The sequence below is a fragment of the Mustelus asterias genome, chromosome 4, assembly GCF_964213995.1.
Source record: "Mustelus asterias chromosome 4, sMusAst1.hap1.1, whole genome shotgun sequence".
Classification (NCBI taxonomy): Eukaryota; Metazoa; Chordata; class Chondrichthyes; order Carcharhiniformes; family Triakidae; genus Mustelus; species Mustelus asterias.
The window spans coordinates 35,791,739-35,844,081 of NC_135804.1; the positions used below are offsets into that span (position 1 = coordinate 35,791,739).

Here is a 52,343-nt window from a genome sequence, read left to right on the forward strand (position 1 = left end):
TTTCAAATCTAAATTGCCCTGTGTCAGAGCTAGATAATGATGAGGTGATCTGATTCAGTTGAGAGATAAATATTGTACACAACAGAGAATTCCACTTCTCTTCTTGAAATAGCGCTTTGGGCTCTTTTATGTCCAATTGAGAGGGCAGTTCTTGGCCAAACTAGTAACAGATAATAAAAACAGATAATCCCAGCATTTTCTGTTTTTATTTCGGATTTCCAGCATTCACAGTATTTTGCTTTCATTTTAGTAACAGATTATGTTAGGATTGATATGAAACAGATCTTCTTCACCCAATCAATGATCAATACCTGAAATCAACTTCTAGTCAGACTGATGGAGGTTAAAAACCTTGGAATAATTCAAGAAGCAATTGGGTGTTGCAGTTATGGGGGGAGGAACGGGGGGAACATTAAGAACATAAGAACTTAAGAACTAGGAGCAGGAGAAGGCCATCTGGCCCCTCGAGCCTGCTCCGCCATTCAGTAAGATCATGGCTGATCTTTTCGTGGACTCAGCTCCACTTACCCGTCCGCTCACCATAACCCTTAATTCCTTTACTGTTCAAATATTTATCTATCCTTGCCTTAAAAACATTCAATGAGGTAGCCTCAACTGCTTCACTGCACAGGAAATTCCACAGATTCACTACCCTTTGTGTGAAGAAGTTCCTCCTCAACTCAGCCCTAAATCTGCTCCCCCTTATTTTGAGGCCATGCCCCCTAGTTCTAGTTTCACCTGCCAATGGAAACAACTTCCATGCTTCTATCTTATCTATTCCCTTCATAATCTTATGTTTCTATAAGATCTCCCCTCATTCTTCTGAATTCCAGTAAGTATAACCCCAGTCTACTCAGTCTCGCCTCATAAGCCAACCCTCTCAACTCCGGAATCAACCTAGTGAATCTCCTCTGCACCCTCTCCAGTGCCAGTATATCCTTTCTCAAGTAAGGAGACCAAAACTGTACACAGTACTCCAGGTGTGGCCTCACCAGCACGTTATACAGCTGCAACATGACCTCGCTGTTTTTAAACTCCATCCCTCTAGCAATGAAGGACAAAATTCAATTTGTCTTCTTAATTACCTGCTGCACCTGCAAACCAACGCCTTGAGATTCTTACACAAGGACACCCAGGTCCCTCTGCGCAGCAGCATGCTGCAATTTTTTACCATTTAAATAATTGTCCATTTTGCTATTATTCCTACCAAAATGGATGACCTCACATTTACCAATATTGTGCTCCATCTGCCAGACCCTCACCCACTCACGTAGACTGTCTGTATCCCTTTGCAGACTTTCAGCGTCCTCTGCACACTTTGCTCTGCCACTCATCTTAGTGTCATCTGCGAATTTTGACACACTACACTTGGTCCCCAACTCCAAATCATCTCTGTAAATCGTAAACAATTGCAGTCCCAACACTGATCCCTGAGGCACACCACTAGATCGCCAACTAGAAAAACACCCATTTACCCCCACTCTTTGATTTCTGTTAGTTAACCAATCCTCTATCCATGCTAATACATTACCCGTAACACCATGCACCTTTAGTGCGGCACCTTGTCAAGTGCCTTCTAGTAATCCAGATATACTACATCCACAGGTTCCCCATTGTTCACTGCACATGTAATGTTCTCAAAGAATTCCACCAAATTAGTCAAACATGACCTTCCCTTCATGAACCCATGCTGTATCTTACCAATGGGACAACTTATATGCAACTGTCTCGCTATTTCTTCCTTGATGATAGATTCAAGCATTTTCCCTACTACAGAAGTTAAGCTAACCGGCCTATAGTTACCCGCCTTTTGTCTACCTCCTTTTTTAAACAGTGGTGTCACATTTACTGTTTTCCAATCTGCCAGAACCACCCCAGAGTCCATTGATGGGATTGCCCTGGATGAATGAATTAAAATGGACTATTTGGCTTCCCTCAACCATGTTTCTTGTGTTAGCAAAAGTAGAGTGATCATTTCCAGCATCGGTTTCCAGTGATAGGTTTCAGTAGACGCTCCTGCAGGCCTGAACTGCAGTATTTTAAATGTTGCCCTCTTGAGGCTAGCAATGACGCAACACGGTGGCACAGTGGTTAGCACTGCTGCCTCACAGCACCAGGGACCCAGGTTCGATTCCCAGCTTAGGTCGCTGTCCGTATGGAGTTTGCACGTTCTCCCCATGTCTGCGTGGGTTTCCTCCAGGTGCTCTGGTTTCCTCCCACACTCCAAAGATGTGTGGGTTAGGTTGGTTGGCTATGCTAAATTGCCCCTTAGTGTAAGGGGGACTAGCAAGTGTAAATGATGGCGTTACGGGGATAGGGCCTGGGTGGGATTGCTGTTGGTGCAGACTTGATGGGCCGAATGGCCTCCTTCTGCACTGTAGGGACTCTATGATAATATAAGCTGCTACAAAACAAACAGCAAGCTGCTGTGTGAAGCAGGAGTTCCTTAAAGGTGTAACAGAATAGGAGGACACATCTCTCCCCTCATTCTTCGATGTCATGGTTATAATTAGGAAAATATTTTGTGTCAGTCCTGTTGTATAGATTCTGGAGAATAATCCAAATGAGGTGTTTATATCAGCAAAACCATGTTCAAAGGATCTTTTCCTTCAACTTTGTAAAATGTTTCTGACTTTGCTTCATATACTGCAATCTAAATAGAAGCGGAGATTGTTTTCCCTGCAGGCTCAATTTATAAATGGTATTGGTGTGCTACTGAGCCAGATTTACAAATCCTGAAATCCAGATATATAAATCCTCCGACCCCCTGTACTGAGAGTTAACAAATCTCAACTAGGACAACTTGGGGATTGTACAATTAACCTCACTGGCTTTGGTCTATGGAGGAGAGATGGTGAGCCAGGGCTTTGTTTTCAATTGCTAGCAAGTGGCTGCTGCTGGAAAGTGTTCCTATGACGACAAAGAAGCCTCAAATAATAGGACAAATTGTTGACAGTCATTATCTGGGTGCACATGTAGAGACTGCCATTTTGTTAAAATACTGGAGGAACAACTTGAACCCATTAAACTACAGGCTTTAATGAGCCAGCAACTTTAGAGGAGGAAGGAAAAGAAAATACCACAGCACACTTCCTCGGCTTATTTTTCTACTCAGTTCTCTCTTTTGTGGTAATGGCAACAGTGAAATCAGTGATGACCTGAGCCTCGGCTTGTTACTTAGAAAAAGAGCACGTGGTGTTCAGGAGTTTGCAGTACTCACATTGGGCTGGTGATCTTGTTTACTAGCCCACCACTTCTCCAGGGGTTACCCTAACCTACATGGGGGAAGAGGAGGGGGCTTTACCAGTGGCAATCTCACTTGTACCTTACAGGGCAGCACGGTGGCGCAGTGTTTAGCACTGCTGCCTCACAGCGCTAGGGACCTGGGTTCAATTCTGGTAACTGTATGTGTGAAGTTTGCCCATTCTCCCCGTGTCTGCGTCATTTTCCTCAGCGTGCTCCGGTTTCCTCCCACAATCCAAAGATGTGCAGGTTAGGTAGATTGGCCATGGTAAATTGCCCCTTAGAGTCGCAAAATGCATAGGTTAGGGGGGATTAGTGGGGTAAATACATGGGGTTATGGCCTGGGTAAGATGCTGTGTCAAAGAGTCGGTGCAGACTCGATGGGCTGAATGGTTTCCTTCTGCACTGAAGGGATTCTATGAAAATCAGTTCTGTGCTACAAACATAATAACTTGGGTCCATCTGCCTATCATGCATCGTTGTATCCTTTTGCGTTCTTGCTGGACACTTTCCTGTTCCATTTTTTTCTTTATTAATATTGCATATGAAGAGTTTTGCTCTACTGTAAAACCAGCTAGTAATGCCAATGTAAGTGAAATCAGGACTAATTAACAGTACAAAATGCAATGTATCTTAAGTGAGAGTGTTGTTTTGCTGTAAAATGTCACTGCCCACTATCTCACTCCCACTCTTTCCACTAAATTCAGATGCATAACAATACCAAGATGCAATGCAACGCTTTAATGATCAAAGTCTGTGTTTTAATAATACAACAACCGTCATTTTCCAGTGTTATAGCACTTTAAAAGATCACAGGTTCTTAATAATCCAAATTTGGTGCTATATCAATCAACCTGGCACTTCGCTTAAATAGCTCTCAGCTCAAGTTAAAATATTGTTTCCTTAGTCTAAGTTCCCATTACTTCACTAAATGTAATAATCATTTTGGTTTGCAATCATCTTACTGGTCGGGGGGAATGGGAGAAAGAGAGTACAACTATGTTTACACTTCATAATAAATTTGATATGCCCTATCACATGGTCAGATATTTGATTAATTTTTGTATGAAAGACGGACAATTCGTCACATCAGGGCAGGCTGCTTACATTCATTCTCCTTTTCTCTATCCCCTTTACAAGGCCTCTCTCTTGCAATCCTTTCTTTCGTGCTGAACATTTAAAATTAAACATTGCTCGAGATACTGTGTATTTTCATTTCAATTAAAAAAATTAGACACAGAGTCTTCCAACTCAACAGAATTAATACTGAGGAAAGCATTTTTTTGTAAAGCAGGGATTTGCCAAGCACATTACCAAATGGAAAGATGATTATTATTATCAAGAAACATTGACAGAAAGAGGCCATTCGGCCCATCATCTGGTTGGCGCTGGCCAAGAAAATGTCATGCCACCTAATCCCACTTTCCAGCTTTTGGTCCATGGCCATGTAGGTTATAGTAATTCAAGGGGCGCAAATCTTACCTGTCTGCCGTTCATGCCACGCTCCTGCTGCAGTGAGGTGTCTGTGCCTGGATGGGAAATCCCCACCGGTGTGAGCAGTGGTAAGATTCTGGCCTGAGTGTTTTTTTTTTCAAATGCAATCATGATATCTGCACCTACCACCCTTTCAGATAGTGCGTTCCAGATCCTTGTCACCCTCTGGATGAAAAAAAATCTGCTCAAATCCCCTCTAATCCTTCTAATAATTAGTTCAAATCTTTGACTCCTATTACTGACCTCTCTTAAGGGAAATAAATCCTTTCTATCCACTCTATTTAAGCCCTTCATCATTTTTATGCCACAATTAAACTCCTCCTCTGTTTCAAAGAAAACAACCCCATCTTTCCTCTCAGCTAAAATTCTCATTCCTGACAATAGCCTCATAAATCTGCACTGTAACCTCTCTAAGTGTGACCACAACCTCCCCGTAATTTGATGACCAGAACTGTACATGGTACTCTGGCTGCGGATTAACTAGTCTTTTAGACAGCATAGCCCCCTTACCATTGCACTCTAGGCCTTGGCCAAGGAAGGAAAGTACCCCTTACCTTCTTGACCTTATCTACTAAGACATGAAAGAAATAGAATCATAGAATCATGGAACCCCTTCAGTGCAGAAGGAGGCCATTTGGTCCATCAAGCTTGCACTGACATCAACCGTATCCCCCCCATACTATTAAGAATCCATATAAAATTGCCAGGGATGAGAAGGGTTCTGACTAGCTCAAAATATTTCTCCTTTTTTAAATTTGCTATGTACTTCAGCACACCACTAATTATAACATTGAGAAAATGCATCAGAGTACAAGAAGGACATTGTTTGCGCCCCAGTATACAACCCCATGTGCAAAAGCAATGCTGAGATCACAGTTTTACCCTCTCTGCAGGGAAATGTTGAGCAAATGTTATCTATCGCCATCCACAGGAAGGAATGATGAAATAAGGTAGTTCATTGAACTCCTTTGAGTAACTGCTGGCTAAAAATAAAAATCATATTGGAGCTGAGGCTAATTTTGACTGTGTGCGATGGTGAATTAAGCAAAGAAAAATAAAATCAGAAGAGATGCAAAATGAGCTGCCAATTCACTATCACAGAGTTTATATTCGCATACAGTCAAAACTACAACATGCCCACTTCACAACCATATGAAATACATGAGCCTGTGCAAATCTGACAGAAAAAAAACGGGAAAAGGAGGGAAAAATATCCTTGAAGAAGTTAGAAGTATTTTAATCAACTCAACCTGAATAATTATTGATATAAATGATGTCAAGCAACCAGCTCCTACTTATGCAGTGAAGGACAACATTTAATCCCCTCACTGGGCAATGAGCTTCCTGCTCTGGTTGCTGGGTCTGGACCAGTGTCACAAGGCAGCCAGCACACAGGAGTGTGTAGTGCTTTCTTATGATTTTCTTTCTTGCCCTCTTGTTACATGTACCTCCACTCAGAATCTCCCCAGAGTATGACTGAAGTTAGTAACTCACCATTTTAAAGAGGGTTCAAAGAGCTGCTCCATCAAAAATATATTAGATCTTAATTTGCTGTCTTAAGATCTCTAATAATGTCTTCCATCGGTTAGACATGTCCTTGCATGCTTAGATTTTAAAAGTTTTTTTGCATGAGCTGGCAACATTGCAGCAAAGGAAATAGGGCCTGAGCAAACAGGTAAGCAATCATGTATCTCCTTAACTTGATTTGATTTGATTTATTATTGTCACATGTATTGGAATACAGTGAAAAGTATTGTTTCTTGCGCGCTGTACAGACAAAACATACCGTTTATCGAGTACATAGGGGAGAAGGAAAGGAGAGTGTGCAGAAAAAAGTGTTACAGTCATTGCGAGGGTGTAGAGAAAGATCATCTTAATATATGGTAGGTCCATTCAAAAGTTTGATGGCAGCAACCAGACTGAAGAATTGTGAAATAACCAGCGCAAGGATTAGAAGGAAGCGTAAATTACAATGAGTGCATTCAATATTAAATCAGGTATAGAAACAAAAAATGAAATGAGGGAATTGATTGAGAGAGAAAAATGAGAGCTTATTTCTAACAGATTTTTAAAATATCTAATTAAAGTCTGAAGGAATGCGATGCCACGCTTCTAATTGATTTTCAGAACCCTATGTCACAAATGCATCTTCTGGGTGACATTTTATGCTGACAGAGAAGGAATGGGTAGTTTGCAAATGCAGAGCACTGAATACTGAGTTTTGCTCTGTTTTGGGAATGAGTGACGAGAACAGGTTCCTAGCATGAATGCATATCAATGGATTGCTAAGCTTTGGTATCACTAATCTATGTTACTTGGTAGAACTGAAGGATGCTATTGTATTCTCTTTAAGAATCTGTGGTCATCAATTGTTTTTTTTAAAAAATAAGGTGCAGTTTTAATATGCTATGTAACTACTGTTTATCACCTCTTAACTATAAATGAAAAATATAAATTGGTCATTAATTCAAGCAAAGGAGGAAAAGGGCTGTTCCAGCCTCAGATTGAAATATTTCCAAATTCCAACTGGTATTCAGAATCGTTATGGTGCAGAAGCCATCAAATCTGCACCAAATGAACATTATGATTCTGTGCCATTCTTCTGGCTTTTCCTCGTACTCCTGCACATTGTTTCTATTCAAATAATCATCTTGGAAACCTTGTTGACTCTGTCTCTACCACACTTCCAGGCAGTGCAATTCAGCCCTGAATCACTCACTGTGTGAAAAGGTTTTTTCTCATATCACGTTTGCTTCTGTTGCAAATCATTTTAAATCGGTGCCCTCTTGTTCTTAATCCTTTTACGAGTGGAAACATTTTTTCCCCCATCTACTCTATCCAGCCCCCTCATGATTTTATACACCTCTATCAAATCTCCTCTTAGCCTTCTCCTCTCCAAGAAGAACAGTTACAACTTTTCCAATCTATCTTCATAACCGAAGTTTATCATCTCTGGAATCATTCTTGTAAATTTCTTCTGCACGCTCTTCAATATGTTCCCATCTTTCACATGGTGGGGTCCAGAACTGTACACAATACTCCAGCTGAGGTCGAACTAGTGTCTTGTATAACCTCCTTGCTCTTGTACTCTATTCCACTATTAATAAAGCCCAGAATACTATATGTTTTATTAACTGCTCTCACCACCTGCCTTGCCACCTTCGATGACTTATGCGCAGGTACACCCAGGTCCCTCCACTCCTGCACCACTTCAATTATTGTACCCTTTATTTTATAGTGTGTCTTATATTGAAGCAGAAAGTAAGGGAAGATGATAGAGGGATGTTTCTGTGACTGGAAGTCTGTTTTCAGTGGGGTTCCACTGAGCTCGGTGCTAGGGCCCTTGCTATTTGTGGTGTACATTGATGATTGGACTTAAAAATTGGTAGGGTGGCAAATACTGAGGATAGCCATAGATTGCAGGAGGAGATCAATGGACTGGCCGAATGGGCAGAGCAGTGGCAAGTGTCAACCTGGAAAAGTGTTAGGGAATGCAACATCCCCTTTCCCTGGTGGTACAAACCACAATCACTCAGCTGCTATTCCTTAACCTGGAAAAGTGTTAGGGAAGGCTAACAAGCAAAGGATTACAATATGGATGATAGGTCCCTGGAAAATATTGCAGGTCAGAGAGATCTTGGAGAGCATATCCACCAAACCTGAAGGTGGAAGGGCAGGTAGGTGTTTAAGAAGGCATATAGGATACTTATCTTTATTAATGTAAAGTCACCATAATCCCAGATGATCACAGGCTGCTCTTCCCTTTGAGGAAGGAGAGCTGACTGGTGATGATTTAACCTGATGATCACCATACCTCAGGTGAGGGGAAAGGTTGAGAAGGCAGGCCTTCATGAATAACCCTTTATTAGCTGAGGTATAGAATACAAGAGCAGGGAGGTTATGCTGGAATTGTACAAAACGCTGGGAAGGCCACAACTGGAGTACTGTGTGCAGTCACTGTCACCACATTATAGGAAAATGTGATTGCATTGGAGAGGGTGCAGAGGAGATTTACCAGGGTCTGCCTGGGCTGGAGGATCTGAGCAATGAGGAAAGATTATAGAGGCTGGGACTGATTTCCTTGGAGCAGCGAAGGTTAAGAGCAGCATAGGTAGGAAGGCACTTTTTCCGTTATAGAGAGGTCAATAAGCAGGGGGCATAAGAGAGGAGTTAAGGAGAAACTTTTTCACCCAGAGGATGGTGGGAGTCTGCAATTCTCCGTCTGAAAGGGTGGTTAATTCAGAAATCTTGTAACATTGAAGAAATATTTAGGTATTCACTTGCACTGCCATAACCTCCTATGGGTCAAGTGCTGGAAAAGGGATTAGTGTAGTCAGATCTTTGTTGACTGGCATGGACACGATGGCCCAATGGCCTCCTTCTGTACTGCAAATGCCTATGAATCCAAGTACTGTATCAAAGTTTAATGTTGTGTCCATAGGTTTACTGTTAGTCTCTTGTATTAATATAGTTCAACAGCTCAGTGAGCCAGTCCTTTAAATCACTTATCCCAGCAAGCCAATTATATGTTAATTAGGATCAACACTTCCTGATTGAAAATAATTAATAACTTTGTGGTTCAGAAAAAGCAATATCAGGCAGCTACAAGTACACAATTTTCCTGAAGCCACAATCGGAGTTACTTTGCATATCATTAACAATGATTTCATAACTTCCCATCAATATACATTCACTTCTACAGCAAAACCACATAGTTAGAATTACCAGCTGAGATCCAATACACTACATGCCTTCTAAAAAAAAAGACAATTTCTTTTTGAATAGCACTCTTTCCATTTTCTGCCCCTTTCGTGTGTTCATTAAGTAGACAACTTGCTGCAATGGAACATTTTCATTGAAAGTTTCCTAATTTACAGTGAATGTAAGAGGAGTCCAGACATGTGAATTGAATACAAACACTGCAGGGCTTTGTTGCACAGGACACAGCAACAATACCTCCTCCAGCACTTTCATCCTCTAATCTGTTTGCAAGGATTAGGCCCCCATAATGAGGCCAGCAATTTTAATGCAAAATCCCCTTTCCCTAGTGGTACAAACCACAATCACTCAGTTGTTATTCCTTATAAAATCATTCCAGTGTGAAATGATTTCACTTGATCAATGAAATGAATATAATTATTAACCTATGGTAGTGTTACACACTGTAAAAGCCTAATTGGCAGTGGCAAAAAAAAAGCTTATGCTAAATTAGAATCTATTATAACCTGCTGCAGAGGAGCTGTGTCAACCCTCCAACAGAGACAGTGTGTTCAACTATTTCATTCCATTTTGCAGAACATTCCTTTCTCAGATCACTCTGAAATCTTTATTATTGAGTGATGCAGTATCTGGATACTTTCAAGTGTCTCATGGCCGTACAAAAATAGGCAGAAATACCCAAGAGATATTTGACAGTAAGCACATACAAAGGAATAAAAAAGTAAAAGTAAATTTGACTTGATTGGCTATCGAGATTTGGGAACAGTGCAAGAATTAGAAGTGTGTTTCACAGTTGCCAACCATTCACTGTCGAAGTGAGAACATCTTTTTGCTCCTCTGTTTGAACAACTCACACATGTTCAAGATGGGTGGTGGAAGGGCGCATGTGGAGTCTTTTAAATTACAGTCACAATGCTTCACAAATTTTTTTTAAAACTGAGATTCTATTTTTTTTATTCGTTCACGGGATGTGGGCATTGCTAGCTGGGCCAGCATTTATTGCCCATCCCTGAGTCAACTGCATTGCTGTGGGTCTGGGGTCACATGTAGGTTAAACCAGGCAAGGACAGATTTCCTTCCCTAAAAGGACATTCATGAACCAGACGGGTTTTGTGACAATCAACAATTGTTTCAAGGTCATGATCAGACTTTTAATTCCAGATTTTTAGTGAATTCTAATTTCACCATTTGCAGTGGTGGCATTCGAACCCAGGTCCCCAGAGCATTACCCTGAATCACTAGACCAATGACAATACCACTACACCACCACAGAGAATGCAAAGTCAAAGAGTTAATGCTAAGCCTATGCAAATCCTTTAAGGCACAGTTAGAATACAATATCCAGCTCTGGGCATACTATTTTAGGAAGAGTACAAACATACAATAATGTTAAATAGGAAAAGACCAGCTGCCCTCAAACAGCCATGGTCCCATGTATCATCATACAGAACCTCACCCCCACCCAGTCCACCCAGACCGTGCAATCCCATTGGAGAGGTAGACTTTCTTTTAAAACTCCATATCATTTAGGGAAAGAAAGATCTGGAAAATTACTCTTCACTCCCTTTAGACGATCAAAATTAGTCCAGGAGACTACGTTGACCCTCATATTACAGGATATCTGCTTCTTACACAATGTGATCTCCAGCCCACCCAGAATGAGTTTCAGCTCTTTCTTGAATATGTACAACAAATTAGTGTTCATCACATGGACTAGCCGGTCTACTATTCTCTGGAAAAGTAGCAGCCCAACATCCAGTCTCAACATCACTCTTGGTAATTTGCTAAGATCCCCTATTCTTCCTGACTTTTCAAATTGAAATAATATGCTTAATTCTCAACCAATTTGCCAAAGGTCGAGTCTCAAGACTGCAAGGCATTCCAGTGTACAGGGCACTGTTTAGTACTTTTGAATCAACCAAGCTAAAATTTAAAAAGTTTTCTGTTTTAAACATGCAGCTCTTTCAAACTTTGTTCAAATGATAATTAATAAAATACCTTTTAACAGATCAAAAAAAGACCAATGCAATCAGGGATGTTTCGCTCATTGCCAACTGTGCAGCCCAGTAGTTCCAATTGCTCCACAGAAAATAGTAATTATAGTCAGGAAATAAAGGCCAATGTGCTCATCTTCCTGGAATAACTTGAGTCACCTGGCTTAATTTCAATTAATAAAGGACAAAGCAGCATACATAGTTCTGGAAAGCCCAGTTTTGAATGGAATGCATGGAATGGAAAACTCAAGAGTTTTAAAAATGAAGTGTGATTTTGTAAAGTAATCCCCGTTTCACCACAATGTTCGACACCACCTTCTGGGCATATCCTTTTGCACATCATCAATTCGACCCATCAAATATGCTCAAGAACACAATCTCTTAAATTGCAAGAGTTTTAGGGAAGCCCAAATGAGACTGTGTACAATTCAATGTAATCTGATTGAAAGTCTCACACTTTAACATCATGGCCTTTTAAAACACGTTAGATGGATGTAATTACATAAATCCTCCATGATCACTCATATAGATGCCTATACTTAACCATGGATGAGACGTGTTAGATGCATCACTGAGGAATATGGAATTTACTCAGTAATTAACCTTTTTCCACACCCTGAAATACAGCCCAGTAAACCGGAGTTCACATGAAAATCAAATATTCAATTGAAGAAACTACTCTAATGATTCAAGGGTTGAAACAGACTGATACAGCCAGGCATACAACTAATTAAATCCCAGGTGTGATTCATCCATGAGCCAATCACAGCTGGAGTAGCAACGAGCAATTACCGTAATTCTTTGAACCGAATAGAAAGGTCCCAGGTTCCCCAAACATTTTACCACGAGCTCACCTCAGCCAGGGAAAAGGTTCTACACAGTTGCTCACAGCACCTCAGATCTAAAGACGGGGAAAGATCAGCCAGGGTCCCACACCTTGGCTGGAATTTTCCAGCTGTTGATGCCTTGCTGCTGCTGCAACCACCATGGATGGAGAATTTGATGCTCAGCCAAATCTCCCGTTTGTTGCAGCTGAATCAGAGAATCTTGTTAGCGCGAATGGCTGGAAAATTCCAGCCTTTATCAACCAGTACCTTCCACTGGAACATCAATGTTAGAATGAGGGGAGGATTGGAGAGTGCAGAATGTAGTGTTACAATCATAGCTAGAGTGTAGAGAAAGATCAACTTGATGCAAGGTAAGTCCATTCAAAAGTCTGACAGCAGCAGGGAAGAAACTGTTCTTGAATCAGTTGGTACATGACCTCAGACTTTTGTATCTTTTTCCCGAAGGAAAAAGGTGGAAGAGAGAATGTCCGGGATGCGTGGGGTCCTTAATTATGCTGGCTGCTTTGCCGAGGCAGCGGGAAGTGTAGACAGAGTCAATGGAGAGGAGACTGCATGAAGGATCTTTGAAGTGAAACCCAAGCCTAGGGTGAATAGTTTGTCCATTTTTAATGCAATGATTGATTAGGATCTGGAGTATATCCTGACATGATGGTGGAAACAGATTCAAGAGTGGTTTTCAGAAGATACTTGGAGAAATTAGAGGTATGGGGGAAAAGCTAGGAAGTGGGATTAAGTGAATTGCTCTTCATAACAGCTGATGCAAATCCAGTGGGCTGAACAGCCTCCTTCTGTTTCTACTATCTTATGATTACAATTAACCTAAGTAGCTTCTAGCTAGAAAAACAAAAATAATTTGTATATATACCTGATTGCCACTATACAGAGACCTCTGCTGGAAATTATGCATACATGGCCCTCTAAGAAAAGCAGCAGCTCACTTATGGGGGAAATTTTACACCTGCGTTCACCATGAACACAAAATTAAAGTTTATTTATTAGTGTCACAAGTATGCCAACATGCAATGAAGTTACTGTGAAAATCCCCGAATCGCCACACTCCAGCGCCTGTTTGGGTATACCAAGGGAGAATTTAGCATAGCCAATCCACCTAACCAGCATGTCTTTCGGACTGTGGGAGGAAACCCATGCAGACACGGGGAGAACTTGCAGACTCCTAACCGACAGTGACCCCAAGCCAGGAATTGAACCCGGGTCCCTGGTGCTGTGAGGCAGCAGTGCTAATCACTGTGCCACCCGAAATCTCACAAGAATCGGAAAATTAGATTCTCACTAGTAAGATTTTGCCTCACGATTTTACCCACGCCTCACCGGTGATACCACGAGGTTCCCACCATAATTAGGGGGAGTCCCCTTATGTGTGCAAGGAGTTCACCCCCTTTGCTTATGTGGGGGGGTATATCCTTAATGGTGGGGGAGTGGGGTCAGCTGTACTGCCAGGGAGCTGCACGCCGGTTTTCTCGCTAGAGCCACCATTTGGAGAGATAAAAACAAATCAGACAATTTTGCCCATGATGCCCCACAATTGAATCTGTTGTGGACATAAGGTATTGAGAATCCGATTTAAATTGCGTGGGGCTCAAGCAGACAGGATTAAAGTTAAAGTTAATTTATTAGTCATAAGTAAGGCTTACATTAGCACTGCAATGAAGTTACTGTGAAATTCCCCTAGTTGCCGCATTCCGGCGGCTGTTTGGGTTGATGCACCTAACCAGCACGTCTTTCAATGAAGGATTGGGTTGGGGGAATTTTACTCTGAACTAAAACCTGGGCCTCTTGACTCAGAGGAAGGAGCTCTACCACTGAGCCAAGACTGACACTGAATAGGTGCAAAAGAGTTGATGATCGGGTGAAACTGATCCACAGAAGGACTGCACTGAGAGCCAAATAAACTTATTTTATTCCACATTTTATATTTTCGTCTGGTAATGATTAAACTATTCCAGGAACAAAACAAACATGTCACTGTACTCTCAAATGTTCTTCTGCATAAAGAACTAATGCTCTCTTCCCACTAAAATTATAAGTTTGAGAATCACAAAAATCAGCTTTGAAATGCAACTTGATCAAAGTTTATAGTGACCTCTATGTAGATTTCAGGTAAAACACAAATTAATATAGTCTTAATCATAAATATAAAACATGGGCCAGATAAATGCAATATTTTTAACAATATATGAAGCATGTGACACCATCTGGTCATGTCCTATTGCAACTAACGGTGGCACAGTGGTTAGTACTGCTGCCTCAGGGACTCAGGTTCAATTCCCAGCTTGGGTCACTGTCTGTGCGGAGTGTGCATGTTCTCCCCATGTCTGTGTTGATTTCCTCCAGGTGCTCTGGTTTCCTCCCACAGTCTGAAAGAAGTGCTGGTTAGGTGCATTGGCCATGCTAGATCCTCCCTCAGTGTACCCAAACAGGCACTGGAGTGTGGCGACTAGGGGATTTTCACAGTAACTTCTTTGCTGTGTTAATGTAAGCATACTTGTGACACTAATAAACAAACTTAAACTATTACACCACCACAGTCCCATAATATATCTACTTATTTCACCAACAATATACCTTCCTATGATACACGTATGACAAAGTAGGAACTGAAAGTGGTTCACAAGTCAGCAAGTGGAGATTCCCATATCAGTGTTCCTGCAAATAGTCTAATGATGCCACGCTCACTTACATTATACGTAAATGATATCTATTTATTACATGAAAATATCTCCAAAAATTCACAGACCACATGTAAAACAATTCTGGGATTTTGCTAAAAAGATGTCAAATTATACATTTAAAACATATAATTTATACTGAAAATTGGGAATGGAACAAACAAGGTTTATGAAACTTAACACTTCTTTTATTGTTGTATTTTATGATCATTATTTGCAGTGTTTAGACTAATTACAAAGACCAGAATAGATAATACCTGTATGCAATCAATGTCATAAATAAGGTAAAATGCAGAAAGAAACCTGCATCTGGATCAGGAATTAATCATTTCTAGGTCCTTCCAAATACACCACAGGAACTGTTTCATTCCCTTTCCTGGCATAACCTGCTCGTTTGTTGAAGTTGATTGGTAAACCAAGTGTTGCACACACTTTCCCCTGCTTCTTGAACAATACGTTGATCTATATGTCACTCCTTTGTTCAACATAACAATTATTTCTATACAAACAAAATATCTGAGATTGGAATTTAAAGAAAGAATTGTCTTCTTCCACTTTGGTGTACACATTTAAGCCACCACTTGTCCACATGCATCACCGCAAAGAGTTTTGCTGTAAGAAATGGTCATCTGGCAGTTCAGCAGGTAGAGGAGTCTGATAAAATGGTTCAGGCATCCACAATAATGCTGCAAAATGTCACAGTATGAGATCCATTTTGGTGAAACAACTGTGCAAGAGTTGAGTCCTGAGTTGTGGTTGTATTTCACTTTAGCGTAGTTTGTCAAAGAATTAATTTTTGATTGATTATTTTTCTGTTTATTTCTGCCAATGCCACTGAAAATACAAAGGCCCTTTCATCCGAAAGACTGGCATATACATCACCTTCTTTTTCTTGTCTTTCTGTAAAATAAAAAAAAATACAGTAAATAATGATCAAGTCCAAAGGAATGCAGTTTTTTTCCAACAATCTAAATCTTACATTATCAACTTCATCTAACCCCACCCTTCCAAAAAAGAAATGGTGCAGAATCACATTATTAATAACCAGATTGCCAGAGCTCAAAGCACTTCCATCAACTATGTGGGGGAGGAAAGAAGGCCAATTGTGAATTCAATCAGTGTGGGAAACTTCCTAAATAATTGCTCTCTTTCTTTTCCATCTGTAACTGAAAAAAAAGTTCTCTGGTTTCATTAAAAGGAAATAAAAAAAAGCAAAAAAACCTGGGCTAGTATGTGGTTAGGATTATACATTCCCCTGGCACTGCTCAAGGAAAAACAATACTTTTATGCAGCATTACACAACTCCAGGGTTTGCACATTCATTAATAGCGGTGGAATTCTGGGCTTCAATTTTTGTTTGAGTATGATGTTTCCTTTATACTCCAGCTACAAAATTGTACCCAAGAATCAGTATTAAAGAATGACTAATGTTTGGCAACATCAGGCCTAGATGTTTTCCATTCTAATCGCATCTTTATAAATGTTACTGCACAGCTGAAAACAGCTGAACCTTTTTAGAAATTCATGTGAAAACCAATCATTTTTAGACAGAAAACATGCAATGCCATGTCATGAACATACACCAAAAATAAAACCACCAATTCTATTTTAGGATTTATTAACCTTTTTAACTGTTTGACTTATGACTTTAGCGTGAAATTTTTGCCCGGTAAGCCAAAAGATGGCGGCTCACTGTTATATTATGCAAAAATACCCACTGGGTGTCAGAACAAAATCGGGAGCAAATGTATTTAGAAAGTTTATATCCCAGATGTGAAAATATACACATATGCAGCTCCCTTTTGGGGGGTGGGGATGATACTGTATTCATGCTAATTTATTTAGCATACAATGAAATTAATGACAAAAAAAGTTGATATTGACAATAGGGTCCTGGAGATATTGATGATATTTGACTATTCTTCAGCACTGCCCAAAGAATCCCAAAGATCCATTACTTTTACATAGCTCCTCAACAACATTCCTATGGATTTTCCGTCAGTTACTGCTTGGCCCAGTGGTTACGTATTCAAATTGTTTTATAATAATGAGAAGTGTATATCTTTTACTGCAAGTCTGTTTTGCAATTTTAAAAAAAGATACAGACATACACCTGTAATTCTCCACACAACGGATCAGTGAGCGTCACCAAGCAGAGACCAAGTGTTTCTCCACAGAGATAGAGAGAAGAAAGGTGAATGGCTGCAGAGTCATCATGGGCCCTTTCACAAAAGGAAAAGTGTTGTCACAAAGTTTGGATTTTTACAAACCACTTATTAGTGGAAAAAGGAAGCCAAATGTAATTAGTACACATTAATTTCTATAAACACAGTTTGGAAGAATGGAAAACCAAATGAAGGACATTAAGCGTTTTCAAAATTTCCAAATCACTTGGTCTTCATTTTTGTTGGAAGTGAAAAACATTTAAAAAAACTGAAATGCATCACAGTCATTTTCACAAGAAACTTGAAGAGGTTAGTTATTAATAACAATGGCTTCCATACAAAGCAGTTGAACTGCCAGCACATTTTCAGCAGTTTTCACTGATGCAAGTGCAACTCAATATTTATTTTGGCAAAACACACGGGGCAGTCTTGGGATTAGTAGAAAATTCTGATAAACAAAAACTGGCTTTTGCCAGTCTTTCAGATTAGATAACTTTTACATCCAGTTCTCACCACTGCACATTTCTTAATTATGAAGAGAGTAACACTGAACCCCCTCAATTACCAAATACAGAAACTTGACAGAACAATAACCCAGATTTAATTCCCAGTTGGCCAGTCATTACAAGGGAAACAAAAAACATGTTATAATTGGCCTCAAAGTTCTTGCGATAGGTACAAAGGAAATATCAGCCAAGGCTCTCACTCATTATTACTATCCAATAACTCCTGGTGGAAATTGCACTTCTGTGGGCATCTGGAGACAGATCAGCTCGCCTCTGATATCTCCCATCTTATCTATTCAAATTACCTGCTGGCACTTAATTTCCAGGCCCATTCATGAATGATAACGATCCCGGGTTGCAACTGCTTCATGTATACATAACCCCAACACAAGTCAACAACTTCAGAAAAGAACAGCTAAACAAGGAAAAGGTTAAACAACACTACTCACAAAAGGGGGGAAAAAATCTCCCTCCCCACCCACCCTCTAACACTGCTCCCTGAGCTGCTGGCACACAATTCCTACAGTAACACACAAGGTCTTCACACAACTGATTCTTTACGAGACTGACAGAACCTGGTTAGATTTTCTTGAAAGCCCCTCCCCTCCCCCTAACCAAGACCAATTGTAGCATGTCCACCATGTATCCACCAGTAGAGAATTGAACTGTCTGCAAACTTCAACATCCCCCATCACACCCAGAATCACAAGTATTTTCACCTTTCTCATCATCGTGTTTTTTGCTAGGGGTGGTCTTGGGTCGCCCTCGTCGCCGCCGACTCTGCTCAGATTGACTGTCTGATCTGGGACGTTTCCTGTTTTCCAAATCTTTGGTAAGTGGAGAATTTGCTTTCTCTCGCCGTGCCCTTTCTGTTCTCCTTCTCTTAGCTGCTGCTTTGTTGTCTATCACAAAATAAAGGTTTGTTAAATCCTATCAGACCCGTTGTATAGCAAATAGTCTAACCTTTACATTCCATTAAAATGAAGCATGTAAGGTGACATTCAGTCACATAATAGCTTCAAGTCCCTTCCAAAACCAAAGCTGCCCTGTTACAATCAGTCTTGAATTCAGATGCCATCTCTGCCTATAGCATGTAAACACAACCGTGGTGGCAGCAATAATTATTTGAAGCTAGCTGCTAATACAGCAAATTCCCTTTAGGATTTCAGAATTTGGTTTCAAATTTCAAATGCTAGATTAGAATCTCACTTACCATAATCTTGTTAAAACAGGACCATAAAAGGAAGTAAGGAAACAGAAGATGATATAATTATTTAAACCCTGCAGATTTTTGGCCCATTCCCAAAAAATCCAAATTTAAAATGATTGATTAATGCTGCCAATCCTGCCCTTTTGCATGACATATTTACTAGAGCAGTGTTACTACAGTAATTTAAAAATACATTTGATAATCTATATATCTTAAAATCTTACAGCCATGTATATCTCCTGCCATATTTCCATTATAGATGCCTTTACTTATATATGTAATGGATACTGCCTTTATAAATTTGTCACACTGTAAACATCACCTCTCCTTGATGGGAAGCACCAACACTGGCAGGAGGTTGTAATTACATGTCAAGCTACATAGCTCCATCATATGATGTGGACACAAATTTAAAATGCAAATTTAAAAATAATCCATGATGCAATAACATCTGCACACCCTGATCTAGTTATCTTGTCTTCTAACCTCACCTGAAGAACGCACGCAAGTCTTGTCTCGTGCCATGCCTTGAGAGCTCAACTCCTGCACCAAAATAATTTCAACTTCCCAGGAGTGCATCAATGCTCACATCATAATTCAGCAATGTTTACAAAGGTACGCAACTGAATGGTGGTGCATGATATATTAAAAAAGGACTAAACAGCCACCATTTGAAGTTTAGAATAACTACAACATACAAGGAACTGCATTGTAAAGATCCTAATAAGAAAGGATTCCAGTAAAAACACTACTGCCCAAGAGAGTTGTGCAGTGTCCTAGGTTTTTAAATACTAAACAAGTTGTATTTAGCAATCAACGTGAATTAGGTCATCCAAGTAAACAACTCCAAAAAGAATTGCATGTGTCATTGTTCATGGTTCTCAAAGGACCACCTGAAGGCAGCAACATTCTGTTCCAAAAAACAGTGAACAATACAAAGGGCAGGTTACTCCAGAATTATAGTGTTGTCTACATTGTGTTCAATTGACATAAATGCTAAATAGATAAATAAACACCATAAGTGTCTGCTTGTGCTTTTGCAAATAGAAACAATCAACCCAATAATAATCTACAGGTAGCCAATGGCAGTTAAGAGGTGTGTATGTCATATCTTATAGCACTTAATGAGACTAATCCTAATACCAAGTGATAATATTACATTGCTGCTCGCTAATAATAGGTAAACAGGCATACTTCTATCTTCAAGTAAAAATATTTGAGAAAGGATGGCAAATATATTGAAGAATGGGACTCGAAAGAAAAAGAAGCCGCCAAGACCATTTTGAGAATAAGGCTGTGAAAATGAGGGCCCAGAAACCACATTACCTCTCTTGTTTAAACCAAAGGCAGGACCAAACATCCATCCTTCCAGTTCACCATAAGTAATCAATCTTAAGGAGTTTGAAGCACTAGGACCTTCTGACACCGTTTTAATAAATAGTAATGACTTTTGTCAGTAGGTCATGTATGAAGCAATTGGACATGTAGGTATAATGTTCTGGACATCACCTAGAGAAGATCACTAATAACTCAGTAAACACTAGTGTCTTGTTCTGTCATATCATGTTACCATCCAAGTATTTACCAAAAGTCATCGGATGATTTTCATTATGGATGTCATCCCAATATATAGGGACACCATCAGAGGCTACCAAACCAAATCACATTAAATATACATCCTTCTGAACCCAGTAATGAAAGATAGAAAATCATCAACCCAAAAATCATCCTCTGTATCTTTCTGATCAAACAGACATCAGTTATGTAGCTTTTGGCAACCTCAGCCATCCTGCAGCTAAAATCCTCATTCGTGCCTATGTCACCTGATGACTTATTAATGCAAAGTACCTAGACTGGCCTCCCATCCTTCAAATACAAGATAAAAGAGTAGCAATGTAATGGTGAATGTACATTAAACCGTAGCAAGGCCATTCAAGCACGGTGATGACACAGGGGCACTTCCAAAGGAGGAGGAAGGATATAAGGAGTAAAAGCTGACGAATAACTGAATTTCTTCACCCTCTTTCACTTACTAACATTGAAATATGGTAATAAGGCAGAGGAGAAATAGAGGCAGAAAAGAGGTAAGAGTGGAGAAAGCACAGAAATACTATCATAGAAATCATAGAAACCCTACAGTGCAGAAGGAGGCCATTCGGCCCATCGAGTCTGCACCGACCACAATCCCACCCAGGCCCTACCCCCACATATTTACCCGCTAATCCCTCTAACCTACGCATCCCAGGACTCTAAGGGGCAATTTTTTTTTTAACCTGGCCAATCAACCTAACCCGCACATCTTTGGACTGTGGGAGGAAACCGGAGCACCCGGAGGAAACCCACGCAGACACGAGGAGAATGTGCAAACTCCACACAGACAGTGACCCGAGCCGGGAATCGAACCCGGGACCCTGGAGCTGTGAAGCAGCAGTGCTAACCACTGTGCTACCGTGCCGCCCCAAGTCTTTACTAGGATAAAGACTATGAGAAAATACAAATATGAATTAAGATTTGAAAAATTAAAGCTACTTTTGTTAGAAGAGGCAGTTAAATAAATGTATTTAGAGGCATGAAGGGATAGGACAGAGTACCTAAGAAAAGTTGTTTCCAGTAATTGAGAGGGATCTAGAATAAAGGCATGTGGATCTGAGGTGAGAGATTTAAGGGCAAGAACAGAGTTAATCTTTTTTCTTTTACAGGGGCTAGTGAAATGAGAGAACGCACTGCTAGCCTTAATAACTGAAGTCGAGACACACTCGATGAGTAAGATATACAGGTAGCTGAGGGAAAGGAGAATTAAAGGAATATGGGAATGAGTGGAGACACAAGATTAGGATTACTGCCCGCATGGAAGATAAGAAACAGGGGCTGGTTGGGTCAAAAGGCTTATTTTATTCTATCCTTTTTTTCAGTCCTTAAATTAAACCAATGGTTTTTTTTTTAATTTATTGCACTGATTAACGGACAATAATGCTGTATTGGTCTTCCACTACCATCTTCAACCATTTACTTTTACACCTGGTGCTGTACTGTATGCAGCAGAATGATGTACCATCTATAAGATGCACTCAAGGAATGCACCAAGTATCCCTAGACAGCACCTTCCAAATCCATGACCTCTACCACCCATCAAGGGCAACAGATACATGGGCATACCACCACCTGAAAGTTTCACTCCAAGTCACTCACCATCCTAACTTGGAAATATATTGCCACTTCTTTCAATATCACTGAGTCAAAATCCTGGATTCCCTCCCTAACAGCACTGGTAGTGTACTTACACAATGTGGAGATGCCGGCATTGAACTGGGGTAAGTAGTCTCACAACACCAGGTTAAAGTCCAACAGGTTTATTTGGTAGCACAAGCCACAAGCTTTCGGAGCACTGCCCCTTCATCAGGTGATGGGGCAGTGCTTGATGAAGGAGCAGCTTGTGGCTTGTGCTACCAAATAAACCTGTTGGACTTTAACCTGGTGTTGTGAGACTTCTTACTGAGTGTACTTACACCTCTGGGACTGCAGCAGTTCAAGGCGGCAGATCACTCAAGGGCAACTAGGGGTGGGTAATGAATGGTGGCCTAGCCAGTGAAGCCCACATCCCATAAATGGATAAGAACATTACAAAGTAGAGGTGAAAATGGGTCTCCACGAGCACCAGGACAAGGCACATTGGAACAATTACATTCTGGTGTGTAGCTGATCAGTTTTGCGTACCACCTGCCTTACTTTCCATTCATGACTAGAGATAAGGAGAATTAACATGACTGAATTGATAAGGAAAAGAAAATGCAAGCACAACTGGATGAAAGAGTGAGAGACAGACTGCATCAATGAATGCAAGATGCTGCACTTTGTTTTGGAGACGTAAAACATTATTTTTTTAAATGGACAAAAATACTATTCACTTTTATGGTGGAGCACATCTGGCCTGGAGCTGAAAATGACCAGTTCTTCACAGTTTGCAAAGCTACATGATTGGGCAACAAAAGCTTGATTTAAAATGAGCATTTCTGACTGTAAAAGCCATTTGAAGCACTTCCACCTTAGCAGAAGAACAATACATACCACGCCATATGACATTATTTTAATACAGGGCATCACCAAATTTACAACACTGTAGGAGATCCATTATCATTTTTTCAGAACCAGTGTGCATACAGCATACTGCTAACATACTTTATAATAACAGATACAAAATCTTGGAGAGCTCAGTGCTGAACACATTGACTTGCAACTGAAACCTTCGCAACACTTCACAACTTAATATTCCCTGGTAATAATAACTTGCATCTTTAACATAAAACATAAACAATCACCCAGAACAGAATCAGACACTAAACCAAAGGAGATATTAAGAGGTCAGTCTAAAAATCTGGTCAACAGGTAAATTTAAGGGAGATCTTAAAAAACAAGAGAAAGATGAAGAGGGGAAATTTTCAGGAAATATTCCGGAATGTAGTATCTCGCTGCCTAAAGATATGGATTCCAATACTGGGACAATAGAATGGAATGCACAAGAGGTTAGAGTTGGAGGAATGAAAAATTCTCAAATGACTGTAGGGCTGAAGTCATTTTATAGAGATAGTGAGGGGTGATTTATTTAAAGAAATTTAAACATCAGGACAAGATTTTAAGTTCGCAAAGTTTGGCACCCAGAAGAAATTAGATCAGCGTACACTGGATTGATGAGCAAGGAAGACCTGGTACAAGATAGAAAATAGGAAGCAGAGTTTTGGATTTGCTGTAGTTTTGCTGGATGAAACATGGCAGTCCATTAGCAGATTGGAATAGCTGAGTTTGGAGATGAAAAAGCATGAATGTTGGCTTCAACAGCAGAGGCAGGATTGGGGTCTTTGTGACAGAGAAAGCTTAGTTCATGGTTAAAAACAAGGCAAGTTTGCAAACGATCTGAGGTAGTAGCCAATGTAAGAGGTAGAATATGTGGCAAGGATTCGGAAATTATGGTGAAAGCCAATGGCGATGGTTTTGATCCTTCTGATGTTTGGCTTGAGGAAACGGTGTCTGATCCAGGCCTGGATATTGAATAAGTAGTCTGAAAGCAGAGGCAGTGAAGCAGTTGAAAGAGGTCATGGAGACAGAGATAGGTATTGTCAGTGCATATGTACAAGCTCACTCATTGTGTTTGATGTTGCCAAGGAACAACTTGTTGATGGGGCACCAAAGGGTGAATGATCAAGATTATGCTTATTTAATAATCACACTTTTGTTACTTTAAATGTCCTTTAGTCGGAGAGCACATTCATTACATGCTATATTACTCACACAATTATGGTACAAATCATCAATTAGCCATAAGCAACAGTACGGGAAATCCAATAGTATGGTAACTGGTGATACAAGATCATATAATGACTGGGTTTTTCTGAACTGCACTTCAAACTCTCAGCTGGAAACTGACAAATATGGTCCAATTTCCTAATCAAACAATAACTAAAACTTAAATGTTCATTTAGTTCACAATTAGACTCGGGAACATTAAGGGAGGACAACTGCACCTTACCAGAAGGGCACATTGTGCTTTGATCAAACCTTTGCTAAAGGGGTTTCTGTCCCCTTGTCAGATGTCAATGTGTAATCGAAGGACGGAGGGATGATAAATTTGTGCAGCTCACTCATTCCTATGCTTCCCTAACCCCGCCTGGTTATTCAGCTCAGCAGACTGACAAGTTTAAAATCAGCATTTACCTAAATTAGGTGGCGGGGATTTCTCAGACTGTTTCGCATTCAGTAGTCTTCTACTTATAAAAATGAATCCACAGGGGCAGGACTTACAGGCAACGGGAATCTGAAAAATTAAAGAGTTGAAATTAGATGACGTTGTTCTGCAGTCCATGGCAGTAAACAGTTTAATCACAAGGATTGGACCACGTTCACGTATGTGGCCGTTTCGTTATTAATTTTCCTTTTCATGCAACCTGATTTGAAAAAAAAACCGCTCAACAATTCCTGTACTTTTTAATAGCTAACTCATTAAAAAGATTACGATATAACCGATTCATTTTTGTAAAAAAAAGGGCAATTTCCAACGATAGAAAGATTATATACTGGGCAAGGCAGTTTGCCAAGAATGCAGTCTTTTGCATTTTCCTTTTGATGACGGGCTGACATCTCTTAAGCAAATGTTTCTAAGAATTGGCGTCCTTCCTACATTAAAACAATTTCTACAGGGCGCCGACATAATCTAAAACTGCATTAACACCACCGAACTCATTAGGCTTAAATCGACAGGATTGTGAATACAAGACGGCGGCACAATTTGAACTCAAAAGCTGTCTCTCTCTCTCTCTGTATACATACATATGTGTATTTGGAAAGTCTAGGCTTAAACCTATGAATGTCTCCGTTGTGATTAAGCCTTTTGGCAACTCGTCAGCACTTTAGCCGTATTGATGTCTAAGAGAAACTGCCTGCACTGCATATGCCACATGATAGTAAAGATTAAATTCAATGTGGAAGAAAGTCTGAAAATACCTCATGTCTCCCCCCCCCGAATTCAAAGTTTATTTACGGCTCCGCGACTTAGACTATTTATCAACGTGGAAGTAATATGTAATTTTGCAAATCTGGTATTCGGCTGACGCCGAAACATTTTAATCACTTTCAGATGAAAGACGTTTGCTCATGGCTGAATCACTTCCAGCTCAAATGCCATCCTTTTATTGTCTTACATTTTCCAAATAGAATACGTGACCATGTAAAAACGAAAGGGGGGGGGGGGGAAGAGAAAAAGGAGCTAATATTATGCAATATTCCCCACGCCTAAAGCTTGCTAAAGATCCAATAGCAATCCAAGGTGTAGATTTTTTTTCCAAAAAAATTTAAAATTAAAACTAATTCGTGTCAGCAGCGAGGCCACAAGGCAAAAAAAAAATCGAAAATGTGAGGCCGGTGTTTCTGAAGGATGCTTCAAAAATAAAAGATACAACCTCAATAATTGCAAGCCTAGCACAAAGAAAGCCTGGAATCCTGAGCGATAAACGCGAACTGAATGAGAAACATATCCAAATGTTTCCCGGTCTGAGCTATCCCACCTGTTGGTCGCATTCCGGGCATGCTTTCGTTGCCATTTTTGTAACTTTCTTGGCCTTATTTGTAGCCATTTTCGGGCTCTGGCGGCGGGCTGGGATCCACCGGGGCTGTCCGCGATAAAAACTTCCACTGGAACTTCATTACAACTCCACAGTAACAATGTATCCGGCTGCCATGGCCCCGCCAGCCCAGCACCAGAAGCGGCGGCCCGCCCCACAGCGCGCGCCAGCACGCAGCGCCGCCCCCGGAGCGCCAGCGCGCGCACGCGCGCGCCGTCCCCGCCCCCGGAGCGCGGGAGCGTATCCCCCCCGCGCACGCACACTATACCCGGAAACCTCTTGCAGCACCTTCTGTTTCATTGAGGCCAATTGCGTTATCCCTCCAGTTTTCAGAATGAGGGGTTAATTCTAACTGTGTGTAACATGCTCAGATTAAAAACCCTGAAAAAGAGCCACACAGACTCGCAACGTTCACTGAGTATGATTTGATTTATTACTGTCACTGGGGTACAGTTTTATTCATTGGTGAGACCATGGGCGACACTGGCTGGCCAAGCATTTATTGCCCAATTGGCCAAGGGCAGTTGAGAGTCAACCACATTGCTGTGGCTCTGGAGTTATTTGTAGGCCAGACCAGATAAAGACAGCAGATTTCCTTCCCTAAAGGATGTGAGTGAACCAGATAGGTTTTTCCGACAATCGATAATGGTTTCATGGTCATCAGTAGGTTCTTACTTCCAGATATTTTTTATTGAATTCAAATTCCACCATCAGCTGTGCCGGGATTCGAACCCGGGTTCCCAGAACGTTAGCCGAGTTTCTGGATTAATCATCGAGTGACAATACCACTAGGCCATTGCCTTCCCTTAAAATATGATTTGAATATGAGTTGATTTATTATTGTCACGTGTATTGGAGTACAGTGAAAAGTATTGTTTCTTGCACGCTATACAGACAAAGCATGCCATTCATAGAGTAAGAAGTTTAACAACACCAGGTTAAAGTCCAACAGGTTTATTTGGTAGCAAAAGCCACACAAGCTTTCGAGGCTCTGAGCCCCTTCTTCAGGTGAGTGGCATTCATAGAGTACACAGGAGAGAAGGAAAGGAGAGGATACAGAATGTAGGGCAGGATTTTCCGGCGGCGCTCGCCCCAAAACCGGAAAATCCCACCTGAGGTCAATGGACTATTGCATGGTTCCCCCCCCCCCCCCTCCGCCCCCCACCCCCAGTCTGCTACGATTCCAGTGGCAGGCGGGACGGGAAAATTCCGACCATAGTCAGTCATAGTTGTATCTATGGTGTAGAGAAAGATCATAAGATGGGTCATAAGATGGGTCCATTCAAAAGTCTGATGGCAGCAGGGAAGAAGCTGTTCTTGAGTCGATTGCTACATGATCTCAGACTTTTGTATCTTCTTCTTGATGGAAGAAGGTGGAAGAGAGTACGTCCGGGGTGCGTGGGGTCCTTGATTACTCTGTTTCCCTCTCTGCTGATGCTGCAGAGATCTGCTGAGTTTTCCAAGTATTTTCTGTTTTTATTATGTATAATATGCTAATGTAAGATGCCATATATTATCATATTACACATATTAGATTTGACCCCTTTTTGCTACATCTTCCTTCAAGTATCTGATTCTACCTATTGTACTGCAGTATTCTGCTGTACAGGTATTGCATTCCTGCTCAGGTGCTGCCACCAGTGATTAAGAGAATCATAGAATCCATACAGTGCAGAAGGAGGGCATTCTGCCCATCAAGCCTGCACTGACCACAATCCCACCCAGGCCCTTTTCTCGTAACCCGACGTATTTACCCTAGCTAGTCCTCCTGACACTAAGGGGAAATTTAACGCAGCCAATCAACCTAACCCTCACATCTTTGTTCTCTGAGTTCAAAATCAACAGAGAAAACTGCATTTGCTGAAAATTCATGCAATTAAATCAGAAAATCAAACCAGGAAATAGCTAGAGTTTCTCTGCAGGTCAGGCAGCATCTGTGGGGCGAGTTTCAGGTGACCTTGCATCAAAACTATAAGAAACAGAAAATGTTGTCAACATTCAGGTGGCATTTGGAAGAAACAAGTTTAAGGATTCAGATTTTGATCCTTCATTGGACAGACAAGATATTATAGATGGATATAATTTGAAAAGGAACACCAAAAAATGGGAGGAGAAAACAAAAGCAGCCACACAAGAAAAAGATGCAAACTCCTGTGAACATTCGAATATGAAATAAAAGGAGGAAGTGCTGGAAACACTCAATAGGTCAGGCGGCATCGGTGAAGAGAGAAACTGAATTAATGTTTCGAGTCACAGTTTCAGCATTTTCTGTTTTTATTATGAATGTTTCAGGTCGATCACTTTGTTAGAGATGAAGAACAGCTATTAGACAAGTGCAAAGGCCGTTTAAAGTGGGCAAAGACGATAAGAACTGTGAAAGAGGGTGGAGGAGGACAGGAATGGCAAACGTAATAATCCCAAAAGGAGGTGATATTGATTCAAGCACAAAGACAAAAGATGGTTGCGCAAGGATAATTATAGCAGGATGGAGGAGTGAAGGGTGCAAAATTTACCGAAAGGAAAGCACTCACATGGCAGGAACTTGGCAGTAGAGAAATGGGTAGACACCTGGACCACCACTTCCACTTAGTACCCTAAGTAAACTGCTGTTTCACTTGAAAAGGGAATTTAGGGCCCTGAACAATAGGAAAGGAATAGGTGAAAGGGCAGGTAGTGTATCTTGCGCACTTGTATTGGAAGGTATTTGGCAACAACAGCATTAGGGTCACTGCTCAGGTATGCATTATGGTAAAACTCTGCAATATACAGAATGCTCAACATGCAGCTGTAACTTCAAAATGGTGATGATTAGTTTTAGCAAGACCTTCCTAGGCTTCAATGATCTAATGAGGACAAGAAAAATAAACATTTTATCCCAACATTAAAAATGTTGATATTTATGTAGCTATTCTTAGAAAAATGCACAATTTTAACCAGGTTACATTTGTATTCAAAAATTAACATTTATATTGACTGCAGTACAATTTGATGGTGAGAACTTTCAAGTAAGGTTTGAGAATCATACAATAAGAGTCATGACAGCTGATACTGGTAAGCAGCAAGGCAGTGGTTGCAATTTATTGCCAGTTATTCAGTGTATATACTTGGCATCCTTCAAATAGAGACAGTTACGTATATTTTGCATTTGTGTTGCTATAGTGCTTCTCAAGTTCATGCACGTACTGTATTTATAACAAAAGACTTCAGTTTTAACATGTAGAAAGCGGATCATTCATTTGGGTTACATAACAGGCTACCTGTAAAATTCTAGTGTTATCAATGCCTGATGTTGCTAAAATGGTAATGGCAGCAAGTGTCACTCATTACTACTTTTATATTTGATAATGCTGAAAGATCACTAGATGTCACAAAGACAAGGGACCCAATGGAATAGGTCCCATCCAATTTTCCATCTCAACTCATCCAAATAAATTGATGAAACATAAGACAAAAGTCATCACAGGAATATAGGAGCAGCAGGAGGCCATTAAGCCCATCGAGCCTGCTCCACCATTCAATACAATCAGGATTGATCATCCACTTCAATGTTTCTTTCCCCACATCGATTGATGTCATTGGCTTTTAGAAATTTGCCAGTTTCTGCTTTAAACATACTCAATGGCTGAGCTTCCACAGCTTTCAGGAGTAGTGAATTTCAAAGATTCACAGCCTGCTGAGGAAAGAAATTCTCCTCATCTCAGTCCTAAGTGACTTCCCCTTTATTTTAAAATGATCTTTCCTGGTTTGGGACTCCCAACTAGGAGAAACATCTTGGGCAGAATTCTCCCAATAAAATTCTAATTGTTGAATCTGTGGGAAAACTGGAATAATTCACGTTTTTTTCAGTGGGAATTCACACCAGAATCTCCCACACTCTGTGCAATGCAGCGGCCACCAGCGTGAATATCATTAGATTTCAGGGGGTGAGGCCTATTCCCGGGAGGTTGAAACCAGCGGGCCTCTGAGCTTGCGCAGTGGTCCTGAACTGCCGGACCGTCAGCCTTCCGATTGCTGGTCAACTTGATCGCTGGCCAGCCTGGGATCCCCACAATGCTGCTCTGCCAACTCCCCCACAGCCCGATCACAGTCCCCCAACCATTCCCGGGCCAACCTTGACAACCCCCCCCTCCCCCCCCCAGTTCCAGCCTGCCCCGATCTCCAGCCCCCCCTCCCCCCTGCGAGTGATGATCACCAACCCCGCAGTGCAAATCCCCCCATGAGGCCGACCAGCCACCCCCCCGGCAGACACCGCCCACCCTCCTGCCCAATCATTGGCCTCTCTCCTGCCCCGACCGATCCCAATACAGAGTGGCAGCAGGACCCCCCAACTCCACCAATCGCTCACTAGGCCCCGTCCCCATCAGGCACCCCCCCGTGCCCCGCCCCCATATGCCCTGCCCCATATGCTTCGCCCCCTTGGCACTGCCCCATGCCTGATGGGCTATGCCAAGGTGCCCCCTGGGCACTGGCACTTTGCTCCTTGGGCAGTGCCGGGGGCACACGCTGGCACTGCCAGGGTGGCCATGCTCCCCGACTGCCTGGGGTGCCCCCAGTTGCCCCCCCCCTTCACTCCAGTGGGGTTGGGCCATTAGTTCCCCTAAAGTGGAGACCTACTGTAAACCCCACTAGAGTGAAATACGCTGGTGAGGTGGGAGAGGCTAGCAGGCCTGGAAAATTCAGTCCCGGGCCCGCTAATTACATTAAAAACAGATTTCAACTATATTAAAATCACTTACCTGGTCTTCCTGCCGGATTTCAGTGCAGATCTGATGGCGTTGGAAATCTGGTGTTGGGAGATGCGCTCATGGCGGGAACGCATGCGCAAATCCTGAGTATGCCCAGCCACGGGTTCTCCCACTCCACTGTGCTAGAAAATTAATGTGGCGGGGTGGGAGTATCGCCCCTCCCTTCTCTGCAATTGTCTGTCCCTTTAAGTATTTTATGGGTTTCAATTAGATCACTGCTCATTCTTCAAATATGTGGCATTTCACCTTCTTGAACTATTGTAACCCATGTCATATCTTGTAGATGCACCAACAATGCTTTAAGAAGGGTGTTCTAAGGTTTTGACACACCCACAGTGACGGAACCATGATAAAGTTCCAGGTTAGGAGGGTGTGGGACTTAAAAGGGAACTTGCAAGTGGTGGTGATCCCATGCATCTGCTGCCCTTGTTCCTCCAGTGGTAGCGTTTGCTGGATTAGTTGGTGCTGTCAAAGCAGTCTTGGTGAATTGCTGCATTGCATCTTGTATAATGGTGCACACTGTCCCCATTGTGTGCAGGTGGTTGAGGGAGTGAATACTTCAGGTGGTAAAGGGGTTGCCAATCAAGTGGACTGCTTTAATCTGGAAAGTGTTGAGCTTTTTGTGTGGAATTGGCACTGCACTCTTCCAGGCAAGTGGGCAGTAATTGGCTGGATTGGATTTGTCTTGCTTTCAGTGGACAGGATATACTTAGGCAATTTTCCACAATATCGGGCAGGTGCCTGTGTTGTAGTTGTACTGGAACAGCTTGGTTAGGGCACAGGTACTTCTGGAGCACAAGTCTCCAGTACTACAGCTAGGATGTTGTTCAGGGCCCATGGCCTTTGTTGTATCAATGTGTTCTGCCATTTCTTTATATCATGTAGTGTGAATCAGATTGACTGAAGACTGGCTTCTGTGATGCTGAGGACCTCATAAGGATGCTGACAAACATCATCCAGTTGGCACTTCTATCTGAAAATGAATGCATCTTCTTCAGCCTTATCTTTTACACTAATGTGCCAGGCTCTCCCATCATTGAGGATGGAGACGTTTGTAGAGAATTTTCCTTGAGTTAGTTGTTTTAATTGTCTGCCATCATTCACGACTGGATATACTAGCACAGCAGAGCTTTGATCTGATCCATTGGTTATGGGATTGTTTAGCTCTGTATATCACCTGCTGCTTCTGCTATTTAGCATACATGTAGTCCTACACTGTAGCTTTATTAGAGTGGTACTTCACTTTTAAGTATGCCTACTGCTCCTCCTGGCATGCTTTTTTACATTCCTCATTGAACCAGGGTTGATCTCCTGGCTTGGTGATAACTATAAAGTGAGGAATATGCCAGACCACGAGGTTACAGATTATAGTCGAATGCAATTCTGCTGATGCTGATGGTCCACCATGCTTCATGTATGCCCAGTTTTGTGATGCTAGATCTGTTCTCAATCTATCCCATTTAATATGGTGGTTATGCTGCACAATACAATGAAGGGTGTCCTTAGTGTGAAGATGGGGCTTTGTCTCCACAAGGACTGTGCAATTAATACGGTCATGGACAGACGCATTTGCAACAGGTAGATTGGTAAGGGTGAGATCAAATAAGTGTTTTCCCTCTTGCTGGTTTGCTCACCACCTGGCAGCTATGTTCAAGATCTTTGTACAAGTAGCCAGGTTGGAGCATTTCTACCTTTAATTAGCCTGTTGACATAAAATGGTGCATGCTGCCCTTGCTGAATAATTGAAACAATCAGCAATGAGGTGGCACAGTGGTTAGCACTGCTGCCGCACAGTGTCCAGGGACCTGGGTTCAATTCTGGCCTTGGGTGACTGACTGCACATTCTCCCCGTGTCTGCGTGTGTTTCCTCTGGATGCTCTGGTTTCCTCCCACACGATGTGGAGGTGCTGGCGTTGGACTGGGGTGAACACAATAAGAAGTCTCACAACACCAGGTTAAAGTCCAACAGGTTTATTTGGTAGCAAATACCATATGGTATTTGCTACCAAATAAACCTGTTGGACTTTAACCTGGTGTTGTGAGACTTCTTACTGTGTTCCTCCCATACTCCAAAGGTGTGCAGATTAGGTTGATTGGCCATGCTAAATTGCCCCATAGTGTCAGGAAGATTAGTAGAGTAAATATGTGGGGCTACAGGGGTGGGATTGTTGTCAGTGCATGGTCGATGGGCTGAATCGCCTCCTTCTTCACTGTAGGGATTCTATGATTCACCATTTTTGGGGCTACTTGTTTTACTTTTGGTCCATTTAAACAACAAGAGTTGAGATGTTATTGTGTAATAATATAAACTGGCTTGATGACAGAACAGTAAGAAGTCTCACAACACCAGGTTAAAGTCCAACAGGTTTATTTGGTAGCAAATACCATAAGCTTTCGGAGCACAGCTCCTTCGTCAGATGCTCCGAAAGCTTATGGTATTTGCTACCAAATAAACCTGTTGGACTTTAACCTGGTGTTGTGAGACTTCTTACTGTGCTTACCCCAGTCCAACGCCGGCATCTCCACATCTTGATGACAGAAGACAGAGGGTGGTTGTCGAGGGTTGTTTTTCAAACTGGAGGCCTGTGACCAGTAGTATGCCTCAGGGATCGGTGCTGGGTCCACTGTTATTTGTTATTTATATTAATGATTTGGATGAGAATTTAGTAGGCATTTAGTAGTAAGTTTGCAGATGACACCAAGATTGGTGGCATAGTGGACAGTGAAGAAGGTTACCTAGGATTGCAACGGGATCTTGATCAATTGGGCCAGTGGGCTGACGAATGGCAGATGGAGTTTAATTTAGATAAATGCGAGGTGATGCATTTTGGTCGATCGAACTAGGGCAGGACTTACTCAGTTAATGGTAGGTTGTTGGGGAGAGTTATAGAACAAAGAGATCCAGGGGTATAGGCTCATAGCTCCTTGAAAGTGGAGTCACAGGTGGACAGAGTGGCCAAGCATGCATTCGGCATGCTTGGTTTCATTGGTCAGAACATTGAATGCAGGAGTTGGGACATCTTGTTGAAGTTGTACAAGACTTAGACACACTTGGAACACTGTGTATAGTTCTTGTCACCCTATTAGAAAAAGGATATTATTAAACTGGAAAGAGTGCAGAAAAGATTTACTAGGATGCTACCGGGACTTGGTGGTTTGAGTTATAAGGAGAGGCTGGGTAGACTGGAACTGTTTTCTCTGGAGCGTAGGAGGCTTAGAGGTGATCTTATGGAGGTCTATAAAATAATGAGGGGCATAGATCAGCTAGATAGTCAATATATTTTCCAAAAGGTAGGGGAGTCTAAAACTAGAGGCATAGGTTTAAGGTGAGAGAGGAGAGATACAAAAGGATCCAGAGGGGCAATCTTTTCACACAGATGGAACAAGCTGCCAGAGGTAGTAGTAGAGGCGGGTACAATTTTGTCTTTTAAAAAGCATTTAGACAGTTACATGGGTAAGATGATATGGAGTGATATGGGCCAAACGTGGGCAATTGGGACTAGCTTCGGGGTTTAAAAAAAAAGGGGTGGCATGGACAAGTTGGGCTGAAGGGCCTGTTTCCATGCTGTAAACCTCTATGACTCTATGACTCTAAACAAGCTTATGTTTTTGTTTAATTAGTGTTAATGTAATTTTAAGCATACACATTTAAACCCACACATACTGAATCAACCATTCTAATTTGACCCAATGTTTTGCCAAAATAGTCTGGTTACCATGAACACATTGAATATAAAAGTTTAAAGTTTATTTATTAGTGTCACAAGTACGTTTACATTAAAACTGCAATGAAGTTACTGTGAAAATCCCCTAGTCGTCACACTCCGGCACCCGTTCGGATAAACTCAGGGAGAATTTAGCATGGCCAAAGCACCTAACCAACACGTCTTTCGGACTGTGGGAGGAGACCGGAGAACCCGGAGGAAACCCACGCAGACACGGGGAGATTGTGCAGAATCCGCACAGACAGTGACCCAGGTAAAGAACTGAACCTAGGTCCCTGGCACTGTGAGGCAGCAGTGCTAACCACTGTGCCACCAAGCCGTTTGTCTTCATAACAATCAGTGCAACTTAGGTTAATAAGTCATTGTTTCTGAAGTGCTTTAGGACATTTTGTGGTAAAGGCGCAGTATAAAATGTATATTATTAATTTAATTTTAATAGGTAGTATGCAGTAAACATTTAATGCAGTTTCTGCAAAAGCCCAAAGAAACTAAATTATTCATTCTCTTGAGATAAATTCCTGTAGAGAAAAATATCCACTTCTGCTTTTAACTAGGATATGAGATAAATTTTACAGTTTAGTAGCTCTGAGGCAAAGCTTTATGGCGTGAGAATATGATTCAGGAATTAAGGCATTGACAGCATCTGGCCCAATTCATGGTCTACGCAATTTTCCAGTTTTAAGTTTTAATGGATAAAAATGGTGCATGCTGCAAATTTCAAAAAATGTTAGTACATTGGCGATGGATATTCATCACATTTAACTTGATTTGCTATGGAAACCTATGTTCCACCATCACAACATTCAACTGTTCTGTAATAATTCCTATAATTTTGCCTCTGATAGCCGACCTTCTTGCATCTCGATAACTGTCTCCCTCACTGTGGCCATATCCGTAATGGTGCATGCCATTGTAGCAGTGGGTAATGCAGTATGCTGTGATTGAGCCTGTTCATTACAAAAAAAGCTTATATTTATACAGCTCACTTAACATAATAAAATATCCGAAGGTGCTTCACAGTGACTTTAATAAGCAAAATTTGACACTAAACCACATAACGCAATATTAGAGCAACTAGGTTTTAGGAAGTGTCTTAAAGGAGAAAAAAAGAGGTAGAGAGGTAGAGAGACTGAGCAAGAGGAATTCGAAGATGTAGGTATGAGGCAGATTAAAGCACTGACACCAGCGGTGGAACAATTAAAATCAGGGATGTCACAGGCACCAGAACTAGATGAGCAAAGATAAAGATATTTCAGAGGGTTGTGGGGCTACCAGAACTAGATGAGCAAAGATAAAGATATTTCAGAGGGTTGTGGGGCTAGAGATTACACAGACATAGAATGACCATGGAAAGACTTGAAAACAAGGATGAAAGTTTAAGAATTCAGTTGTTGCCTGACTGGGAGTCAATATAGGTCAACAAGCAGAGGGTGATAGGTGAACAGGTACATGTAAATATATGGAAGCAGAGTTTTGGATGATCTCAAGTTAATGGAGGGTGGAAGGAATGATGCCTGGCAGGAGTGGGGTTGAAATAGTCAGTTCTAGAGGTAAGGAATGCATAGGCGAGGGTTTCAGAAGCAAATGAGCTGAGGCAGAGGTAGTGTTGGGTGACGTGACAGAGGTGGAAATAGGCAGTCCTCATGATGCAAGAGATATGTAATCTAAACCTCATCTCAAGGTTAAATAGGACTCCAAGATTGGTGAACTGTCGGAGGCCAGAAACCTTACAACCTTTAAAAAGTACTTGGATGAGCACTTGAAATGTTCAAAGATATAGGAGAAGTGCTGGAAAAAGGGATTAGCACGACTTTAGTGGTAATTATTGTTGGAGCAGACTCGATGAGCTGCGTGGCCTTTTCTGCACTGTATGACTCTATGGCTGGAACTCTACCACCTTGCCCGTCATGGAATCGACACAGTCAAGGGTCCGCCAACGGCAGCAAGAATAGAAAAGCAGTAGACTATTTAAATTGAGAGAGAATTGTAGATTTGGTGGTACAGAGGGACCTGGGTATGCTGGGTACATGAATCACAAAGGGTTAGTATGCAGGCACAGCAAGTGATTAAGAAGGCAAATTAAATCTTGGCATTTATTGGAAGAGGGATGGAATATAAAAAAAAGTAGGGAAGTTTTACTGCAGCTGTTTAAGGCCTTGGTGAGATGACATCTAGAATACTAGGGACAGTTTTGGTCTCCTTAATTGTAAAAAATATATTATTGCATTCAGGGAAGGTATATCTGACTTGTTCCTGGAATTGGGAGCTTATTTTATGAAGAAAGGTTGGGCAGATTGAGCCCATACCTATTGAAGTTTAGAAGAGTGAGAGGTGATCTTATTGAAACATATCAGATCCTGAGAGGAATTCCTCGAGTAGATACCAGGATGATGTTTCCACTTATGGGGGAGACTAGAACTAGTGGATACAGTTTAAGAATAAGAGATTTCCCTTTTAAGACTCAGATGAGGAGATTTTTCTCTCACTCAGAGGGCTATTAGGCTGTGGCATTCACTTTCTCAGAGAGCAGTAGAGGCTGGGTCATTGAATTTATTGAAGGCAGATAAGGGAGTCAAAGTTTATGGGAGGCAGGTGGCAAAGTGAAGTTGAGACTGCAACCAGATCAGCCAAGATCTGACTGACTAATGGAGCAGGTTCGAAGGGTTGAATGGCATACTCCTACCCCTATGTCTATGTTCCTCATAGGAATTGAGCACTGTTCTCTCCTGTTTGTTGCTTTTCACTGGCTCTGGTAAATATTGTGAATTAGCTTTTTTAATTTTTTCATAGGACTTGTGCTTCCTGGCAAGGCTAGAAACTGTTACCTAATTCCCCTTAAAAAAGTAATGATGAACCACCTTCTTGAACTGCTTCAGTCCATCTGGTGCAGATACACACACAGTGTGCTGTTAGTAAGGAAGGGAGTTCCTGGATTTTGCCCCAGTGTGGAGATGATGTGGAGATGCCGGCGTTGGACTGGGGTAAACACAGTAAGAAGTTTAACAACACCAGGTTAAAGTCCAACAGGCTTATTTGGTAGCAAAAGCCACACAAGCTTTCGGAGCTCCAAGCCCCTTCTTCAGGTGAGTGGGAATTCTGTTCACAAACAGAGCATATAAAGGCACAAACTCAATTTACATGAATAATGGTTGGAATGCGAATACTTACAACTAATCAAGTCTTTAAGAAACAAAACAACGTGAGTGAAGAGAGCATCAAGACAGGCTAAAAAGATGTGTATTGTCTCCAGACAAGACAGCCAGTGAAACTCTGCAGGTCCAGGCAACTGTGGGGGTTACAAATAGTGTGACATGAACCCAATATCCCGGTTGAGGCCGTCCTCGTGTGTGCGGAACTTGGCTATCAGTTTCTGCTCAGCGACTCTGCGCCGTCGTGTGTCGCGAAGGCTGCCTTGGAGAAAGCTTACCCGAATATCAGAGGCCGAATGCCCGTGACCGCTGAAGTGCTCCCCAACAGGAAGAGAACAGTCTTGCCTGGTGATTGTCGAGCGGTGTTCATTCATCCGTTGTCGCAGCGTCTGCATAGTTTCCCAAATGTACCATGCCTCAGGACATCCTTTCTTGCAGCATATCAGGTAGACAACTTCAGCGGTCACGGGCATTCGGGCTCTGATATTCGGGTAAGCGTTCTCCAAGGCGGCCTTCGCGACACACGACGGCGCAGAGTCGCTGAGCAGAAACTGATAGCCAAGTTCCGCACACACGAGGACGGCCTCAACTGGGATATTGGGTTCATGTCACACTATTTGTAACCCCCACAGTTGCCTGGACCTGCAGAGTTTCACTGGCTGTCTTGTCTGGAGACAATACACATCTTTTTAGCCTGTCTTGATGCTCTCTCCACTCACGTTGTTTTGTTTCTTAAAGACTTAATTAGTTGTAAGTATTCGCATTCCAACCATTATTCATGTAAATTGAGTTTGTGTCTTTATATGCTCTGTTTGTGAACAGAATTCCCACTCACCTGAAGAAGGGGCTTGGAGCTCCGAAAGCTTGTGTGGCTTTTGCTACCAAATAAACCTGTTGGACTTTAACCTGGTGTTGTTAAACTTCTTACTGTTTTGCCCCAGTGACAATGAAGGAACAATGATGTAGTTCCAAGTTAGGATGGTATGTGGCTTAGAATCATAGAATCATATAGTGCAGAAGAGGCCCTTCAGCCCATCAAGTCTGCGCTGACGCATGTAAAACACCTGACCTCCCACCCAATCGCATTTACCAGCATTTAGCCCATAGCCTTGAGAGGTATGACGTGCCACTTGCAGGTGGTGATGTTCCCATGCATCTGCCGCCCTTGTCCTTCTAATGGTAGATGTCACAAGTTTGGAAGGTGCTGTCAAAGGAGGCTTGACGAGTTGCTGCATGATACAACTGTGCTCTGAGAGTTAAGGGAGATGTGTTAGATTTTTCATGGTTCTTTGGGAAAAAAAATTCCTGCTCAATGAAACACAGCTGTAACCTTCACAACCACTGTGAGCTGTCTTTATCATAAAAGTGTTGCCCAGTTCAGGCTGCACAGTTTTGTTATGACCTTCTCTGGGAATCTTACTCTAGGTATGATTTGTCTTCATACATGTTCAGCAACAATAGCCTGAGCTTGTACACATCAATGATGATGTAAGTACAAGTCTTAATTGAATATTTAAGGAACGATCACACCTGTCTGGCATGGCTTCCTCCTCCAGTTCCAGAACCTATAAATAGAGAAATATTCCCTAAGGAATAGCCAAAGCTCCTTTACAAGTCAGCACAATAACTTCAGAAACAGCCTTAGCATGACCAGCAAGGTTTCAATAAATTTTATTATCTTTTTAATAACAGCATTGAACACAGATATGCCAATAACAACAATGTACCTTTCAGAACAAGAACCCAACTGAAGACAAAAGGGCTACCTCTGTCTATATGGGCACTTTAACTTTAACTTATGTCTGTTTATCACTGTCTAGCACTCCATTCACATGGAGACCTTCCTTCATTTGCAACAAAACTAAGATTTTAATGAGTCTGCCAAGTAACTATACACAGGTGCCAAGTACTTGGGGTAACTGAGTGTTAAGTGCATCAGGAACTCTGTAAGTGGCAGACTTCTGTGTCCCATACTGTAAAGTGTTGGCAGTCAAATACATGAATCTGGCCACTTTAGGAGAGATGTAAAGACCTTAGAAAGGGAACAGAGGAGGTTTATGAAAATGTTGCCAGGGGTGAGGGACTTCAGTTACAGGGAGAGGCAAAAAAAGTTAAGAGTTGTCCGAGTAAAGGGTTTCAGAATGATGAGATGTGCTGATAGAGTAGATAGAGAAAAAATATCCATTCTCACAAGCAGGTAACTAACCAAACTCTTAGATTTAGAATTATTGGCAGAGGACCTAGAGGGGAGATGAGAAGATAATTTTTCATCCAGTGTTGTGAGGAGCTGGCATGCTCAACTTGAAAAGGTGGTGGAAGCTGGTTCTCTAAATAATTTAAAAAGGAAGTTAAGCAGGTATTTGAGGATGAATAACTTAAAGGATTATGAACAAAAAGCAGGGTTATGGACTAACCACAACTGCTCTGTCAAAGAAATAGCACCATCAGTACTGACTGAATGGCCCCTTGTGCTGTAAATCTCTATATTTCTCTGAGCAGTGTTAAGTGCACTGAGGATAGCATTATCAACTCGCTGACTGAGAACAGGATTGAGTTTAGCTGTAATTTAATGTACAATTGAACATTACATTAATACTTACCACATCGGCTCACATATAGGGAACCCGAGGGATTGTTAGACCTCACTTAAACATGAATGATCAGCTTGAACAGAAGTAGGCTGGGGTGGAGAGAGGACAATAGGTGCTTAAAGGGTTCAAGTAATTTAGATTGCATTTTTTGTGCATCCTCACTTTCCTCAGGTGGAACAGTGCAAATGCACAAAATTGCTGACAATTTTTGTATTCTGCATGACCAAAGATAAAATGACTAACAAGCTTCAAAATTCCAGTAAATAAGAAGTCATCTGAATTCAATGAGTATTTCAAGCAATGATGCAATTTGGAGAGGAGCCAGGAAATTAATCTCCAGAATTTGGGTCTGGTGTAGACACTTCCACATATTACTCTCAGGAGTTTGAATGTCTTATGTTTATAGAAGTTGAATTCAGCTGTCCAATATTTATTTGGGAAAAACAGGGGTGCAATAGTGAATCTAGTCTTGTATTTTGTATGCATAATTCTTCCTGGCAGGGGGAGAGACGATGGGCCCGATTTTACCAAAACGGGCGCGAAATCGCGGTAAAGTTGGGCGTCAGGCCTATACCGCGATCTGCACCCGATTCTGAGCAGATCACGGCTTTACCAACACCTGATTCGGGCGCAGGTCCGGCCCGCGCCCGAATCGGGCGGCCCAACGATTTAAATGCTTTTGCATGCATTTAAATCGACTTAACGTACCACGCGCCCAATTCTACCGCCAAATCCCACTTTACCGTCTTCTGATCCATTCCGCATCTGCGCTGTTACCGACCTGCAAAATAAAAGTCTGAAGTCGTCGCTGCAGCTTCCGAAGAGTGGGGTCAGAAACTGCAACGGCTCTCTGACCCAGGTCATCCTCTGGTCGGAGCGGGAGGGGGGTGGGGGTGCGGGGGGGGGCCTGCTGCCAGTCTGCAGCCGATCCCTCCTCCCGGAGTTGACGTGCGGCCATGCCATCCCACAAAACCTTCAGGATGAAGCGATTCCTGGCTAAGAAGATGAAGCAGAAGCGGCCGATTCCACAGTGGATCCGCGTGAAAACCGGCTACAAGATCAGTACAACTCCAAGAGGAGACACTGGAGAAAGACCAAGCTGGGCCTGTAAAGGGATACACCATCACTGGTACACTACCAGCCACAGCCATCTCTCCCGCTGTCTTGCCCCTGCAGGGAAGAGTAATCTGTGGCTGGTAGTGTACCAGTGATGGTGTATCCCTTTACAGGCCCAGCTTGGTCCTTCTCCAGTGTCTCCTCTTGGACTTGTACTGATCTTGTAGCCAGTTTTCATGCGGATCCACTGTGGAATCGGCTGGTTCTGCTTCATCTTCTTAGCGAGGAATCACTTCATCCTGAAGGTTTTGTGGGATGGCATGGCCGCACGTCCACTCTGGGAGGAGGGATCGGCCACAGACTGGCAGCGGACCCCCCCCCCCCCCCCGACCAGAGGATGAGCTGGGTCCCATCCCCTCTCCTCCTCCCACTCCCACACCGCCCCCCTCCCTCCCACAGAGGATGACCGTCAGAGAGCTGCGCTCTCCGCTTTTTTTTTCTTTCGCGCCCAGGCGCGCTCTGTCAGATTTTTTTCGAACTGCGCATGCGCAGTTCAGAGCTCCAATCGGTCCGCCAGCGCTAAGCCCCACCCACAGCGCGGATCGGACTGGAGCCGGCAAAACGCGTATGGACGCGCTGGAAAGAGGATTCCAGGCCCGGATTTATTTGACGCCCAGATTCGGCACTTAGACTCAAAATGGTAAAATCAGGCCCGTTGATTGAGAAAGTGGTTCTCCCAGGAAGAGTGTAAGTTTGTGTTTTTTGGGTTTGCTTTATTTTTGGGGGTTCTCAGCAGAGGCTTTGACATTTGATGTTGAAAGCTCAAGAGTGGTCATTTATTTTCCTTCCTTCCTTACTCTCCTTCATGCCTATTTGGGGAAATTTAAAGAGCAGATGGTTACAAACAGCAAGCAACCCCCGAACTAGGGGGTGCGTAATATGTTTAGGGTGGAGGTAAAAGACAGTGAAAGAGGTGCACCCACCTACTGTACCTTCTTCATTAAGGAAGGCAATGGCCTCATGGTATTATCGCTAGACAATAGACTATTAATCCAGAAACTAAGTTAATGTTCTGGTGACCTGGGTTCAAATCCCGCTGCAGCAGATCGTGGAATTTGAATTCAATAAAACATATCTGGATTTAAGAATCTACTGATGACCATGAAACCATTGTTGGAAAAACCTATTTGGTTCACTAATGTCCTTTAGGGAAGGATATCTGCCATCCTCACCTGGTCTGGCCTACATGTTACTCCAGATCCACAACAGTGTGGTTAACTCTCAACTGCCCTCTGAACAAAGGCAAGTAGGGATGAGCAATTAATGCTGGCCAGCCAGCAATGCTCGTGTCCCACGAATAAATATAAAAATATACAGTTAGACGATGCGATGAGGTTAGAGTTTTGTTAAATAAAATACAACTGTTTTCCTTGCTTTTATTTATCTTGTGATTTTATGATCAAATGGTGGAATGGTTACTATTTTACAAACAAACTCTGGTCAATACCTTTACTGTATAGGCAATCCATGACTTTATGATGTTTGAGTTATGACATTTATAAATTTATACCATGTTTCAGTTTTACAATGCGTTATGGCATTCTGTGCTGCCCATCTTTTAAATTTTTGGCTCGCTGACTCCAAAAAAGGCCTTGAAAGTGGAGAAACCTCCCTTCGGTTTTCCGGTAAAAATTGTGGCCTTACAGTACAGAGGTATGGGGACAAAGACAGACAGGATGATAAATGGACAGGGAGAAGTGAGTGGGAGCAGTAGTGCCAACCGTCTTGGTTTTGTGTGCCTAGTTTAGACAGACACTTACACCAAAAACATAGTAAATATGCCAGCACTGCGCTAGGCTTATTTCCTAGGATATCCATGTGATTTAATCTCTTGCAGTGACTAGTTGGCTGACAAATAGCTTTAGACAAGTTGCTTACCATCACTGCCAAGCAGATACACAGCAAAACCTGAAGAACAGGACATTCATGTCTTCACAAACCAATCACCCATTTTTAACATAGTACCTATGGGAAAATCAGTTCCGACTTGATATTTTGACTTATGATGTGGTTATCAGGAACCAGTTGTGTCATAAATCCAAGGACTGCCTATATTGTATCTTTACTTTTTAGATTGCTAGGCTGTTAGTGAGCAATAGAGGGCACCAACTAGAAAGAAAGACCACTGCCAAAAGCTGTACAATAAATAACAGCTGGTCAATAAATAAAAGTGCTGTCTTTCCAATGACAGTTGAGATGTTAAATGAAGGCCTGGCACCTTAAATCTGTGTACTTCTGACATTGGAAGCAATTTCTTCAGATGTACCTAACAAAACTGTTCATGATTTTGAACACTAATACCAAACCTCCTCTTAAACTTCACTGCTCAAAGGAAAACATGATGCGGAGATGCTGGTGTTGGACTGGGGTAAGTACACTAAGAAGTCTCACAACACCAGGCTAAAGTCCAACAGGTTTATTTGGCAGCACTAGCTTTCGGAGTCTCAGGCTCCTTCATCAGGTGAGTGAAGAGCTGTGTTCACAAACAGGGCATATACAGACACAAACTCAATTTACAAGATAATGGTTGGAATGTGGGTCTTTACAGGTAATCAAGTCTTAAAGGTACGGATAATGTGAGTGGAGAGAGGGCCAAGCACAAGTTAAAGAGGTGTCTCCAGCCAGGACAGTTAGTAGGATTTTGCAAGCCCAGGCAAGTCGTGGGGTTACAGATAATGTGATATGAACCCAAGATCCCAGTTGAGGCCACCCTCATGTATGCGGAACTTCACTATCAATTTCTGCTCAGCGATTCTGCATTGTCGTGTGTCGTGAAGGCCGCCTTGGAGAACGCTTACCCGAAGATCAGAGGCTGAATGCCCGTGACTGCTGAAGTGTTCCCCGACTGGAAGGGAACATTCTTGCCTGGTGATTGTCGAGCGGTGTTCATTCATCTGTTGTTGTAGCATCTGCATGGTCTCCCCAATGTACCATGCCTTGGGACATCCTTTCCTGCAGCGTATCAGGTAAACACAGTAAGAAGTCTCACAACACCAGGTTAAAGTCCAACAGGTTTATTTGGTAGCAAAAGCCACTAGCTTTCGGAGCGCTGCTCCTTCGTCAGATGAGTGGGAGTTCTGTTCACAAACAGGGCATATAAAGACACAAACTCAATTTACAAAATAATGGTTGGAATGCGAGTCTTTACAGGTAATCAAGTCTTAAAGGTACATACAATGTGAGTGGAGAGAGCATTAAGCACAGGTTAAAGAGATGTGTATTGTCTCCAGACAGGACAGTTAGTGAAAATCCCAGTTCTTCATCCAGACACACGGAACAACCATGGGGACCAAAGTTGCACCTCAATATGCTAACATCTTCAAGCACAGGTTCGAACAAGACCTCTTCACCGCACAGGACCTTCAACCGATGCTATACACGAGATACATCGATGACATTTTCTTCCTTCAGACTCATGGTGAACAATCACTGAAACAACTATATGATGACATCAACAAGTTCCATCCCACCATCAGACTCACCATGGACTACTCTCCGGAATCGGTTGCATTCTTGGACACACACACCTCCATTAAGGACAGTCACCTCAGCACTTCACTGTACTGCAAGCCCATGGATAACCTCACGATGCTCCACTTCTCCAGCTTCCACCCTAAACACGTTAAAGAAGCCATCCCCTACGGACAAGCCCTCCGTACACACAGGATCTGCTCAGATGAGGAGGATCGCAACGAACACCTCCAGACACTGAAAGATGTCCTCATAAGAACAGGATATGGCGCTCAACTCATCGATCGACAGTTCCGACGCGCCACAGCGAAAAACCGCACCGACCTCCTCAGAAGACAAACACGGGACGCGGTGGACAGAGTACCCTTCGTCGTCCAGTACTTCCCCAGAGCGGAGAAACTATGACATCTTCTCCGGAGCCTTCAACATGTCATTGATGAAGACGAACATCTCGCCAAGGCCATCCCCACACCCCCACTTCTTGCCTTCAAACAACCGCACAACCTCAAACAGACCATTGTCCGCAGCAAACTACCCAGCCTTCAGGAGAACAGTGACCATGACACCACACAACCCTGCCACAGCAACCTCTACAAGACGTGCCGGATCATCGACATGGATGCCATCACCTCACGTGAGAACACCATCCACCAGGTACACGGTACATATTCTTGCAACTCGGCCAACGTTGTCTACCTGATACGTCATGTTGGGGAGCACTTCAGCGGTCACGGGCATTCGGCCTCTGATATTCGGGTAAGCGTTCTCCAAGGCGGCCTTCGCGACACACGACAGCGCAGAGTCGCGGAGCAGAAACTGATAGCCAGGTTCCGCACACACAAGGACGGCCTCAACCGGGATATTGGGTTTATGTCACACTATTTCACATAAATATTTCTGCTTTTTTCCTCCTGAGTCTTTATCATGCGATCCTAGAATCAGAATTTATGTCACACTATTTGTAACTCCCACAGTTGCGTGGACCTGCAGAGTTTCACTGGCTGTCTTGTCTGGAGACAATACACATCTTTTTAGCCTGTCTTGATGCTCTCTCCACTCCCATTGTTTTGTTTCTTAAAGACTGGATTAGTTGTAAGTATTCGCATTCCAACCATTATTCATGTAAATTGAGTCTGTGTCTTATAAGTTCTGTTTGTGAACAGAATTCCCACTCACCTGAAGAAGGGGCTCAGAGCCTCGAAAGCTTGTGTGGCTTTTGCTACCAAATAAACCTGTTGGACTTTAACCTGGTGTTGTTAAACTTCTTACCTGATACGTTGCAGGAAAGGATGTCCCGAGGCATGGTACATTGGGGAGACCATGCAGACGCTACGACAACGGATGAATGAACACCGCTTGACAATCACCAGGCAAGAGTGTTCTCTTACTGTTGGGAAACACTTCAGCGGTCACGGGCATTCGGCCTCTGATCTTTGGGTAAGCGATCTCCAAGGCGACCTTCACAACACACGACAACGGAGAGTCGCTGAGCAGAGACTGATAGCCAAGTTCCGCACACATGAGGATGGCCTCAACCGGGATCTTGGGTTCATGTCACACTATCTGTAATCTCCATGACTTGCCTGGGCTTGCAATAATCTCACTAACTGTACTGTCTGGAGACAATACACATCTCTTTAACCTAGGCTTAACGCTCTCTCCACTCGCATTGTCTGTACCTTTAAGACTTGATTACCTGTAAAGACTCGCATTCCAACCATTATTTTGTAAATTGAGTTTGTGTCTTTATATGCCCTGTTTGTTAAAAGAACTCCCACTCACCTGACGAAGGGGCAGCGCTCCGAAAGCTAGTGGCTTTTGCTACCAAATAAACCTGTTGGACTTTAACCTGGTGTTACATAACAGCATAAGAACATAAGAACATAAATAGGAGCAGGAGTAGGCCATCTAGCCCCTCGAGCCTGCCCCGCCATTCAATAAGATCATGGCTGATCTGAAGTGGATCAGTTCCACTTACCCACCTGATCCCTATAAACCCTAATTCCCTTACCGATCACGAATCCATCTATCCATGATTTAAACATATTCAACGAGGTAGCCTCCACCACTTCAGTGGGCAGAGAATTCCAGAGATTCACCACCCTCTGAGAGAAGAACTTCCTCCTCAACTCTGTCCTAAACTGACCCCCCTTTATTTTGAGGCTGTGTCCTCTAGTTCTAGTTTCCTTTCTAAGTGGAAAGAATCTCTCCATCTCTACCCTATCCAGCCCCTTCATTATCTTATAGGTCTCTATAAGATCCCCCCTCAGCTTTCTAAATTCCAATGAATATAAACCCAATCTGCTCAGTCTCTCCTCATAATCAACACCCCTCATCTCTGGTCTCAACCTGGTGAACCTTCTCTGCACTCCCTCCAAGGCCAATATATCCTTCCGCAAATAAGGGGACCAATACTGCACACAGTATTCCAGCTGCGGCCTCACCAATGCCCTGTACAGATGCTGTGAGACTTCTTACTGTGTTTACCCCAGTCCAACGCCAGCATCTCCACATCATGCGTATCAGGTAGACAATGTTGTCCAAATCGCAAGAGTATGTACCATGTACCTGATGGATGGTGTTCTCACGTGAGATGATGGCATCCATGTCAATGATCCAGCACGTCTTGCAGAGGTTGCTGTGGCAGGGTTGTGTTGTGTCTTGGTCACTGTTCTCCTGAAGGCTGAGTAGTTTGCTGCGGACAATGGTCTGTTTCAAGTTGTGCGGTTGTTTGAAGGCAAGAAGTGGGGGTGTGGGGATGGCCTTGGCAAGATGTTCGTCTTCATCGGTTGACATGTTGAAGGCTCCGGAGAAGATGTCGTAGCTTCTCCACTCCGGGAAAGTACTGGACGACTTGCCTGGGCTTGCAAAATCTCACTAACTGTCCTGGCTGGAGCCAATACACACCCCTTTAACCTGTGCTTGGCCCTCTCTCCACTCACATTATCTGTATCTTTAAGACTTGATTACCTGTAAAGACTCGCATTCCAACCATTATCTTGTAAATTGAGTTTGTGTCTGTATCTGCCCTGTTTGTGAACACAGCTCTTCATTCACCTGATGAAGGAGCCTGAGACTCCGAGAGCTAGTGCTGCCAAATAAACCTGTTGGACTTTAACTTGGTGTTGTGAGACTTCTTACTAAGGAAAACAACCCTTGCTGCTCCAGTCTCTACACAACTGAAATCGCTCATCTCCCTTATAATTATCGTTGAATAAAACATTAACTCTCTTTCTCTCCCTACAGATACTGCCAGGCCTGCTGAGATTTTTCAGCATTTTCAGTTTTTATTTCAGATTTGCAACATCCACAGTATTTTGCTTTTAGCACTCCAGTAAATCTCTTCTGCACTATCTTCACAGATCAATGAATACAATCCTCACAGTGCAGAAAGAGGCCATTTGACCCATTGGGTCTGCAGCAACTCTCCGACAGAACACCTTCCCAGGCCCAGCCCCTGCCCTAAACCCGAAACCCCACATATTTAACTCACTACTCCCCCTATCTACACATCTTTGGAACATCTTTGGACCCGGGGGGGGGTGGTATTTAGCATGGCCAATCCACCTAACCTGTATATCTTTGGACTGTGGGAGGAAACCAGAGCACCCGGAAGAAACACAAGCAGACACGGGGAGAATGTACAAACTGTACACAGACAGTTACCCAAGCTGAAATCGAACCTGGCTCCCTGGCACTGTGAGGCAACAGTGCTAACCACTGTGCCACAGTGCTGCCCCATAAGCTTTTAATATCGTTCCTAAAATGTGATACCTAAAATTGAACTCTAACTGAAGTTAAATAAGTGTTGTATAGTTTAGCAATAGTTTCCTTGCTTTTGTGCTGTATGTTTTTATTAATAAAGTCAAAGATCCAGCTTGCTTGCCCTGCCAACTCAGTCATTCGTGTACATACATCCCAGATCTCTTTGATCCTGTGCCCCTTTAAAATTGTACTATTTAATTCATATTTCCCTCTACTCACGTTTGTTCAGTATCACATTCCAGCGCATCCAAAATTCAACTGCCTATATTCTACTCTATATTATGTTCCATTCTCTTACCACTACTGCCTTTGTCAACCCACACCCATGCATTTTTAAAAAAATTCTTATCTTATCTACAGATTATTCGATGGCCTTTCCCGCCCTATCTCTGCTCATTCTTTTATTGGCCAAGCTTTTATTTTTGTCACCCCCCCACCTAATATTTGGTGTTCATTCTTTTTTATGCTTTTTTTTAAACCCCCTAGGGATTTAGATATATAAATGAAATTTGTTGCAGTCTGACTTCAGATAGACCATATAGTTTGTCAGCCATGAGTGAACACCAGTAAGCTTCATACTGCTTCTCCAAAGCAGTCCAAAGATGTGCGGGTTAGGTTGATTGGCCAGGTTAAAAATTGCCCCTTAGAATCCTGAGATGTGTAGGTTAGAGGGATTAGTGGGTAAATATGTGGGGGTGGGGCCTGGGTGGGATTGTGGTCGGTGCAGACTCGATGGGCCGAATGGCCTCCTTCTGCACTGTGGGGTTTTCTATGATTTCTATGATTTCTATGATTTCCTAGGGCCAATCCCATTATGGCATTAACTTGCAGCATTATCTGGAACCAGATGGCAAGCATCTCGACCACAAGAGTGTACATCATGGAAACCATCCTTTTAACAATTGTGTAACAGATGACATTTGTGAATAAATTGTAGTACTCCATTGATGACAGGTGTGTCTGGAATCTAGTGCATTTTCTGACATGCCACTAGTACATTTACAAATGCATATTAAAAGAACATTTGAATTCTTGTTATCCAAAATCACCTACAATCTCATTGACTTCCCCAGCTACCCTAACTACATTTCTTCCCGCCCCACTTCCTGGAAGAACTTTACTCCATTCTCCCAATTTTTCTGTCCCTATTATATTCGTTCTCTCGATGGCACCTTCCAACCAGTACTTCTGAAATGTCTTTGTTTTTCCTCAATTGGGGATTTCTCTCCACCATGGTTGATGGGACCCTCATCTTTCTCATGTCCCCACTTCTGCTCTCACCCCTTTCCCTCCATTCCAGAACCATATTACGGTTACTCTTGTTCTCATCTTCCACCCCATCAGCCTTCATATTTGAAGGATCCTCCTTTGCCATTTGTACCACCTCCAATGTGGTGCCACCACCAAATATATATTCCCCTCCCCTTCACTTTCAGCATTCTGAGCAATATCCTGATTCACTCCCTGACCATCCTAACACTCTCTCCCCTTTCCAAGGCACCTTTCTACGCAAGCGCAGGGGATGCAAAATCTGCTCTTTTACCTTCTCATTGTCCAGAGCCACAAATACTCTTTCCAAGAGAAACAGCAATTTATTTGTATTTCTTTCAATTTAATATACTGTATTCACTGGTCTTAATTCAATCACCTCTATATTGGGGAAAATAAAAGTACATTGGGTGAACACTTTGTGGAGCACCTAACTCTAATTGGTCTGCAAATATACAATTGAGCCTCCAGTTGCCTGTCATTTTAATCTTCACCCTACTCCCATTCAGACCCATCTGTCCTCAAGTTCCTACATTGGTTGAATTAAGCTGAAGGAACAGAACCTCGTCTTTCAATTCGGCACTTTACAGCATCCAAACACAACCATTAAGTTGAACTCAGATCATGACCACCACTCCCATTTTTTTCAGGCAGTTGATAACAGTTCTGCTGTTGCCATTTACACCTACTCTATCTTTTGCTTCTTATCTCATTTCCACCCCCTATTGTCTTTCACTGTAATCCGCTTTTGTCATTTAATCTCTCCTGTTTTTCCATTTTAACACCGACTTTTCCTTTTGTTATTACCCCCTTTCCCTGCCTCTGTTTAAAGTCTTCTGCAGCTCTAACTTTTTCCACTTCTGATAAAAGGTCATTAACTTGAAAGATTAACTTTATTTCTGTCTCTATAGATACTGCCTGACCTGTTGATTATTTCCTGCATTTCTTGTTATTACTGATTGCCAGCATCCAGTGTTTTGAAACAAAAACAGAAATGCTGAGAATTTTCAGTAGTTGTTCTCTTTTCTGTAGTTGGTGTGGGTCATTCTGCAATTGATCAAAGTCGGATAATTAAAAGTCACCATTTTGAAATGTCAATAAATTCTGTAAATTATTTTGAGCATTAATAGAAAGTTATTTATAAAGCCTTTGCCTCCATTGATTAGATTTGTGCAGTTTTGCAGACATAAATTAGAATCATAGAATGGTTGCAGCAGAGAAGGCCATTCAGCCCATCATGCCTGTGCTGGCTCACTCAGTGCCACTCACCTGCCTTTTGAAGTAACCTTGCAATATTTGCCTTTTCAAATAATGGTACGATTCCCTTTGAAAGCTCACTGCCACCACCATCATTTTCTCAGGCAGTGCATTTCAGCTCCTCGCCACTGGCTATGGTGAAAATGTTTTTCCTCATGTCGCCATTGCTTCTTCTGTCAATTGCTTGAAACCTGTGCCCGCTGGTTCTCAATCCATCAATTAATGGGAACAATTTCTCCCTATCTACTCTGTCTGGATCCTGCATGATTTGGGGTAGTTCCATTAAGTCTCCTTTCAACCTTCTCTTCTCCAAGGAGCACAGTTCCAACTTCTACAATTGTTTATAAAGGAATCAATGTTCCTCATCCTTGGAACCATTATTGCAAATCTTTTCTGTACTTCCTTCAACAATGGGTTTTGAATGTAGCCCAGTCCATCACGCAAACCAGCCTCCCATCCATTGACTCTGTCTACACTTCCCCACTGCCTCGGGAAAGCAGCCAGCATAATCAAGGACCCCACTCACCCTGGGCATACTCTCTTACACCTTCTTCTGTCTGGAAAAAGATACAAAAGTCTGAGATCACATACCAACCGACTCAAGAACTGCTTCTTCCCTGTTGCCATCAGACTTTTGAATGGACCTACCTTATATTAAGCTGATCTTTCTCTACAACCTATCTGTAACTGCAACACTATATTCCACACCTCCTTTCCTCCTCCCCTATGTAGTCTTATGAACGGTATGTTTTGTCTGTATGATATGCAAGACATGATGTGGAGATGCCAGCGTTGGACTGGGGTAAACACAGTAAGAAGTTTAACAACACCAGGTTAAAGTCCAACAGGTTTATTTGGTAGCAAAAGCCACACAAGCTTTCGGAGCTCTAAGCCCCTTCTTCAGGTGAGTGGGAATTCTGTTCACAAACAGAGCATATAAAGACACAAACTCAATTTACATGAATAATGGTTGGAATGCGAATACTTACAACTAATCAAGTTGAAACATGCTGTTTTGTTTCTTAAAGACTTGATTAGTTGTAAGTATTCGCATTCCAACCATTATTCATGTAAATTGAGTTTGTGTCTTTATATGCTCTGTTTGTGAACAGAATTCCCACTCACCTGAAGAAGGGGCTTGCAGCTCCGAAAGCTTGTGTGGCTTTTGCTACCAAATAAACCTGTTGGACTTTAACCTGGTGTTGTTAAACTTCTTACTGTGATATGCAAGAAACAGTACGTTTCATTGTAAGGGCAGCACTGTGGCACAGTGGTTATTA

The 52,343-nt window shown here is 42.3% G+C and overlaps 1 protein-coding gene across 3 annotated transcripts; it reads right to left on the reverse strand.

The window, feature by feature from the left end:
* Positions 1 to 14,194: 14,194 nt before the first annotated feature.
* c4h16orf87 (chromosome 4 C16orf87 homolog) lies at positions 14,195 to 26,162 on the reverse strand. Of its 3 annotated transcripts, XM_078210825.1 has the most exons (5): positions 25,919 to 26,138; positions 24,573 to 24,672; positions 18,376 to 18,558; positions 17,099 to 17,207; positions 14,195 to 15,885 (listed from the first exon to the last, which is right to left on the reverse strand). In XM_078210825.1, the coding sequence occupies exons 1-4, from the start codon at positions 25,985 to 25,987 to the stop codon at positions 17,131 to 17,133; spliced, it is 429 nt and encodes a 142-aa protein (XP_078066951.1). In that variant the 5' UTR covers positions 25,988 to 26,138; the 3' UTR covers positions 14,195 to 15,885; positions 17,099 to 17,130. The 3 variants fall into 3 exon arrangements, with proteins under 3 accessions (XP_078066951.1, XP_078066950.1, XP_078066952.1); XM_078210824.1 differs by lacking the exon at positions 17,099 to 17,207 and having other exon boundaries at positions 25,919 to 26,162; XM_078210826.1 differs by lacking the exons at positions 17,099 to 17,207; positions 18,376 to 18,558 and having other exon boundaries at positions 15,006 to 15,885; positions 25,919 to 26,128.
* Between the last annotated feature and the right edge of the window lie 26,181 nt (positions 26,163 to 52,343).

Excerpts from the sequence above, each read along its gene's own strand:
- c4h16orf87 (XM_078210824.1), bottom strand. The coding sequence starts at position 25,987 with ATGGCTACAAATAAGGCCAAGAAAGTTACAAAAATGGCAACGAAAGCA. Across the intron at positions 24,673-25,918 it reads GCCCGGAATGCGACCAACAG|ATTCCCGTTGCCTGTAAGTC; the intron begins GTGGGATAGCTC and ends TTAATTTTTCAG. Across the intron at positions 15,886-18,375 it reads AAAACACGATGATGAGAAAG|AAAGACAAGAAAAAGAAGGT; the intron begins GTGAAAATACTT and ends TTTATTTTACAG.